Source organism: Pleurodeles waltl, chromosome 6 (assembly GCF_031143425.1).
Source record: "Pleurodeles waltl isolate 20211129_DDA chromosome 6, aPleWal1.hap1.20221129, whole genome shotgun sequence".
NCBI classification, from domain to species: Eukaryota; Metazoa; Chordata; class Amphibia; order Caudata; family Salamandridae; genus Pleurodeles; species Pleurodeles waltl.
In genome coordinates this window covers 1,649,948,107-1,650,020,195 of record NC_090445.1, presented here as the reverse complement: position 1 = coordinate 1,650,020,195, position 72,089 = coordinate 1,649,948,107, and the positions used below count along the sequence as shown (strand labels likewise).

Genomic DNA, 72,089 nt, shown 5'->3' with positions numbered 1-72,089 from the left:
GATTTTGTGTAAAGTTGTGGCCCTGAGCTGGCAAGGTTGGAAGATGAGGGGTGTGAAGAGTTCTATTGGGATGGGCATTTTTATTATCATCCCATATCTAAGTATCGTCGAGAGATGTAAAGAAGCAGCCAGATTGTATAGATATTAGGGTCTTGCAGTGAATGAACTAAATTAAGGCCCTCCAAATTGTTCAGTAATATCTGACAGATTTCTTCAATTATTCCTTACCTGTTCACTTCGTGATGTTTGTATTTTTTGGCTACAAAGTACTTTTGATGGGCAACCCTCAGCAGATATGGATGTGCATGTGGATTTGAAAGGTAAAAGTTCCAATTTGTTGGGGACTGCTGTGTATTATGGTGGTTTTAGTAATACTGAGGGCCATAACTGAGTACGGAAGTACATAACTATATAATACCACAGTGAATCATAGGTTAGCCCTTTTTTCTTACCTGCATAACGAAAGCTGGTTGTTGGTTGAGTTATTTGTGATTCGTGGGTTGTAAGCTGAGGATTGCACTTGAGGGTGCAACTGTTTTCTTGGCTCTGTTGCCGGGATGCAGGTGGTGCAGTTATGTAGGAGAAAAAAACATTTTTCAACTGTTTTTGAAGGGTGTATATGCTCCTGGGTGCTTCTAATAGTGACTGATAGTGAGTACTAGAGCTTGGCAGCTTGTACTAAGAAAGCAGTGCCTCCTACAGATTTTTTATAGTAAGGTTGTATGATGATAAGTGGTGCAAGCCTGGAGTACAATATCCTGTTTAGTATGTGTTACTTGAATTTAACTTGTAGGTATAGTGGTCCTTTTCCTTGAGAGGCTCTGTGCACAATGCAGAGTGCCTTGAACATTGCCCTTGTGGTTATAAGTAGTCAGAGGAGTGATTGCAGGACTGAAGTCATATGTTCTCTTGGGTGAAGGTGGAAAAGAAGATTTGCAGCAGCATTTTGGATGAGGTGCATTTTGTGTATAATGAATGCCAGAGAGCCAAGGTATAGGCTGTTGGCATAGTCAAGCTTGTAGATTACAAGCGTGAGAATGGCTTGCAGTTCCTGTTGGTACGCAAGGTATGGAAAGATCCAGCATAATGTTTTCATTATGTAGAAGTCACTCTTTGTGACATTGTTAACATAAATACGTATGATAGGTCTGAATCCATGGTTACTCCTAGGTTTCTAACTTCTCTTGATGTTGTTGGAGGGGTTTCAAGTTCCCTAGGCCATATGGCAATAGGCGGGTAGTTTTGCCATTGTCTGTATGTGGTAATCTCTGTCTTTGTGGCACTGAGGTTCAGATGGTTATTCATCATCCATGGGTTTATGGCACAAAGGTAGTCAGCAGGATTTGAATTATAGAGGCCTTCAGGCCATCCATCTTTAAAATGATTTAAGTGTAATCTGCATAGTTGTTGCAAGTGAGGTTGTATAATCGAATCCCATTTGGTAAGGGGGGTAGGAGGATTTTGAATAACAGAGGGGATATTATGGACCTCTGAGGTACGCCACAGTGTTGTGTGTGAGGAGGTGATGTGAAAAGGGTTAGGTAGACTACACTAGGTCTGTGTGTGTAAGATAAGTAGCAATGAATTTTGAAGCATTTCAATGGATTCCGATATTGCGAAGCCTTTGCAGTAGTGTGTGGTGGTGGATACTGTCAAATGCAGCTGATAAATTCAGAAGTAATAAAGCAGCTACTTTGTTTTGTCCACTGTGAGTTTTAGATCATCCCAGATCAATATAATGACTGACTCTGTGCCTCTGCATAGTCTGAAATCAGACTGTTGGTCTGACAGTAATCCATAATGTTCAGTAAAGTTAGAGAGTTGAGTGAACACTGCTTTCTCAAAATATTTTCCTAATAATGGTCCATTTGATAGGGGTTTGTGGTTTATTGAATCAGATGGGTTGAGGTTTTTATTTTTGAGAAGAGGTCTGATATAGGAGGTTTTGAACTCAGGTGGAAATGAACCCAGTTCCAGGGATGTGTTGAGTAGGTATTTGGCTATGTCTCCTGCACAGGTTGAGTAAAAGATATCCTTAATGATTCTTGGTGTTGCTGGGTCTGATGGTGAACCTGATGGCCTGGCTGCAATGATAATATTTATGAAATAATTGTTCTGATAGGTTATTCAAGATATGCATTGATGGATGGTTGTTGGTGTCTCTCTCTGTGGTGGTTAGGTGATGGGTTGTTCTGGTGGTTTCTTCGTTCTCCTTCAGGAAATGTCCACTCTTTGTAATTTTTTAGATACATTCATGGGCGGTTTTGTCACAGAAGTTTTGTGATTGTGGTCTTTCTGTGTATCGGCACTCTGAATTGTGGAATTCTGTTAGAATTTTATGGAGGTCTTTAGAAGGGCAATCTGCTTCAGTTATGCACATAAAGAAGTGGTGTTTTTCTCATTTGTGTTGTAGTTTGTTGCGTTGTGCTGTTGTTCTTTTGATGTTATCCTTAACATATGTGATCTTCTTTTTGTGGTCAACTCTGGATACTTTTTTTATTGATATCTGTTTGTTGAATGCAGCGGAGATCCAGTTGTAGAAGGTGTGTATGTCTCGCGGCCTCCTGTTTCTTAAAGGTTGTTTCAAGGTGTGTTTTGAGTTGCTGGATGTCCAGTTTTTTCCATTGTCTGTTCGAATGTTAGTTGTTGGTATTTTTCATTGTCTTGAAGTATTGTAATTGATAGGTGTGTGATGATGTTATGGTTGCTTCAGATTATAGGGGGAGTTGTCTGTAAATGTGGTTTGTCCTAAGGGTGCAACTAAGACATCTTGTGTATGTCCTGCATAGTGAGATGGACCAGAAACAATTTGTTGTAGGTTGCAGACTTCAAGGTTGGTTGTGATAGCTGTGGTAAGATTCTTCTTGTCAAGTCTCATGTTGAGGCCTCCTTCAATCTTAGGTTTGGATTATGCAGATGGGTGTTGGTTACTGTAGGGAATCTTTAAAGTTGGTGGTAGTCTGCATTTTAAGAGGAAGGAATGGGTAATAGTTGGAGAGCAGTGACAGCTTATCATCAAGGATTCACTGCCGCCCATAGGTGAGGTTTTCAATGATTGTTTTTCACAGTTTTTTTTTATGGATAGCAGCTAGGCCCCACCCGATTTTGCTAATATGATTTTCGTTAATGATGTGAAAACCAGGAGGAATGTCTTTGTGGAATGGTAGTGCAGAATCTTCACTGAGCAATGTTACTGTAATGAAGATGATATTGGTTGTTGTTTTTGAGTAGGTCAAATATGTTAAAGTGATTTTTGTTCATAGATCTTGCATTCAAAAGTATACATTTTAGTAGTTGTGCTTCTTTATTCTTCATGTTATTTAGCAAGAGTGGAGGGGGATAGAATATGTGGTTGGTTTGCATTTGGTGGTTTGCATTTTGTGGCAATGGAAAGAGGATTGTTCAGGGAAATGTGGAATTTGAGATATGTGTGTGCACATGTGTGGCCATTTTGTGGTGGGTCATGGTGATGTAACTTCTTTGTGGTTTGGTGATTTGTGTAGTGTGGTATTAGTGGTAGGAAGGTAGGATCAGGGAACATTGTGTTCATACATTTGCGCCTTCCCTTGATTTTTAGTTTCCTTCTGGCAAGTGAGATTGTGTTTGTAGGTTATTTAGGTTGTGGTTATTGCATTGTTGTAGTGTTTGTGATAGGTTGTGTAGAGTTGTTGTGGTTGTTTTTTATTTTTAAAGTTAGATGTTCAATGGAAGATTTGTTATTAGTTTAAGTTACTCAGTGTTTGTTAAGAGGGGTGTGTTGTAGTATAGGTGGGGGGTCAGGGATTATTAGTTGATAAAAATGTTCTAAGTAGATGTTGCTTATCTGAATTCTTGTAGTGGAGAAGCTGAGAATGAGACCATTTCAGGTCCTAACAAGCAGCACCCTTAACCTGGGACCCTTTACCTTGACGCCCAGACTAGACACCCTGAGCCCTAGGGTCAAATAGGCCAAGTGATCAGGTGACCATGGGCCAATGGCAACCCTTACCAATCTGAACCCTAGTCCTCAACCCTTGAGGCAAAGGGACCCCTAGCACTAGGAACCAGTCACATCCCTAGCCTTATCAAACAATCAGAACCTTAACCCCAAGCCTGAGGTCGAATAGAAAAACTAACCTGGTGAGCCAATCAGAACCCTATCACTATCAACCAATCAGAACCTAAACCCTAAGACCTAGGTCCAATTGAAACCCTGTACCTGGGGGCCAATTACAACCATTGCCTTGTTGACAAACCGGAACCCACATCCTAAGCCCTAAATCCAAGTGAAACCATAGTCCTAGAAGCCCACTAGAACCTTCACCCTGTCGACCAACCCTGGGAGCCAATTACAACATTGCCATGTTGACAAACCTAAGCTCTAAACCCAATTGAAAACCTAGCCCTGGGAGCCAATCAGAACACAGGTGCAATAATCAATAAAAAACCTTATTCTAAGAGCATAGGACCTTAAGCTTACCGGGCTGTGCAAGGGGTTAGGAAAGGAGAAAGGCCTGCTTAGGTGACAGTGGCCCAACCACTTAACCAGAAACTGGCGTGCGTTGGGGAGGAGGATGATGTTCAACTCACAATCTCCCTGGATACAGACAAGACCCAATACACACTTTGCAGTTCCTGTTCAACCCTGCATATAATGACCAATGTAAAAGCACCAAATTATGCTTTTGTGTACTCAAAAAACTTGTAAAACGCCCCAAAAAGTGTGCCTCACACACCCCCAAACACAATTTAAACCACAAAAAATAGATTAAACAGTCTCTATACACTCAGCTTAGAGGTTGTTTTTTCCCTTTTTTATTGTATTTTGGGGGTAGGAGGTTTGGCCTTTAGTAACCTTAGTATAGTTAAGGGAAAAAGGAAAGAAATATAAGCAGTCACACATAAACAAAACAACAGATTCAGAGTGTAATCGCACTGCAGAAGATTTCTGCTCGTTTTGTCTTTCCTTTGGCCTTGCTCTCTGTGTTGCTCATGGCTAACAGGAACTGGGGGTACAAAATAGAGATGGGTATCTTGATGTTCCTTCCCCAGACTTAAGAGACTGTGCAAGGTGCGAAGGGAGGAGGTGTGAAGGTAAGGAGAAAGGCCTGCTCCGGGCACTCTGGCCGAATCACTCAATCAGAAAATGATGTGCAGATGGGCCAGGGAGATGCTGTTCAGCTTAAAATTCGAAGACAAAGGCTCATTTTCTGAAAAGCTTCAATTAAAAAGGGCCAATGGACCATATCAAAGGCCATCTCATCTACTAAGATGAAAACAGCAGACCTGCACAAGGGAGACACCCTAGTGGCGGCTACCTGGACTCAGCATGAACAATGCCTTGTGCTTTTGCCAAGCATGAAGCAGTTCTGGTTTTCATGTACTATTGTCCGTATCATCAAGTAGGAGATGGGTCGATAGGACGCACACTCTTCCGGTTGCCTATTGGGTTTAAGAACAGTGGCTATTGCTCCTCAGAGCTCTAGTGGGAGAGAGGTCGTTCACTCCGCCTCCTCAAACAGCTGCAACAGATGCAGAGAGGGTAGAAGGGGGATCTTTAATAGAGCTCCACCTGGAGCCAGGGATTTTACCCAGGGTGCCTCCGTTGTGGAGTTTTTGAACTTCATCAAGTTAAAGCAGCAAATCTAAATCACCATGCTTCACCATAGAGAGCACCTTAACAGTTATCTTGTTAGCAATAGGGTGCACCATTTCTAACTGAAGATGGTGGGGGGGGGGTTGTCTTACACAGTATAAATCTCTATAATAATTAGCAAAAATCAATGCAATTTCTATCTAGTCAGTGGGTGGTTCTTTGACCTTCTGCATTGTGGATTTCATGGATGATTTTAACTCACCACTCCTTTTGGGGCAACCAGTAAAGCAACTTGCCTGCCTGATTACCCAGTTCATACATTTGGTAAAAAGAGATTGGCCAATCCATTGTGGATATTTTGATGAATTTTTGCTTTAGAGAAAGTCGCAGGCTGCCCCAATTGCATTTCTTCTGCATTTGTCCACCCTGCAGCAAGGTTCTGGTTGAGTGTTAAGATTTGACTCTCAATCTGCAATCTTCTTCTGCCTGTCCCTCTCCTCTCCTCTTGCATAGAAGAAAGCCCTATCTCAGAGTACTGTCTTAAAGGCCTCCCAAAGGGTAAAGGGGGATGAAACCAAGGGAGTATTGATCTCAAGATATTCCTTAATCGTGTCATGAAGCCAGCCGCTAAAGACATTTTCTTTATGCCACTAAGCATTGAGGCACCAAATGCCATGCTTTAGCCTATGGAGCCACATTATCCACTTGTGCGAGGCCCTACAGTCCTCTGGGTAGTATTTGGACACCACTGATAACTCAGAGCTCGACAATTCGAACAAAGAAATGATCTAATCTATAGTAGCAATTATAATGTTCTGAATAATCCGTACACTGCATTTCCTCTGGGAGCCATTTACACCACACATGACTTACCACCAAGGAGTTCACCCATTTGTCTAGGATCAGTATCCTGGGAGCAGGGGAGCGAGTATCAACATCACGGGTTTTGTTCAGAATACTGTTGCAGCCACCCACTAGAATTAGGACATCTACTGGGGAACAAAGCAAGACCTCAGAAGCAAGATCTATATCAACCTAGAGTTCATGGAGCACCCTACAGGTTCCTCACAATTATTACAATCTTACCCAACGTATCTGAGTGGACCTTGGAAACCACCAAGGGAAAGGACCAGTACAGCAAGTCAGCTGTAGCGTGGTAGTCTCTGGTAAATTCTGCACAGAACACTGATGTAACTGTGCCTTCCCAAAAAGCTGCACCTGCTGCCTCTTGCAGCAACAGAATCTCTGGTGTGAGACATTGTGCGCACAAGATAACCACCCCCTGTTTGAGCTTAACGAGGAATCCATTGACATTCCAAGTTAATACAGTTTATTTCAAATGAGCACTATTCATTATTTGCATCAGGTGTGTATCCATTTATCAATTTTGTCAATGGTGCAGTATGATTTTCTCTGCTGCCTCAGTCAAACTAACTAATCACAAAACAACAACCCCCAACTCCTCACCACTCCATCATCTGTCCATCTGTCATCCAACTGAATAGATCCCCAAACTGTAAACAAATTAAGCAGTAAATACTAAAGAGACCCTCTCTTACGCTTATCCTAACATTAAGTACGAGCACCCACAATAAACAAATGTAATGCCAACTGAAATTTAGGCAGAGCTTTCTGTGCTCCAGTAAGTCACATCCTGAAGAGGAGTTGGCACATTCTTGTCAGTGTGTCTTTTGAATATTTATCTGGACTCTCTACACCACCAGTAGGGGGGTACTTCGATGGGAGCAACCTAAGTTTCCTTCTCGAACCTTGGCGGGTAAGCGCCATTCTCTCTAATTCGTGTCCCACTTTAAGTTTCTGTTGGTCTTGTGGGCACTAAAAATGATGCTTGTTCAAGAGGGGAGAGCGCTCCTCCACCAACTCCCAGAAATTATCAGGGTGGTCAGACACCAGTGTTTCCCTTGATGTATGATCCTTAACTTGGCAAGATATTGCAGCATTTACTTTATCTCCATAGCACAAAGGTTTTCTTTCTCCTGCTAATATGATTTCTTCTGCTTCTGAACCAGTTTAGTATAATCTGGGAAGAGTGCTACCTTCTTGGATTTGTGAAGCAACTCATCCAAGCTCCTAACTGTTCTGAGGATGAGGACTCTGTCCCTGTAATTCAGAAAATGTGGACTCACGGGTCTTGAGAGTGGCCTGGGGAAGGGGTTTTTCTGCATGCATGCCCAATGGGCTTGCTCTATCAAAAGCAAGCTGAGAGTGATTCACTGGCAGAAAATATAGTAGCCACCTCTCCAAGAACTGTCCTTGATCTGAGTCCTCCATACCCTCGAGGAGTCCTGCGAAACAAAGGTTGTTTCATCTGGAGCGACTCTCTACTTCTTCAACCCTGGCCGCCATTTCCCCAGCAGAGCATTGTAGTTTGTGGACAGTTTGATGAAGCTCCTTGACTGTATGCAAAGCAGTTTTCAGCCTCAATCACTTAGCCCGCAGACTTATACAAGGCCTGCCTGAGGAGCGCAACTTTCTCCTCAACCTCGCTTATTATAGCTTTGAGGGCCTGCTGTGAGGACTAGCTAGCTTTAAAGATGACATCCATTCCTGGGTGGATACCTTCACCAATGCAAGCATGCTGCAGCTCATCTGACCCTTCACCAAAGACTACCCTCTCGGGCTGGTTGAGTGACTTAGCAAGTGTGTCCATATTCCCTTATTAGAAGGGGCTTTGTCTTTACCCATCACTGTACTTGTAATCCAGATGCAGAACCTCAGGGGTAGAACAATGCCTCTTTCACTGGATGTTATGCTGATCTGACCCACTCCATGAGGCAGCCGCTGTCTCCTCTCCACCATGGCAGACCAGTATGTCAATAATGACCTCCAGTATGCCAGTATTTTGTCTCAATTGCCTATCATGTTAACGCTTCTGTGCCGCGGACGTAATGGTTACGTCCTGCGGCACAGTGCTCGTGTGCCGCGGACGTAACCATTACGTCCTGGGCACAGAGCCCAGAGGGAGCGCTAGCGCTCCCTCTGTGTTCTTCCCTCCCACCCCTCAAAGGCAGGGATGGAAGGGGAAGCCCTTCCCCTTCCACCCCCGACAGCCCCCACCCCTGTGACGTCAGCGCGCGATTGCGCGCTGACCATCACAGAGGCCTCCTCCCATAGCTTCCAGCGCGATCGGAAGAGAAATGCTCAGCAGTTCTCTTCCGATCACGTGGAGGAGGCCTGAGAGGCTTTAGAGGGAAGGAAAGGAATTTCCTTCCCTTTGAAGTCTCTCTGAGCATTTTAGCAGCCGGATTGCAAGGCAATCCGGCTACTAAAATGGCCACTAGACACCAGGGATTTATTTTTTAGATGAAATTGGCATAAGGGGAGCGACCAGGGGGGCATTTCTTTTGAAGGCCTTTTCTGCCCCCCCCTGAGGACAGATCGGCCTATTATTAGGCCAATCAGCCCCCAGGGGGTCAGAAACCTCTAGGCACCAGGGATAATTTATTTTTTGTTTTATTTTTTTAGAGGTGGGGAGCGACCCCTTAGGCAAGGGTCGCTCCCCTAGGGGACAGATTATATTTAGGCCATTTCTGCCCCCATTGGGGGCAGATTGGCCTATTTTTATGAGGCCAATCTGCCCCCAAGGGGGACAGGTACCACTAGACACCAGGGAGTTTTTTTTTTACGTGAATTTTACGCAAGGGGAGCGACCCCTTAGGCAAGGGTCGCTCCACTGGGGGGCAAATTTATTTTAGGCCATTTCTGCCCCCCCTGAGGGGCAGATCAGCCTATTTTAATTAGGCTGATCTGCCCCCAAGGGGGGCAGAAACCACCTTTGGGGGCAGATCGGCCGATTTTTGCTACGCCAATCTACCCCCAAGGGGGGCAGAAACCACTAGACACCAGGGATCTTTATTTTTTTGCATCAGTTTCACGCAAGGGGAGCGACCCCTTAGGCAAGGGTCGCTCCCCTGGGGGGCAAATTTATTTTAGGCCATTTCTGCCCCCCTGGGGGGCAGATCAGCCTATTTTAATTAGGCCGATCTGCCCCCAAGGGGGGCAGAAACCACTAGGCACTGGGGATTTTTGTTGTTGTTGTTGTTTTACAGATGGGGAGTGACCCCTTAGGCAAGGGTCGCTCCCCTGGAGGGGCAAATTGTATTTAGGCCATTTCTGGCTGATTTTTGCTACGCCAATCCACTCCCAAGGGGGGCAGAAACCACTAGACACCAGGGATCTTTATTTTGTTGCGTCAATTTCACGCAAGGGGAGCGACCCCTTAGGCAAGGGTCATTCCCCTGGGGGGGGGGAATTTATTTTAGGCCATTTCTGCCCCCCCTTGGGGTAGATCAGCCTATTTTTATTAGGCCGATCTGCCCCCAAGGGGGCAGAAACCATTAGCCACTGGGGATTTTTTTTGCGCCAATTTCAGGCAAGGGGAGCGACCCCTTAGGTAAGGGTCGTTCCCCTGGGGGGGGGGGGATTTTATTTTAGGCCATTTCTCCTCCCCGTGTGGGCAGATCGGCCTAGTCCTATTAGGCCGATCTGCCCCTCGGGGGGGGTGGGGCAGAAACCACTTAGGCACCAGGGATTGGTGTGTGTGTATGTTTGTGTTTTGTTTGGGGGGGCAGCCCCTTGGGCAAGGGTCGCTCCCCATGGGGGCACATTACTGTTGGCCATATCTGCCCCCTTTGGGGCAGATTGGCTTATTTTTGGAAGGCCCATCTGCACCCAAGGGGGGCAGAAAGCCCACCTGAGACCAGGGAAGAATTTTGTTTCAAAATAAGAGGATGGGGGTATGGCCATACCCCCATCACAAATATATGGGGACAAAGTTGTTCTGCCCACCAATGGGCAGATGGGGCAATTACCCCTGATCCACACCCTGTGGGGGCAGAAAGTCTACTAGATGCCAGGGAATGAAAAAAAAAAAAATAGTGGGATGGTGGCTACCAACGGTATGGGCCTGGTTATGCACCCACCCCAACTGAAGGAGGTAACAGTCTTTCAGCTCTCCCCCGCACACTAAAACATCTTATCCCACGGCAAGCAAGAGGACATTTGATTATTTTGGGTTTTTGTTTTACATTTGGGCCATGAGAGTTTAGCTAACTCTCAAAATCGTCCCACTTGGAATGGTGAGGGCTGCACTTTATGGACTTTGGGACGCTGCCATGTAGAAAAATCCACAAGACCTAGACACATCTGAAAACTAAACATCTAGGTGATTCCAGGGCGGTGTGCTTCACAGGCACCAGCACCATTTTCTTACCCACAATGCCTTGCAAACCTCCAACTCTGCTGGAAATCACACATTTTTCCCACATTTTTGTGATGGAACCTTCCGGAATCTGCAGGAATCCACAAAATTCCTACCACCCAGCATTGTCTCATCTATACTGATAAAAATTCGGCTGCACTTGTCAGCCTAAAATTTTTTTTTCTCAAACTGCCCGTTTGGATCGGCTTTGGTTCCCCTTCAATTTCAACATGTTTTTGACTCTTTACCATTTTTATCGGGAGAGCGCAGGGTGGAAGGAAATTTGTGGCTCCTCTCAGATTCCAGAACTTTCTGTCACCGAAATGTGAAGAAAAAGTGTTTTTTTGGCCACATTTTGAAGTTTGCAAAGGATTCTGGGTAACAGAACCTGGTCAGAGCACCACAAGTCACCCCATCTTGGATTCCCCTAGGTGTCTAGTTTTCAAAAAATGCACAGGTTTGGTAGGTTTTCCTAGGTGCCGGCTGAGCTAGAGGCCAAAATCCACAGCTAGGCACTTTGCAAAAAACAGGTCTGTTTTCTTTGGAAAAATGTGATGTGTCCATTTTGTGTTTCCTGTCGCGGGCGCTAGGCCTACCCACTCAAGTGAGGTACTATTTTTATCGGGGGACTTAGGGGAACACAGAATAGCAAAACAAGTGTTATTGCCCCTTGTCTTTCTCTACATTTTGTCCTTCCAAATATAAGACAGTGTGTAAAAAAGACGTCTATTTGAGAAATGCCCTGTAATTCACATGCTAGTATGGGGACCCCAGAATTCAGAGATGCGCAAATAACCACTGCTTCTCAACACCTTATCTTGTGGCCATTTTGGAAATACAAAGGTTTTCTTGATACCTATTTTTCACTTTTTATATTTCAGCAAATTAATTGCTGCATACCCGGTATAGAATGAAAACCCATTGCAAGGTGCAGCTCATTTATTGACTCTGGGTACCTAGGGTTCTTGATGAACCTACAAGCCCTATATATCCCTGCTACCAGAAGAGTCCAGCTGACATAACTGTATATTGCTTTCAAAAATCTGACATCGCAGGAAAAAGTTACAGAGTAAAACGTGGAGAAAGATGGCTGTTTTTTTAACCTCAATTTCAATATTTTTTTATTTCAGCTGTTATTTTCTGTAGGAAACCCTTGTAGGATCTACACAAATTACCCCTTGCTGAACTCAGAATTCTGTCTACTTTTCAGAAATGTTTAGCTGTCCGGGATCCAGCACTGGTTTCACACCCATTTCGGTCACTAACTGGAAGGAGGCTGAAAGCACAAAAAATAGTAAAAATGGGGTATGTCCCAGTAAAATGCCAAAATTGTGTTGAAAAATTGGGTTTTGTGATTCAAGTCTGCCTGTTCCTGAAAGCTGGGAATCTGGTGATTTTAGCACCACAAACCCTTTGTTGATGCCATTTTCAGGTGAAAAACCACAAGCCTACTTCTGCAGCCCTTTTGAAAAAAACTAAATTTTCGCTGTATTTTGGCTAATTTCTTGGTCTCCTTCAGGGGAACTCACAAAGTCTGGGAACCTCTAGAATTCCTAGGATGTTGGAAAAAAAGGATGCAAATTTGGGGTGGGTAGCTTATGTGGAGAAAAAGTTATGAGGGCCTAAGCGCAAACTGCCCCAAATAGCCAAAAAAAGGCTCAGCACTGGAGGGGAAAAGGCCTGGCAGCGAAGGGGTTAAAAATTGTCTCCAGCATGTCAGTGTCAATATTTTGACATGGGCACCTCTATAAATAAAGAATTAACTTCAGTATTCAAGGACCAACAGCAAGAGACATTACATTCTCACTAACATTTGCTCAGTCATTCTCTTTCACTTGCTCATTCACACTCTCTAACTCTCATTCTTACTCTAACTCACTTATACTCACACTTACTTCCTCTCAGTCTTGCTCCCTCATTCTCAAGCACTCTCACTTACTCTCACATACATTGGCTCATTCATTCTGACTCATTCATTTAGACTTATTTTCATTCACATTCACTCTTACACTCTAACTCTCCCACACACATACTTACATTCAGTTGCACACACTCTTACTTTCACTCATTTATTCTCACCCATTTCAATTCACTCATTCTCATACACATTTGCCAATACTCCCTCACACTCATTAATACTCACCCACTCTGACTGAACCACTCTCACCCACTTGCAGTCGCACTTACTCAAACTCATTCTCACTCACTCCAAATCACTCATACTCACTAACACACAATCTCACTCATTCTAAGTCACCACCTGTCACTGACTCTCACTTACTCACTTTCACTTGTACACATACAAGCTCAAACACACAGGCACACTCAAAAATACACACCTGTCTCAACCAAACACCCTCACCAGCAAGCATGCACACAATATACATTTGAAAACATTGTTTTACCTACCTCAGCTGTCAGTGGAGGTCTTGTACCAGCTCCTGGTGCTCTTTTGTATTACACCTATAGTGAATAATAGAGTACCAGGTTATTATTCATCATTAGTATAATACAAAATGAGCAGAAAACAAGAAGATTGGAGCTCCAGCGCTGTAAGGGGGAGCTGCCCTGTGGTCGTAGCACTGATTTTGATACCCCTGTGGCAATGGTCACAAAGGAAATGCCAGAGATTGTAAGAGACCAGTTAGGGCTTGCAGTTCCCACCTGACTCCTAAATGGAAGAAATGGGTTTGTGGGTCCATGGATTCATCCTGAAACCCCATTTAGATAAAGCCCAGCTAATATTTATATGGTTTTCTGAATGAAACAAGAAGGAGGGTTCAATCAATCAGTTTTTGTAAAGCACAGCTACTCACCTGTGAGGATCTCAAGGCGCTGTGGGTGGGGGGGGGGGGAAGCAGGGGAAGGAACAGGGCAAGCGGATGGGGAGAGGAGAAACAATTCTCTGATTTGCTGGTTGTTCTATATTCAGAAGACCACGTTTTCCAGGATCTGAGCTGGACTGTTTCACAGATTGCCTATCCCATAACATCAAAAACAACCATGGACTTCACAAAAGGAGGGTCGTCTTGTTTGTTTAACATTTATCCCCCCTTGCTAACACAGAGCAGGACCCATAATTGCTCTCTTCGGCTTACAGCCACCAACCTCCTTGCATGCCTTTTCACCTGTGAGTCAGCTAAAGTGTTGGAAAAAACGAATAAAAAAACATCGATCACAGGAAATGACCAGAAAGGAGAATGCTGCCCAGGTGCTTCCTGGGATGAATACATTATGTAAATTAAGCAATGAGCTCTCCCGCTCCAACAAGGCCCCTCTGGAATCATATTGCCAGTACTGCGCTCGATGTTTCCTATTTGGCAGGACCTGGAGCTCAGCTTAATAAACATCAGACAGTGGCCCACCAGCATCCGTGAGCTTAGGAACTTGGCCCTCGTGTGAACACCTGATGTAAGTTAGGGATGAAGGCATGGATTTAGCTATACAAAGGCAAGGGAAATGGAAGTGGTGTAGGTTCATTTTTTTTTGTTTTTTTTGTCCGTTTCGGAATTTTCAGTTTTCAACTATCCGCCTTCATCCATGTCTAATGGTGCTGAACTTCAAGTGATGATGGAAGTGTGGAACGCAGACCTTAAAATAATATCTCAGTATTTTGCAATAGAAAATGTAACTGCCTTTAGAATAAGAAAAGCTTACGTCAATGCAATTGCTTCCAATTTTTGTTTCTTGACCTGCGTCTATGCCAGACATCTTGCCCCCAGCTGTGACCGGCCTGCTGCAATTACACTTTACCTGTTTGCCTGCTGTCTTTGTTTTAACCTGAAGTGCTCAGGTGTCCATGGCCGGAGCCACTTTGGATTAAAAAGAGACAGTGACGACAGGCCCACTACGCCATGCAAGTGTGGACCCCCAACAGTCTGCCTTTGTAAACAACAAAACTAATGTCCCCTTCACTAGGGAACTTTCTTCCTGCGCATAGAGGACATTGGTGCACTTTTCCTATTTAAGGCATCATGGTTTACATTGTGGAACACCTCTACATGAGACCCGGGTCTTGTATCTACTGTCAAACCAACACCTGCTTCAGATTGTATGAGCTCAAATTAGCCTGAAAATGGATCCCCGGCTATGGAATGGGCACCATATGACCACCCCATGAAAACCTAATCTTCAGAAGAAAGTCATTTTTAATTAATTTTTCCGTGTACCCATGTTTGCAAACTCGGAAGTGCCTTGAATCAATTTATTTTTCAGAGGTACTTAAATTCAAATATATGAAAGTATTAATTCAATGAGTATACAAAGTGCTCTGTGCTCCAAAGAGCTGCATTTTGTTAACCAACTGCTATGATCTTCATGGCACCACTCTCAGAAGGCAATAAGTTGGGCAATCCAAGCATGGATACAAAAGAACTGTTATTTTACAAGTACACGTCATTGTACTTTGAACTACGCCTCCAGTTATAAGCAGATACATTTATGTAAGGGGAAAAGGGTATATTACACCACAGGATACATGTGTGTATCAGACCATGTTATAATTGGTGGTTCTATGTACATATAGGTGAGTATATAGAGGACTACTTCTGCTACTAATATCCATTTAAGTGCCACATGTATATTTATGGATATATGTTAATTACAGTTATTTGAAAACATATACAAATGTACCACGTGACAAATGTGAATATTGCCCTTCATAGTACGTATAAGTATTTTTTATTGAGGAGCTGAATCAAGCAATTACACCTTTACCTAACATCACGTGTATATTCTCAAGTATAAATGATTTATATGTTGCTATTTTTAAAATTTATCTCTTCTTCCCATCCCTGTTTCACCTAACTTATCCCAAAACTTCTAACTACTATGAACTCCCAAACATCCTTCTCATCCTTTCACCCCTCCTTTTAGCCAGGTCACCTAACAAGCGCACACAACCACTACTTACACAAAACCTCACTACTTCCTCTTTTCAAATCCACTCCTATCATGCTGTCCCTTCCCCAGACTCTACTAAACACACAAGAAATCGAGAGCACAATCCTAAAACAACTAATGCATGAGAAAAATCAAGCAAAAAATTGTACTAACCTACTAACTACTAAATCTGGGTTCCAGAGTAGCGTGTTACTAGTCGAAAAAAATGCTTCAGTGCCTAGTCAGAGGCCGTAAGGGCTATATAAATACATTTTTCAATTTACAATTTACTGTATTAATCTGTATTCTTGAGAGATTAAAGAGCAAAAAAGGGGTGGTGTCCATATGGCCATAATTATGGCCCTTGGACCCTTACACACCAAGGCCCTCACAGAGCCAGACCAATGATAATTTCATGTTTGTCCTGTACTCGAATTTACTGATTTACCGTTTTTTCTGGTGTCGAGACAATGGCTGCAAAAGAACTGGACAATCCGGAAAGACATGCTTAAAAAAACTGGCTGCACAAATTGTTTACGTTAAACATCTTGTGTTTTCATGGAATGTGGGCACAGCATTTTTTTAATTTCTCAGAAATTGTGCAATCGAAGTAGAGTTTCCTTCTGTCTTGCTGCTGCTACAAAAGTCTACTTCAACATTATAATCGTGCTTATCCAGTCAATCAAAATGCATGAAAATCCATCCTCACAAAACTCATGTGAGTAGAGAAAGTCATGTCCAACAAGTCTTTGGGGGCCGAGCTACTGATGCTAAGAATCTGAAATATCTGCTAAGTGATAAATGTGGTTGTTTACAGAAAAAAAAAATCCATGATCCCCTCTCGGGTACATTGTGTTTCATCCACTTCCCTCTCTGCAAACTCAGTATTGCACGTCCACTATAGTACAAGCTGGGGCAGGGACAAAGCTATCATTAGTGCAGTGGGTGAAGGAGACTACATATCAGGGGTCTAAAGGACCTGATTACTGGTTGTCTTCTACAACCCAACCAGGCGAATGAAGGTCCATTTTCTTTGCTTGCATTACGGCCATTACTATGTTCCTGGACAGGGAGGACAGATCATTAACCTCATAGGGCTAATCCCAGGTCTCCAGCTCCATCATAGTCTCCATGGCTGGTGCGTTCGATCACAGACCACATCTGAATTAACAACTTATTCGCTACCAAAGCATTGCTAGAAACAACTTGCGCAAGTCATCTATAAGGCTGCGGTAACTCCTGCCCACAGTCACCCAAGTAAGCAACTGGCTGATCTCAGTAGCACCCATGCAGGTGGAATGGATTCCGCCCTCATCCTGTGTGGACCGCTATTAGCATTCTGGCTTGAAGATATGTACTGCCAGTGAGACAAAGCTCCCCCTCTCATCCACTTTCACAATGAGCTCCGTATTGTGCTGCCGAGTGTGCACATGGAAGACAACTGTCACAAGCATCTTCTCTTGAGTTTAGATGACTGCCATTAGTGTGGTTAAAGTGTGATGCCAGACACCCGGCAGAGAGAAGAGCAAGATTAGGCAAGAATCCAGCCAGCAAGCACACTAGAAGGTGAGAAGGAGGGTCAGAGGGCAAGAACTAGCTTACCCCTCTGTTCACAGCTGTACATGTAGAAACAACCCATGCACCTGTCCATCTGGGACCTGGCCAATTACACTGAGACTCCAATGACCTATCATGAGAAGCAGACCTACATTAGGTGTGTGTGTGGGGAGAGAGAGGAGGGGCATTGGAGATCTATGAAGGCATACTCTGTATTCATTTGTTTTGTCCTAGGTGATAGTTGAGCTGCACCATAGGGACCTTCCTATCAAACGTATGCCATGAAAGTTTTGATATGCTTTTCATATGTTTTAACATAATAATCCTCTTTTGATTTAGAATACCTGATATAGCTATTTGTGTTGATTTTTAGGGTTGAGCCTGCGAGTGCATGCTCTAGCACATGCGTCATGCTTGTGAGACTCTGTTGTATACAGTAAAGGCTTGAAGCCCGCCTGTCGCTTACCATTTGTTGGCTTGTGTGGCACTCTTCTTTACAGCTTTGTTATTTGTCACTGCTGGCATTTCCGGTCCTCTTTGTGGAGCAGGAACCAAACACTGACTGATCTAACTTAATCAGTGCACGTCCACTACTCCTGATGTGATTGTTCTTATCAACTTCTAGCACCCTGCAAACAGAAGGCTTGTGACTGGCAAAAATGAGCCCAGAAGGCTAAACAACATTGCAGTTTTATTTTTTATAGTTAACTTTCTTTTATTTTGCCAAGTAGTCTTTTCTCACTTTGCACTCATGTTTTCTTTTGTTTTTGCACAGGAGCGTTGTTCTCAAAAGATGCAAATTATCTTGTTCTAAATATTGCAAAGGGACATTGTTTCCTTATTCTGTGTAACTTCTGAAATTATGCTTTAACACAATTGTGCAGTATACCCCAATCCACCCCACTACAATCTGCTCCACTGCAATCCACCCCAATCAACTCCACCTGACACCACACCAATCCACCCCACTCCTATCCACTCCAACCCACCCCACTCCAGTTGTCCCAATCTACCCCAGTCTAATCTGCCCCACTCCAGTTTGCTCCAGTCCAAAACAATCTGCCCCACTCCAATCAGCCCACACTGATCCGTCCCACTGCAGTCTCCCCCATGCCAATCTAAAACAATCTGTCCCACTCCAATCTCCATCACTCCAATCTGCCCAACTCCAATCCAAAACAATACACCCCACTCCAATCCAATCCACCTCACCTCACCTCACCCCAGTCCAATCCACCCTACTCTAATCCACCCTTATACATTCTGCTCCACTTCAGTCCAAAACAATTTGACCCACTCTAGTGTGTTCCACTCCAATCCAAAACAATCTGCCCCACTCCAAACTGCCATATTCCACTCTGCCCCACTCCAATCCATTTCAATCTGTCCAATTCCAATCCCAAACAACTCACTCCAATCCAAAACAATCCGCCCCAACCCAATTCGCCCTAATCCAATCCACCACACTACAATCCAGTCCACCCCACACCAATCCAAACCACTCACACCAATCCAATTCACCCCAATCTAGCACTGTTCAATCTACTCCACTCCAACACTATACACCCCACCCCAATCCGATCCAACCCACCCAAATCCACTCTAGTCCAATCCACCCCACCCCAATCCAAATCCACCCCATTCAGTCCAATCCAACCCACTGTAATCCAACCCACTCCAATCCACCCTCTACTATCCACCCACTCCAATTAATTCCACTGTTACCCAATTCACCTCACTCCAGTTCAATCAACCCACACCACCTCAATCCATCCCACTCCAACACAATCCACTTTAATCAACACCACTCCAGTCCAATCCAGTCCACATTAATCAACCCTACTACATTCCAATCCACCCCATTCCACAACACCATAATCTGTCCCACACTAATCAAATCTACCCCACACCAATCCAGTCCAATCCACACCACACCACACCACACCACACCACACCACACCAATCCAATCCACCCTACCCCACACAAATCCAACCCAACACACTCCTAATCCAATCCATTCTAATCCAATCCACCCCACTCCAATCCAATCCAATCACTCCAATCCAATTCAACCCACTCCAATCCAATCCAATCTACTCCACTCAACTCGAGTCCCATCCACCACAATCCACTCCAATCCAGTCCATCCCACCTTAATCCAATCTACCCCACTGCAACCCAATAAACCCCACCCCTATCCAATCTACCCCAGCCCTATCCAGTTCCACCCTTATCCAATCCAATCCACCCCAATCCAATCCATTACACTCAATCCAATCCACCCCAATCCAATCCATTACACTCAATCCAATCCACCCCACTCACTCCAATCCACCCCACAAACTCCAATCCAACCCACTCACTTCAATGCACCTTGCTTAATCCATTCCACCTCCATCTAATCTGATCCATCCCAAATCTGATCACCCCAATCCGATCCTCCCCGCTGCAATCCACTTCACACCAATACAATCACCCTCACCTCAATGCAATCGAACCCCACCCCAATCCAACCCACCCCACCCAATCTAATCCACCCCACTCTAATCCAGTCCACTCCACTCCAATCCACCCCTCCAGTCCTCCCCAAACCAACTCACTCCACCCCATTACAATCCACTCTACCACACTCCATTCCAATACACCCCACTCTACTCCAATCCACCCCACTCTACCCCAGTCCAGTCCAATCCACACTACCTCATCCCAGTTCAGTCCACTGCAATCCAATCCAATCCATCCAGCCTACCCCACTCCTATCCACCCCACTCCAATCCAATCCACCCTAATCAATCCACCCCACCCCAATCCAATATACCACATTCCACCCTACCCCATCCCAGTTCAGTCAACCCCACTTAGTCCAATCCAAACAGCCAACCCCATCCCACCTCAAAGTAATCCACCCCACTCCAATCCACCCTACTTCAATCCACCCCTATCCAATCCAACACGCACCACTCCAATCCAATCCAATCCAATCCAATCCAATCCAATCCAGTCCATTCCATCCCACTGCAACCCACCACACCCCAATCCAATCTACCCCACCCCATTTCAATCCACCAAACTCTAATACAATCCACCCCATGCCAGTCCACCCCACCCCAGTCCAATCCACCACACTCTACTCCAGTCCATTTCACTCTATCACAATCCAATCCACCCCATCACAGTTCAATCTAACCCACCCCACCCAATCAAATCCACCCCACTCAATCTAGTGAATTCAATCCACCCCACTCCAATCCAATCCACTCCAGTCCAATCGAATCCACCACAATACAACCCACCTCACCCAATTTCAAACCACCCCACAGCAATTCACCACACACCACTCAATGTACTCCACTTCACTTAATCCACCCCACTCAATCCCAATCCATTTCCATCCCACTCTACTCCAATCCAATCCACCCACCTACCTCATTACACTCCAAACCACTCCATTATTTCCTACCCCTTTCCATTCCACAGAACTCTGCTCCCCTTCAACTCAACTCTATAGCACTCTACTCCCCGTACTCCACTCTACAACACTCCAATAAATCCACTCTACGACCCTCTACTCTCCCACTCTGCTCTGTCACTCCACACTACTAACTGTTAGCCATGCCGGACAGCAGCCACACTAATGTACAACATGGCAAAGCACATTGTCAAAGCCAATAGCACTTATATAGACGAGACCTAATGGCTTTGCCAATGCTTGGTTATTATCATGATGTGTAGAAGGATGGGACAAGTTTGACATATCATGGTTTGATGGGTGGTGTTTGCTTTTGTATGTTGTCATATTACACAGAGCACAACCAGGAGTTGAATGAATGTATGTCGGAATGACGCCTGCCGAACAACGAGTGCCTGAACAACGAGGTCGGAACAACGACCTCTTTGTTACCACTAATGCCTTAACAACGATTTTGCGTTGTAAAGGCATTCCTGGTAAAGGCATTAGTGATAGGCATCCATTGTTCCTGCAAGCGTCCCCCCGACACCCCATCCCCGACCCTAAACCTTAAACCCCGACCCCCCACCCCCAAACCAGAAAACACCCCGACCCCCCCACCCCCGGGCCTAAACCTTAAACCCTGGCCCCCCACCCCCGCCCCAATCCAGAAAATACACCAACCCCCCACCCTAAACCTAAAACCCAAACCCCCCACCCCCCAAACCAGAAAATACCCTGACCCCCCACCCCGCCCCCAAACCAGAAAATACCCCGACCCCCCCACCCCAGCCCTAAACCTTAAACCCCGACCCCCCACCCCTGCCCCCAAACCATAAAATACCCCAACCCCCCACCCCCGGCCCTAAACCTTAAACCCCGACCCCCCTCCCCCGCCCCCAAACCAGAAAATACCCGACCCCGCACCCCTGGCCCTAAACCTTAAACCCTGAACCCCCACCCCCCGGCCCCAAACCAGAAAATACCCGACCCCCGGCCCTAAACCTTAAACCAACACCCCCCACCCCTGCCCCCAAACCAGAAAATACCCCAACCCCCCGCCTTAAACCTAAAACCCGATCCCCCACCCCGCCCCCCAAACCAGAAAATACCCTGACCCCCACCCCCGGCCCTAAACCTTAAATCCGACCCCCCCACCCCGCCCCCAAACCAGAAAATACCCCGACCCCCCACCCTAAACCTTAAACCCCGACCTCCCACCCCGTCCCCAAACCAGAAAATACCCTGACCCCCCCCAGCCCCGGCCCTAAACCTTAAACCCCGACCTCCCAACCCCGCCCCCGGCCCCAAACCTGAAAATACCCCAACCCCCCGGCCCTAAACCTTAAACCCCGACCCCCCCACCCCCACCCCCAAACCAAAAAATACCCCGACCCCCCCACCCCCAGCCCTAAACCTAAAACCCCGACCCACCACCGCCACCCCCCCCAAACCAGAAAATACCCAACCGCCCACCCGGGCCCTAAACCTTAAACCACAACCCCCCGCCCCACTTACCAGAAAATACCCCAACCCCCCACACCCGGCCCTAAACCTTAAACCCCGACCCCTCCACCCCCACCCCAAACCAGAAAATACCCCGACCCCCACCCCCGGCCCTAAACCTTAAACCCTGACCCCCCACCCCTGCACCACTTACCAGAAAATACCCCGACCCCCCCACCCCCAGCCCTAAACCTTAAACCCCGACCCCCCAACCCCACCCAACTTACCAGAAAATACCCCGACCCCCCCACCCCCGGCCCTAAACCTTAAACCCCGACCCCCCACCCCACTTACCAGAAAATACCCAGACCCCACACCCCTGGCCCTAAACCTTAAACCCTGACCCCCCACCCCATCCCCACTTACCAGAAAATACCCCGACCCCCCACCCCCAGCCCTAAACCTTAAACCCGACCCCGCACCCCCGCCCCACTTACCAGAAAATACCCCGCCCCAAAATTTAAAACCCCGACCCCCCACACCGCCCCACTTACCTGAGTCGTCGCCTCGTTGCGTCGTCCTCCTCAGCCGACTCCCTTGTTTGTGCCTTAACCACGCATGTGCGTTGTTCAGCACATGCGTGGTTAAGGCACAAAACAACAAAGTTGTGGTTAAGGAAAGCGTTGTTCCGCTTCGTTGTTTAGGAGTTGGCGTTGAGGGCGTTTCCCGAGTTGAAGAGTAGGGAGGTCTATAGAGAATGTAAACTGAACACCACCAAACGTCTTGCGGCCAAGGGCAACCAGATGTCCCTGCTGCAAGATTTAAGGAAGAGAAAAGAACATGGCTGCGTTCTAGGGGACATGGACCCCATTCCAAAAGATGGCCAACTGAATGAATACAACCCACTTTTAAAGTAAATCGAACACATGAACCTTTCTACAAAATTGAACAAATTGCAAAATATGAAATTGGAACAATATGCAATACCGGGATGTGAACAATAAAATTAGGAGTTTGCACAAAGCGTGTAGTTTGCTTTTTCATACTTATACAAGATTTAAAGAAACTTTCATTGCACTGGTGATTGCCTCCAATGTGCTTAAGAGGACGGTCATGTCACAGGCATCAGGAGATACCCAGCAGTCCATTCGCAGTCTACACTCTATCACAGTCGGATTTGGGGTGTATTATTTCCTATGGCACATAACATTTTTCTTTCCCTACGGTGGCAGATCATCCGATTTAGCTTCATTGCCAGCAAGATACCTTCCCAGATTGCCACTAACTCATCTCCGGCCCCCATTTCTCTAGCAGTGCAAAATGCACCGAGGTCTGCCATCCCCAGCTTCTGTACATCTTGCAGGCTTGTTTTGGGTTCAGATGCTGTGTGTGTCTTCCACCCCAAAGCTAGGTTCCAGGAAACAACAGATATACTCCAGTGGTCTTGATTGTTGCATCTGGCCCATCAAGCACACCAAAGGATCAAGCAAAACCGGCCTACCTGGTAGACTGCACATGGGCTCTCTGAGGAACAGGAGAGCTTTGTTAGCATATAAGGAAGCCATGTGTATGCCTGGGGGGTATGGCTAATTTCGTGTTTTTGCAAGATGGCATCTTAGTCTGGGCAAATACACCGAGCTAGAGGAAACTGATGCAAGATCTTATAGAGGCTAGAGAGTGAGGCCAACAAGTAGCAGAGTCTATTTTTGTGATGCAAAGTTCATCGGATGCTGAAATTACAGTTTGCCTGGTACACTTCCGTGCCGTCCTTCTCTGTGTCCTACGTTTTGCACTCCTTAGACTACAATGAGTGTACCATCAACACTGGCACCAGCCAGTCATCCCCTAATGCCCTCTTTGTTACATCTGCAGTAAAAGGCAGGTTGTTAAAACCAGAGATGCTGGCAACAGCTTCACCGAGACAATGCCACCTCTGGGTAGTTGATAAATACTGTATCATACACAGTCATCCCCAAATTGCCTGGATTTGCTTACTAAGCGCTTAAAATTTGGCAAAGGAGTATTTACCACAAGGCACCCAGCACAGTGAACCTTTCCTTGACTTATTAGAAGACTAACTGCATGGATGAGAGGGTATTGGGCAGTGCCAGTTCTATTGTCTCAGGCATCACTTTTTTTCTTCTTTTATAATTGAAGCTCCAATTATCACATACGTATATGTTCTGCAGCAAATTATTAGTGCATCATTGGTCGAGTCTTATATCTGGGTATGATGGAATGAGAATATCCCGACATTAGGTCAGTTGAGTGAGAAACAGCAGACAGGTGAATTCGCATCACTGCCACCTAGTAGTCAAATAGAGTCTGACCTGGAGATAGCTCCTAGAGGAGGATTTGTAGTATACTGCTCAACCACAAGGGATCGATGTTGGCTAACAATATTTTATAATATTGAATATTTATAAAGCTTGCATTTGGCATCACAGTTGTGTTGCACAAAAAACGATATTAGGGCCAGATGTAGCAAAGGTTTTTCCCCATTCTGTGTCTATGGGAAAAAGTGTTTGTACATATGGCCCTTAGTGACTAAAAACCGTCTAATGATGGGCCGCCAAATGAATTAAAGGGAGATCAGATTTCAGTTATGGGTACCTCCAGCTGGGCTTCTTTTCCTGTGAGACAATGAGACTTACAGGACTTTGGATCATAGTGCATTGATGGGTAGAGGACCTGCTGTACACAAAGAACAATAGAGAGAACCTATTCCCATCAATATTTGATGGACTTTTGGTGGTCAATCTTTGGGTTACAAAATGATTGTCTTTTTATGTAAATGGTTACTATGCGACAAGTTAGCTGTGTATGCAATCCTGGCAGCCTCAGTCGGTGTTCTACAGCTAATTAGCAGTTATTTTTTAGAGGAGAATGCAGTGCTTGGAACAATGTTTATAGGAATATGAATAAGGGATTGTTCTCATTTTGCTATCTGTGAAAAATAAGTGTTCACTTCTCATAACAAAGATCAGCTGTACCTCTAAGAAGTGTTTCATTACTTCGTCTGAAACTGACTCATCAGTAGACAATCACATCTCTGTCTCTTTCAATCTTTAATGTTAGGCGCGGGTGGGAGGTGGAACTAGGGATAAGATGGTGGTCATGACTCCTGTCTTTCCTTAGACAGGAGTCATGTTTTTGGTGGTTTTGTGCCAGGAAATGGCACTTGTCTGGTTAGAGACATTTTTTGTGCCTCTAACCAGGCTAGTGTAATTTTTGGAGGATACAACCTCCTCCTTCCCTACCGCCACCTCCACCTGACTAGCGTCATTTTAGTTGACGGTAGCCCAAGCTGAGCACCAGCTTGTGCCATTCTATTAATTTGGCGCCCGGCTGCTGCTCAGGAATGGTGAAAACTGGCACTATACGTTTTGGTGCAAAACTGCATTCCAGCAGTTTTGCACCAAAAAGTATGCATTCGGGTCAAAGTGCTATGCCTCACACAAATGTGGAAATGCTCCTTTAGGATCATGCTTCCGGCACAATCTATTTTCCAGGAAGCACAGCACAAGATTCCGTGGCCCCTTCGGTAATACCATAGGACTCTGGGGACACAGAAGGCTGGTGCACATGCCCATTGCACCCCTGTGAACTTTCCATAATATGACATCAGGTTGCTAAGCTATCTCTCATGACCCACATCACCAAACGTCGGAAACTCCACCGGCAACACATCAATTCATTCTCTGGACTTGAACTAGGCTCTAACCTCTTCTTAGGGTCACCAATTCTTGGCTCTGAGAGACCTTCAGGTCTGTTGTGTCCATGTGTATGAAAGGGATTGTGGGTCCTGCCACTGCTCTAGGTAAACCCCAGATCACAACAGTTCCCTTAGTGGTGCCCCAGGCCCATTAGGGGGGGCACTAAAAACAATAAGAACACAGCTTCTTCAGCAAAGTGCTTTAGTTTGATGCTACCACCTCAGCTTGTAAGTCTTTACTTTTTCCATTCTCATTTCTTTTGTTGTGTGATCCTCCTCTTAATACTGGCATGCGGGTTTCCAAGGTTTGGATATTATGGGTGCAGTCTCTCACCTCTAAATAGGGGGATAATTTAAAAACCTGTGCAGTTAGTTGCACTTGGGTTTGCCCAGGGTGACTCAGGTCCATATCGGCTCTCCAGAGGGAAATACATTAATCTGCCTGGGATTGTCTGACTCAGGTGTACCACTGGCTTCCTAGACACCTGCTGAAGCTCTGACTCACCTCACACAAACAGCTACATCTTTTGGCAGTAACACAAGCCCTGTTGACCAAAGTTTGCTACTTTGTAGACTTGGTGGTGGGGTGACCCCCAAAATTTGTTGACCTTTGTTCTTAGTCTTTCATTGACATCTGGACTCTCCATTTGAAGATAGTCTTTTAGTGCACAACATACTACCGCCCCCCTTCTCCACAGCAAGTTTAACCCCTTCCATCAGGGTACTTGCAGCTTCTCCAGCAAGGTTACACTCCATTGTCCTTGCACAACTTCTTGGATACCAGGCAGGTGGGTTATGACTCTACAAGGCAGACTTCTCCTCTGTGGGATGCAGTCCAAAACATTCCCTCTCACAAGCAGGAAGAGACAAATTGCAGCTTTGCTAGCACAACTCTTTTCCAGGTTGTTTTTCTCGTAAGGAGGCTGGCAATCAAAGATCCTGGCGGATTTCCAACCCACCCTTCTGGGTGAGTCCTATGGCTGGACAATGAGAATACAGGGATAATGATGTTCAGTTTCTGCTCCATATTTATACCAATAATGAAGACAAAGTCTGTGTTTTCCACTAGCCCAGCTCTGGAACTTGTATCAGGCAATCTCTACCTTTTAGTGTAACCCTCACAGAAGGAGAAAAGCAGTGTGCGGATGGGAGTTCCTTGTTAGAGAACCCAAAATAAAGAACAAAACTCAAATAAAGTGTCTATCTCATTAAGTTACCTCTCAACCTATTTTGGATAGCATCGGCATGATAAGGATGGAGCAGGAAGGAGGCAAGGACTGTTCCTATACTTCAAAGGGGTCTTCTCTCTCCTGTCTGCCCACCCCACACCCTGGGGTGTGATCCACTTCCAGGGACCTTGGGAAGGATGCTTTGTAGGATCCCTGCAGTCTGTCTGGCAGGCTCAGGGGTCCTACAACCCTTTCTGTAATAAAAGCAATTTAAGATCAATTAAAATCCTCCTGAGCTACTAATTTATAACCACATTAGACAGTTTATATTAGTGGCCGCCATATGCAAGATTAATAGCAGTGATCATCTCACTGCATCAGACATGGTTGTCAGCAGTAATGTGAAAAAATGCTTTGTCAATGTGGAATGCCTTTACCTGGGTAACACATAACAGCTATAACTGCAATGCCCTTAACACGCTTTAATAATGTTGGTAATAGGTCTCCCCAACACTGTTTGGTTTTCATCACTCAAATAACAGATATAAATATATTTTGGAAATTCAACCACTTTTCCCAAAACATCAATTTATGAGTTCTGAAAAAACACACAAGTTCTGCAAAACTTCTAATTCAGGTCAAAGGGTTGTACACAGGAGAGCTACTTACAGGAAGCTGGATAGCTACCAGTAACCTACGAGCTACCTGTTGGAGTCTCCTGCTCTACAACTTCCATTTTATTTCTCACTCATACACAGGAATCCAAAATGGATTCCTGTGCCCATACAATAAAACACTACATAACTCTATACCAGGCTGGCTTTACCGCTGGTGATGCCTGGTGCAACAATCTTTTTTGGCTCCCCCACCCCATGACCTCCTTTTCCATGAATCCTCCCTCACTACCGCTCTCCAACAGTGAACCTCATATCTCTATAGCCTCTCTTTGACATGAATTTCATTCTTGTAGGGCTACTCATAGTTCACTTACATTCAGTTCTGTGATCTGCATGGTAGACGTTCTTTGCAACAGGTACATTAACCCGCTGCACTATTTTATAATGAGCCAAAACTGACACTCGATAAAATTCTGATCCCTCACCAGTAGGAACATTAATCACCAGAGTTAGAATGACATTTTTATTGTTTACAGAAAACTGCTGGAGGCTCAAGGAGTATACTTGTTTTTAAAGAAAAAGCATTTCCAATGCAACGGGTCCCACATTTGCTGGAGTTAGAGCTATTAGCGTTGTAAACTCTTAACTAGACTTTTCTTGCCACGCAAATTGAAAGAAAACAAATGAGCGCAAAATTGAAAACAAAAAAAACAAGTGCGATCGCGCTACATAAAACCCAGCACATTGCGCTGTGTGGAAAATAAAAAGATAATAAAAAGGAGAAATCAGGCTGAAAACATTGAGCCTCGTAAGTTTTCAGTAGTTGGCCGGTGTACGTGAGGAGGGCTAAACACTGGAAAAGGCATGACGTATGCATGTCTTTCACTAATGAAAGCAAGAGGATTGCAAAAGGCAAGCCCACAAACCAATGAAAGTGACAGTGGTAACATGCGCGTGGTTACAAGCCCAAAGAGAGATTACAACAGGGACGGAGCGCGTATGCGCTCAACCCTAAAAATGCTATTTTTAAACACAGTGACCCCCACCAAAGCTGCACCTGTCGCACTGCCCTAAAGCCGGCCCTGCTGTACACTCGCCGTAATCTACGCATGAAAAATGTACAGTGAACTTGGCTGCTCCTTAAACGTTACCTTCAACCTACACTCACCTTTTTAACGTTGAAACCCACAGGCAATTGGCCTTACATTAAAAGGTGACACTCCAGCCTGCATCTCATAATCCCCTTTCAGGGAGGTCATTCACATGGCAGAGATCAATATCCAGAACTTCAGAAAATGAAAAACTGTTTTCACAGGCTATAACTATGGCTCCCGGTTTCATGGTATTTATTTTTTCACAATTCTGTCTGTATTTATCCATCTTTATTTTTTCCTAATTTTATTTGTTTGTATCCATAGTTATTACTACCACATATTTCACCTTTTATTTAACAGGTAAATGAATACTCAATTTCCAACAGGTTTTGATGCTAAGAATACCCATACATGATAAATCAATTCACTTGTAGGAAAACGTCCATACTTTAGTGCCACTCTTGTACACATTTACAGTTATTTAATCCTCAGTAAAAAAAATATTTTTTTAACTCCCTTACCTGTCAATCCGTCCGAGGTGACAGCATTTGGAATCACTCAAAAAACAACATAATTGTCATTTTTTATCATATATAAAAAATCAATACAGACAGGAAAATATGTATGTTTGTACTTGTGTATCAGCAGTTATACAGCACAAACTAAGGCCCAGATTCAAGAAACGTGGCGCTTCATTACATGATACGGTGCACCATGGCGCACGTTAGTATCAATAGTGTCATCATTTCTGATGCTATTGTGGTACTTTCCAGGACTAGTGCCAAAATGGTGGCGCTAATCCTGCAAAGTACATGGAGGCCCATTATGAACAATGGTGTGCCTTAATGTGATGCCTGCACTGAGCAGGTGTTAAAAATTATGAGAAAAATGGCACAGTGGAATCTAATAGATTCCAGTGCACCATTTTTCTGGGCCTCCTAACGGATGAACAGGGACGGGGAAATGCTATTTTTAAACACAGTGACCCCCACCAAAGCTGCACCTGTCGCACTGCCCTAAAGCCGGCCCTGCTGTACACTCCTTGCATACATTATTCCTGGCGCAGGCATAATGTGGCATAAGAGTTTACAAAAGTGGTGCAATGTGTGCATTGCACCACTTTGTAAATGCGTTATGGCGTTTTTGCCAACATAATGCCACATTAGCATAAAAAAATTACACTAATGTGGTGCTAGGTGGCTCTAGGCCTTTCTTAAATTTGCGCCTAAGTTACTGATCAATGGAATGGTGCAGAATGTGTGGTGTAAGAGGATGAGAAAGGTGATGTACGCAGCACCAGTAAGATTGTCAACTGCGCTCTCTCATCCAGAGGGATGCACTTGGATAAGGCCTCGCTTTAATCGGAGCATCTTCAATTCCTTGCTAAGGAAGAAAATGTGGGATTGAGTCTGATCTGGGTGGAGAGGGAGTACCAGAAATGAGGGGGCGAATGCTCTGCATGTCTTCTTCATTGGTTGCCTTTAAACTGGTGAGCTCCAGGTGTGCTTGCTACTTGGCCCACTTGTTCATCAGATATGGTCAAGTGCTGGATTTCACAGCTTGTTAGTAGGCACAGAGTTTGAAGCATATGTGAGCTTGTAAAGGGAGCCAGTGCACTTTTCTGAGGCTGAGTGGCATTATCTCAGACTTACGGAGACCTTTAATGTGTTGGACAGTGGCATGAAGGATGTTCCTCAGGAGGGTCAGATATGATTCTGGGATCTCAACAAGCAAGGTGCTGCCTCTGTTGAGGTGAATTAGGATCAGACACAGTACTGCTGTTCTAATGCCTGCCTGCGGGAGAAAAGTTTCCTCTTTGTGGTCCATTTTGAGTCGGTGCCAGGAGGTTTGTGTATTTTAACAGATGTGCGTTCCGAAGCTGACAGCGCTGTCGAGGTGAAATCCTAGGATTTGATGCAGATGATTAATTGTGAGTGGAGCATTGAAGGTTCACCACTAGGAGATGTCAATGCAGACATTCCTTTTTGTTCTCAGTGCCAATTAACAGGAACTGTTTTCAGGGCGTTGAGCTGGAAGCACAGCTGAGACATCCAGGCTGAGATGAAGCCAAGGCAACTTTAAACAGGGTGAAGTCATTTCCTGATAGGATCTTTGAGCAGAGTTTGGTTTTGGAAGCTCTTTTGTTTGCCCTCTTCCTACCAGTATTTGAACAAGGTCTGAAAACTAGATTCAGATGGATACTTTGGACTGCATCAATGACAGAACCTACATATTCCCATCTCATCATATGCGATGGCGCCCCAGGACTGGCAAACATGCAGGAAACATTGTCGGTGTGGGATTCTTTTCCCTGCTGGGTTGGCAGGACGACCATCTTCTGGGAAACACCTGTCAGACGGACTGATCATACCGAGCTCTGAAGGATGAATGTTGTAGGTGGGGCTGCTTATGAAATAACCAGATGTCCCACAAAAGCACTTTAGTTCAGTCTCCTGGTATCATTCCAAAATCCTGAAACTAAGCAGAAACTGTTAGTTAGTGAGATTAGCGGAACTGCATGTTGCTAGTACCATTTCAACTCTGTGTTGAGAGCTATCCAGAATTCTACTTTCTATGGTTTTAAGGGATTCCTCTCAACAGAACCTGGGGCCTGATTACAACACTGACAGTCCCACTACGGGACCGCCATCGCTGTGGGGAGGATGCCACCGCCATGTATTGGCTAGAGCAGGAAATTTATTAACAACTTCTGGCAAGATAAATGTCACATTTCCCCACTGATTCATACCCATTGCTCTGAAAAATGCAATTTTTATGCCTGTTCTGATAAAAAAAAAACTACAGCTGATCCAAATATCCTTTGCAACCCTTACCCGACTTTCAAACAATTGTACTACAAAAAGATAGCAGAAAAGAAGACTTACAGATAACTCCAAGAGTTCCTATAATTAAACCACCCAATACATGTCAACAATTTGGTTCCAGGCCAGAAAGGGGAACCAAAACTGCCTAATCCAATTTCAGAGAAGAACGGTTCTCCCTAGAAAAGAACAGAAAATCGTTCCTCTTTCAGCCTGCTGACTGCAACCAATTTCTATGGTTTTGTGCATGTCAATTTTGAGCCTAACTATAACCCCCCTGTAATCTTTGTTTTTTAGTGATTTTCTAAGGTTTTTCAAATTTTACTTTCTAACTATAATTTCCCTCAAAACTTTAGGTTTTCACTAGTGAATTTCTATTTTTTTTTAATGTAAAGTAATTTTTAATTACCATGCATTAATCCAACCTTCACCATGCATGGCCTTCGGCCGTGCACGGTGGTAGGTTAGCCTTGCCCTAGGGAGGAGGTGGACCACTGGCCGTAAATGGCTTGTGGAGGGGCTGTGTATGCTCCTTCCCAATATATATCTTAACATTTGCCCCTGGGACTGGGCCACCGGGGGGCTACAGTACAAACAAGCGCGAGAGACCTTGCTTGTTTTTTTTTTTTTTTTTTGCGTGGATTTGCAGATCCTCCTTGAATTTGCAGCCAAAATTTGAAAAATAAACATTTTTTGGCCATGGCGGGTGTCTGTGGGACCCTACTATCAGTTGTAGGGGGTCAAGTTATTCTTACCCTGCCCTCTTGTGCTTTATTTGACTCATCCGTGTCCCAAGATGGCTGCCAACACTTCCTGTTTGAAGTGTTGGCAGCCAATCAGATCAGCATGAGAGCTGTCAGATGCGTGTCCTTAGATATACAAATTTCCTATTTCTTTAATATCTCCAAAGCTAGTGAAAAGATTTACACAAATCACAAAAAGATATCTTCTGGACCAAGATCCTGTTTTCTTCCAAACTTGGTATAATTCCAGTCAGTGGTTCGACTATATTCCCTATGAGAAACTGCATGTGGAAAACACGTTTTGGGACCCCCTCTTTTTCTTGGCACCCGCTTGGCAGATCACACAAAAACTTTCCAGAAAGCAGCTATTGGTTAAGACTCATCTAATGGAGCCAAAGTTGTTAGCAAAACAAAAAATGCTTTTCTTATGTTCTTATGGAAACTAAGTATAACTACCTAGTGGTGACCATCAGTAGGTAATATATATATATATATATCTTCAAGGTACGCAGGCGTGGAGTGAATCAACACTCCCTTATAAGCACTTACCTCCTTGATATTTTGGCTATGATATACTGGTCATTCTATATTTGCTACTCAGTATTCCATTCTGCAGCTGAAAAACCTACATCAAACTACACTGGAAACAAATACCTGTACACCTCTATGGCAACCCTCATCACCCATCAATCACCTAAAAGAATGAAACATGTCTGGAGGTCACTAGGAGTACAAGGTCCCAACCTGCGAAAGATAGGGCAAACCCTAACTATCCATTTGTATGTCAGAAAGACCTGCATGAAAATGCATCAAAACTCTGGAGGTAGTTGGGAGCCATTTCTGGAATGGTGAATTCATGTTGTGAGAAGAACAGTAAACAGACACAAATGATGGACGGAATGCTGAACCAATCAAACATTCAAATCCATAAATTCTTTTGCTCACCACGTCACCCCAAAAAGGTGGCAACGTTACCATGAAGAACAAGTTTGGGCCCCCTACCCTCAAATCCACTAACAAGGGGTCTCAGCTCAGACTGCTGTGCAGGTGCCTAGTGTTGAGGGTGAGCGAGGTTGGGCAAGCTAAAAGAGCAACCTATAGGGATATGCTATAGAGAAGGTGCTGTGCAGATAGTTCTGTGGAGACAGTGGTAAGAGGCAGGAAATATTCTTTACTTGAAGCATAACTCTGAAATTAGCCATAGAGTGTCAGGCAGCAATGCATTCAAGGGTGACAAAAGGAACAGCATTAGTGAGTGTGCATTATGACTTTTATTCAGTGGATTGTGGCACAGGCTAGTCCATGCATTGGGAGGGCCCTGTTTGCCTTCTGCATATTTTATTGCACCCAGCGCGGAATGACCAGAGGAGATGACATGGCCACTGCTAGCCCTGTCACTATGCTGTGGTCAAAGGATATGCAGCACCAGGTTAATGATGGCTTTCTTCTATGGCGTGAGGCAGTCACACTGGAAGAAGAGTGTGTTGTGTCTGGTGGCCTAGCAGTGCAACCTGGTCATGAGAGAGCCTTTTCAATATTTTGCATTCCTGTCCTGGGTGTTGGAGCATGGACTAAGGATGCTGACTATGTTGATTTTGACATCATGAATAAGGGTAGTAAGCTGATGTTTGATTGGATTGGGACAGGTCTAAAAGACTTCCCAAGGGCTCCTGGTTAATTTAGAAAGAGAAGTAGGACTATATTCAATGACATTGGACATAGACATGAGACTGTGTTGTTCAAAGGTATACTGTGCCCTGGAGCCTTGAGACAATCAAAATATTGCCTGTCTGGCATTTGTATAAAACAGTGTTAAAATATGACATTTAGTTAATTATTCAGCTGAGTTACATGGCATTCATGGAGTTTGTATTATTTTACGTGCTTCTTGATGTGACTTGTTTCCCTCTATCTGTGAGGTTTATTACATGAAGGAACAGTTTAGTTGGTGATTCTGGCTTATTGATATGCACCATTTACATCTTATTGGCAATGCATGTATGGGGATAGTAAGTTTCTGTGTAAGCTGGCTTCTGTTGTTTGGGAATTGCAGGTGTTATCTTGTTGTGTGCTGCATGCTTAGTACTGCAAGACAGACTATGAAGTTTCAATTATTAATCTGTTGGTTGTATTGGGAGTACAGTGCCAGCATGTACGTTTGACTTCATCTGTTTTGTTATGATGAAGCAGAGGCAGGCATTAATTTGAGCAGGTTCTACATACGCACAAAAATATATACTCACCCATATACATGGACACTCGGCCACACCCATACATTCACTTTCACACACACACATGACCACCATTCACAAGCAGATACAAAGTTTACACTCATTCACAGCATGCATTAATACACATTGATTCATACGTACACACACGCATGCATGCAAACATAAAAAAACAAAAAAAAAACTTACCGGACTGCAGCGGTGATCTGAGGTGGCAGAAGAGAAGTACCTGAGGTTCTCAGAGGATTTGGGCTGCTGCATTTATTTTATGGGCCAGTGAATGAGAGGAGGCAGCAGTCCCTTACTTGTCACTGATTGGGATGGGGTCAGTGAGAGTTGTTGACCCCACCCCACTCCGTAATGAATGATCAATGATGGACACTCAGCCTTGAGCAGTTTGTGGCTAAAACTGAAGTGGCCAGTCTATCAGTGATGCTCCCTCTCATCATGAGGGGGAGCCAAACGCTTTGCAAGCCTGAGAAGGTCACGCCCCCAATGCTGTGAAATTCTCAACTGGGAAAAGTTCAGCTCAGGTAGACAGTCTCCTGTGCATTTAGCATATATTCAGAGTGTCTGTCAGTCTGACTTTTGTTCAGCCTGACAGACACTCTTCATGCTTGCAAAACAGTGTGGGGGGCGGGGCCCCTCCGCCCTTAAGGATGGGCCACGCTTGTGATGATGTCTCAATAACAGTGTGGGAAAAGGGGTGTAGTACCCATCTGTGTATTTTTGGGCAAATAAGTGCTAGTTAACATGTCCAAGTGATGCATATTTGGGGAAGAGTAGTACCCCGTCATGAAAGATACAAGTGTAGTATACTTGTATTTGTGTGTGTGAAAGATCAATGTCCTGTCACTAGAGGTAGTGCTGGGGGAATTCCTTGTGGTAAGAGCAGATGGGGAAGACTAATTCCCTGTTGTGAAAAGCTGCAAGGGGAAGTACACCATGAAAGTGGAAATGTTGGAAAGTATAGTACCCTGTTTTGAGGAGTTGGATGAATGAATACCCCATTGAATGCTGACTTGGGGATAAGTTGCCTCGGGGAGTATCTAGTAGTATGCAATGTGGGAGAAGAGAATCACCATGTCAAAAGAGGTTTGACGGACAGGACCCCATGGAGTAAAAATGTAAGAAAGTGTAGTAACCCATGGTGTTGTCTATGATGGCCACAAATGTTGCCTGAGTGTGCTCTGTGAATATTTGCCAGTCTGTACAAATTAGATATGAGACGATATGACAGGTGTATGGCACAGGGGGCAGAGTACATTTGCAATCATCGTATGTTGCATTTTATTCAGGGTACTTGTAAGGGAATTGATTGTTGTTGTATTTGAATGGTAGTGTTTGATGTAGAAACAGTATATTGCAGATAAGTACCTTTTTACTGCTGACAAGGTCTAGTGTCAGGAATTGTATTAGTGGACTGCTCTAGTGTTTGATTTTTATGTTTTGTGAATAATTTTTCAAAATGCATCTACCTGTGGCTGTAATCATTGTGTTTGGAAGGTGTCCCAACATTTGCAGATGGGAAGGGGATATGGCATAATGGGTAGAGATGCAAACTTTGGAACTGAGGAACAAACTTTGAACCCGGAGGTCCAGCTCGACATTCTGGACAAATCACTCAATCTCCCATTCCTTAAAAAATGTGTAACCTCTGTCTCTCATGTAAAAGGTATGATTCTCATGTAAAGCACTTTTATGTCCTGGGCCAAGATGTGTGCTTTGTAAAACTGGGTAAAAATGTTGGCAGTTTCCAGAGGGTGTTTTCTTTTGCCTGATGCTTGATCGTGTTGTCTGACCTGCTACTGTGACTGCTTCTTTGAGTCCTGGGCTGTTCTTGTGTGTGCATTGTGTTGTCCTTTTAGGCATGTGGGTGTTGTTTTTGAAGATAATGAAGGTGTTAAAATTTGTTATGCATGTGTCACAGTAAACTCTAATTTCTAGAGACATTGCATATGAATGTTGTTTTGATGTTAGGTTTTGAGTTTTAGTCTAGTCAAGGGAGGTTTGAGTAGTGGTGATGTTTGGTTAAATTTTCAGTTTCTGTTTTGTTTGTGCCTTGTATATGTAGATAAAGGGATGAAAGGGTCACTATCAAAGGAATTCAGTGAGTTCCATGCCCTTGCTGTCATGAGACTGAGCATCATAACAACATGCCCAGCATGCACAAATGCTGTATGGTGTCTGTGAGTAGTGGTAGGGCTTCATTTCCGAGGAGGTCACAAGACTTGCATTTCTTGGACCATTGTGCAATCTAGTTGTTTTTTTGTATGAAATTTGGTGTGTGAGTGTTGACCCATCTCAGAGTTTCTGTGCCTGCTATTTGTTGTCTTTGTGTGTCTGTGGAGGTGTTGGAGAGATTAACAAGTTGTTATTGGGTGAATGTTTAACCTAGACATTGGAATCTAGAGATTGAGTGATTGTAAATGATTGTCCATTCACTCTATGTGCAAGGAAATGGCGGTTGCCTGTAAGAAAGAGAAGTGTGTAGTTTTATGTGTGTCCTGGAAATAGTGAACACCCTTAGGGAATGCAGGATTAATTGAAACATGTGAAATATAAAGAGAAATGAAATCACTGACACTGATTACCTTGGCATTTTTTACTTTCTTTTTTTTTTTAAAGCTCCATCTTATTTAGCTTTACGGTATGAAAACAACAGTGAACAAATTATTTCTCCAATCAGATGGCATACTTGTCAGGCAATCATAGGAACGATCAACTGTGGTTACATCCCAAATTGGCAACCGAAGCCTTCAATACCGAAGTGCAGACTCTGTGATCAGTATGAAGAATCCCTGTTTCTCATTGTTTCAATATGCCCTGGTCTACTGATCGGACGTAAGTCCATCCTGCAGCACATCTTTAATCAATATGAGATAAGTTCCTGTCCCCATGCTCTACCTTTCTGCATGAAAGGAGTCTCCCCCTAAGTGACTGCATCTTTTATAAAGTTCACAATAAATGCAAACAAACTGCTGATAACCGAGGAGTTGAGCAACATTTGAACATTATAGACCTTAAATATGCACTTCATAGCACGGTCTGCACCCGCACTTTCTCTGTTTTTTTCTCGTAATACATTGTTTTGGAAACATTACTCAAGATGTGGTGATGTATGCTTAAATATGCCAGAAGGACTTAGGGCCTCATTATGAGTTTGGTGGTCACTGGACTGCCAGACTTGCGGTGGTGGTCAGGACTGCTGCTGCTGTGGCAGTCCGACCGCCAAGTTATGACCATGGTGGACAGACTGCAAGGGTACCACCGTCTCCACCGACAGTGGCGGAGATTGGAATCAGCAAGGGTGGCACTGAAGTCAGCGCTGCCCTGCTGATTACAACCTGGTTCACTGCCAGCCTTTTCATGGCGGTTTCAAAAGGCTGGCGGAGAACAGGTGCAGGGGGGCACAGGGGGGCCCCTGCACTTCCCATGCACTTGGCAGACAGTGAGCATTGCAAGGGTGCTAGTGCACACTGCGGTCTGCAGCACTGCCTTCGGCTCGATTACGAGCTTGCGACAATGCTGCTACCACTTTACTGCTGGGCTGATGGGTGGGAATCCCGGGAAATCATAATAGGTCTGGCGGGGAGGTTGCCAGTTATGCGGCAACATCCTCATCAGAAGTTCGGCAGATGGGTCATCCTGTCCGCCGAACTCGAAATTAGGTTCTTAGAACCAGAATCCCTACCTATTATCTCAAACTTTTTATTGCTCTTACTTTATTATCTGTTTTTATAGGTTTGGCACTTTTAACACCTCTACTTTACCCTTTTTTTTTAAAATCTGTATTTTTGAAATATGTTTGATGCTCACAAAATATTTATGATTTTACTTAATCACAATAAATTGACTGTGGTTACATGTTAGCTTGTGTTCCCCCATATATCGCCCTCTCACCCCATCCCCGGTGGCATCTCTCCATGACAATTAACAATATACCCAGCTGAGCCATGTACCATACCCATGGAGCAGTGGTGGTAAATGCCAGACATGCCACCCTATGGCCCCTCGTTGTCTATGCCTTTCCACAGACCTAATGTTTTAGCTAACATTATTAGGCATTCACTTGTCTTACATACCTACTCTTCTGCCTGCATGCACCAGTCCATATTGGCTTCCAATGTTTCCACCGTCGAGGCATTCTCCACCCTTCATCGTTGTATAGTGGCACACATGGCTGCCATTAGTGCCATATTGCAAAATCGAAGTGAGAACCTGTCTGACGTTTGTTCCCTCCAAATACCCAGTGAGACTTTATGAGGGTTAAGCTCAGGGGCTTCACTGAGAGCCTGGGATATGAAGTGCTGCACCCCCCATTCAGAATTTCCGAAGCCTTTGGCTTTCCCACACGGTGTGCAAGTGAATACCCCACTGATTGCAACATCTCAGGCTGGTGTTGTTAGGGGTTCTACTCATTGCATAGAGCCTGGTCCTGCTATAATAACTCTGCACAGGAGTTTCAATTATAGCAATCGAAATCCTGCCCTGATGGCCACATCCCCAGGGTATCTACATGCTGCACTGCAGTTCTTGTCTTTGAATCTACCCAGGTCTCTTTCCCATCACTCTCTTGCTGCAGTCAATGGGTGTGGGTAATTAGTTAACAGTGTGGTGTATGTCAGTGTAAGAGATTGGGTTCTTGACTGAGGGGGTGCTAACCCTTTTCAAGCAAGAACCATAATCCTTGTCAGGGTGAACCACAAAAGTCACTAAGGGCCAGATGTAGGTAGCCGTTTGCATGGTGCAAACTGCAAAAATCGCAGTTTGCGCCATGCAAACGGCCAAACGCGATGCTCATTCACAAATTGCGAGTCGTTCCCTTCCTATTTGCGACTCGCATCGCAATTCAGAATTGCTTTGTGACCGCGAATGCGGTCGCAAAGCAACTCGCAGTTACCACCAGTGTCACACTGGTGGTAACTCATTCGCAAAAGGGAAGGGGTCCCCATGGGACCCCTTCCCCTTTGTGAATGTCGCCAAAAATATTTTTTCAGAGCAGGCAGTGGCCCTATGGATCACTGCCTGCTCTGAAAAAACGAAACCAAATGGTTTCGGTATTTTTTTCATTTTGCAACTCGTTTTCCTTTAAGGAAAACGGGCTGCAAAATGAAAAAAATAACTGCTTTATTTAAAAAGCAGTCACAGACATGGAGGTCTGCTGACTTCACCAGGCCACCATTCCTGTGAGTGCAGGGACTCGCTATGGGGTCGCAAAATGCGACCCACCTCATGAATATTGATGAGGTGGGTCTTTGCGACCCCATAGCGAGTCGCAGACGGTGTCTGAGACACCGTTCTGCATCCGAGATTGCGACTCGGACAGACTCGCAATTTCCGAGTCGCAATCTCGGACCTTACTACATCTGGCACTAAATTACCTAGGGCCTGCCCTAGGGGTGACATATGTAATGAAAAGGAAGATTTAGGCCTAGTAAAAGGTTTATTTTGCCAGGTCAAATTGGCAGTTTAAAACTGGACACACAGATTGCAATGACAGGCCTGAGACATGTTTTTAAGGGCTACGTAAGTGGGTGGCACAATAAGCTCTGCAGGCACCTTAGTAGCATTTAATTTACAGGCCCTGGGTAAATTTTGCACCACTTTACTAGGGACTTATAAGTAAATTATATGAAGCACTTGGGTGCAAACCAGTCTTAGCATGTTTAAAAAAGAGAGCACAAAGGGGAGATATCAGCCTTGACTGGTACCCCTACCCAGTTCAAAATTCTCCAACAGCACTCCTTCCACTCTGACCCTTGCGTTGGGTGGTTGTAAAGCAGCTGCACCCAGGCCCGAAATGAGGGACCAAAGCCTATCCTCTCCAACAATACCATCAGGTAGGGCCACTCTAGTTAGTTGAATGCTTTTTCATCATCTAGTGTGAGCACTACTGCAGGCTTCATCATCCCTTTCCCCCACACCAGGCACCCAAATAGTCACCTGAGGTTATGACTGGTTGATCCATACGGCATAAAGCCTGAATCATGGGTGGCGATAATAGTGTGGATGACCTGCATCAGATGATTTGCCACTACCTTTTGCTAGCGCCTTTGTGTCAATATTGAGTAGGGAGATCTGCCTTTACGAGGCATGCTGTTCAGGTGGCTTCCCTTGTCAGTTTTTACATTCTTTGTTCAGAAATCAAACTGTTTTCTTTTTTATCAGTAAAATCAAGTGCAATGATAAAAGCGATAGAGACCCATTTCAATGCCCGTTTAAAATTACTACAAGGTCTGTGACATGGAGGGACATGGGCCACTTAAAGCCCTGTTCAAACCCAAATTTGTTAATGTTGCAGGGAGTAAGGAGCTTCCTCAATGTTCATCTTCCCAGAGTGGGTGAGGTAAGTGTGAGTGCTCCGCCTTCTCCTAAACGCCTCTTCCTTACCCTGCACACTCAAGAATAACTAACGCACACGGGGCAGATTTAAGAGCCCCCAGCGCCTCCTTGTGCCACATTAGTGTCTTTTTTTATGTCAATGTGGCCCAACAATGCCAAAATCTCCATGCCAAATTTACAAAGTGGCGCAATGCATGCATTGCACCACTTTGTAACCCTTTGTGTTACATTATGCCTGCGCCAGGCATAATGTATGCAAGGGGGGTGTTCTCTCAGTAGGGGGGCTGAAAATGGTGCAAATAAATCTAAGAGATCTCTTTGCGTAATTGTTTTTGGCACTTTTAATACCTGCTTAGAGCAGGTGTTAAAAGGAGGCACACCAATGTTTACAATGGGCCTCATTTGGCTTTGCAGGATTAGTGTCAAAATTTGTAATGCTAATCATGCAAAGCTCTGAACTAGCATCAAAAATTCTAACACTAGTTTCCTAACTGCCGCTATGGTATGCTGTATCTTGTATACGGCACACACATGATGGTGTTAGGGGGGGCGTTAACACGTGCAAAAAAGTGCTGCTGCACTCGGTGCAGTGCCACTTTTCTTAAATCTGGCCCTAATTTCTAGAAGTGTGGGATTGGCATCCAAAGTCTGCCAAACGTCTTGTGCTACTAATGGTATTGTGGGTAGGCTCATAGAATGTATTAATTGAACTACATCTAGAGAGGAGTGTTGCTGAAAGGCATGCTCAGATTAGGTTGTGTTGCAGACATGTTCCCAGAGTCCAGCCAGCAGCATGATTCATGGCCACCATCTTTCTTAGTAACATTTGTTTCCTGTGCAACACCTCTAGCTACTTGTTCGAGCTTTTGTCTCAGTTTAAATGAGACATAAAATATGTGTGCATCAATGACATCACTCGACATCCACTTACTTTCTTTATGAGCTGGAAAATGCAACCACCTTGTGACCAGTGAGATATTGTAGTCAGTTAAGTGCTCTTTGCAAAAATCTAAATTCATCCTGTAATCACAGGTTTGAGCCCAAGCCGGTCCACTTCACCTTTCACCCTCCTGAGTGTGATAAAATGACTACCACAGATTTGGGTAACAATAAACCTCTCTGATAATTCAGAACCAAGATGTTGCTCTTGGTGAAGGAGAGCTCTTAAAAATAGATGTTGTTACTTATGGAGATTATATTAGCAAAATGGCACTCTATTTGAAGCGTAGGGCCTGATTCACAAAGAAAAACTTATACTTTTGTTTAAGTTTACAGACATTTGCTATTCACAAAGAGATTTACAAGTAGTATCCTGCGCTTTAAATGGGCTGGTACTGTCCGGTACCAGGTACCTGCACTTCTTTAATTTGAATGGGAGAGTACCTGCACTTCTCAGCATTGATGCAATACATTTCATAGGTAGAGCACTGGCACATCACAGGAGCAAGCAGATAATCTAAATAGCGAGTACCTCCACTTCTATATTTCCATTTAAAGCACTGGTAGTATCTTTACGAGTGCAGAGTCTCCCCATATAAATAAGCCTATCCTTTTATGTGCAGAGACTCTGCACTCGTAACGATACTACTCAGAAATCCCTTTGTGAATAGCAAACAACCATAAAGTTGCTTACGTTTACGATAGGTCTCTTATCTTCGCACTCGTAAAAGATACTACTCGTAAATCCCTTTGTGAATAGCAAACAACCATAAAGTTGCTTAAATTCATAGGTGTCTGCTCTTGTAAAGATACTACTCGTACATCTAGTAAAAGTACACAAAAGTGTAAGTTTACCTTTGTGAATCAGGCCCGTAGAGTTTAAATCATTTCTTCACACCAACTGGGAGTTATAGCATATTTCTTCACAGTAATTGCGAGAGTTGGACTTTGACTGACTCTTGGTGAAATAATCTCCTATAGGCAAAATGTAATAACAATGTAAACAATAAATTGCGTAAGATCTCATGGCCCCAAGATTCGAGACGATACACTGAAGACAAAAAGGGCTGAATAGTCGTTATCTTTTTGCACCATGTGTAACTTACAACCATAACAAACAGCTGTTTTGTCCAGATTTATGCCATCTAGGTATAACGTGCATGTTACCAGCTTTTACCTATTTATGAATTTAGGCGATATTCGACTAGATTCAAGGGAATGACTGGAGAATGTGTCCTGTGTGGCAGCCTTTCTCAGTGCTTGAGAATCTCCATCGTCCGTTTCTGCTAGAGGAAATGTACCTTTTGTTGAAACCACTGTTCATTGCTGCTGAGGTACCTACGATGTAAGGAAGCTATTTATTTTTGTTTGAAAGGTCCTAGGGCTTAAGTAACTGTACATTTTATAAAGTACTTTCATAGTTCCAAAATATTTCGGAACTAGTTTTAAATTATTTTGAATTTTCAATGATGGCTTTAAGAGTGTTTAGGTTCAGTCTTTTTTACGCGCATGTTTATTTTATGATAGGATTATCAGTCTTGTTATTTTAATCAACAATACATCTTTCGATTCTGGTTTTCTTCATAACCTTTTACTTTATAGCACTTATTAAAAAATTGTTCGTCAAGTGAAAAGAAAGTGGAAGCAACCTGTTCATAAAATTAGCTTCTCGAATGTAAATGTGCCAGGATGCAAAGCATGTAGGCAACCTTAGTAGACTTGAAGGCGCCGAATAATTCGGTTGTAAATGACATCACATCCCTGGGACACGGACACGCACCAAGGCCCCAGGACATGCACAGGTTCTCTCACTTTGGGAATTTGCCACTTCTGCAACTTTTGGACTAAGTTCCCGGAGGTGCTGATAGAGACAGGAAGCAGTTTCTTCCCAGCCTCCAGTTGCATGCGTTCTCATGTTTTTGTGTACTTTATGTCTGTCCTCTTCTTTACACATACTACTGTCTCTATTTCCACTTTTGGATCTATCATAATATTTTTTACGCACCAACACAAGATGGATGTTTAGCTTGCTCTTATGTATGCAACCATTACTGGTCTCCCCTTGCAAGGGTGTCCTTCATGCACTTCCGCCCCTCATACTTATTAACATTATGGGGGTCATTCTAAGTCTGGCGGGCGGCGGAAGCCGCCCGCCAGACTTCCCCCTCCGAAATACCGCTCCGCAGTCGAAAGACCGCGGAGGGTATTCTAAGTTTTTCCCTGGGCTGGCGGGCGGTCGCCAAAAGACCGCCCGCCAGCCCAGGGAAAAACTCCCTTCCCACGAGGATGCCGGCTCGTAATCGAGCCGGCGGAGTGGGAAGGTGCGACGGGTGCTGTTGCACCCGTCGCGTATTTCACTGTCTGCCAAGCAGACAGTGAAATACTTGTAGTGGCCCTCTTGAGGGGGCCCCTGCAGTGCCCATGCCAGTGGCATGGGCACTGCAGGGGCCCCGCGACCCCCCCTACTGCCATCCGGTTCCCGGCGGGCGGACCGCCGGGAACTGGATGGCGGTAGGGGGGGGTTGGAATCCCCTCGGCGGCGCAGCTAGCTGCGCCGCCTTGGAGGATTCAGAAGGGCGGCGGTACACTGGCGGGAGACCGCCAGTGTTGCCGGTCTGACCGCGGCTTTACCGCCGCGGTCAGAATGCCCTGCGGGGCACCGCCGGCCTGTCGGCGGTGCTCCCGCCGACCCTGGCCCCGGCGGTCTAAGACCGCCGGGGTCAGAATGACCCCCTATATGTCATTAGGGTGCATGGCTAAGATGGCGGCCGGTGTGGGCGTGTTTTTTTTAGATTTGCACCAGGTCCTGCTTTACTCTGCAGAATCTACACCCTGGTGCCCACAGACCCCTCACAAAGAGTGGCAGCGCACCCCAGGAGTCGGTTTGGGGCCACCGCTCAGTTATTTGCAGCTGGTGGGACAGTGAGGTGGTGAAAGGGTTGGCCACATGGCCCGTGATGCGGCGCCGGGCGTAGACTTCTCCTGGAGCTCACGTGTGCTCGGAGAGACTTGGTAGGAGGCCTTGAGAGTTGTGGTGGTGCCTTAAGTGACCTCTCCCACTGCCGAGAGACAGTAAACCCCTAGAACGAGGGTCCTGTGATCACACCGGGAGGCCATGAGGTAGCGGCTGCGGCATACAGAGAGTGTGCAGGCCCAAACTGGTGACTGATGCCTGCTGGGGATGGGGACACAGGGGGGCCACACCCTGCGGCCTGACATGGAGTTTGGCGCAAGCATGCATGCCACTGGGTTGGATCAAATGCTTTCATGACACGAGGCCCTATGGATGCTGGCAGTGAGGGGGTGTAGCCAATTCCTGGTTAGGCCTGCAGCATCTGAAACCGGGGGCACAGGCCCTGACCCATTGCCACTGCAGTGCACTGGAGTGTAGAGCTGGAGGTGAAGCCATCACCGGGCAATTGTGGGTCATTTGGGTGGAACTGTTTCTGCAGTTTGGCCTACCTCTCCTGTTCCCCACTTTGTACTTGGTTGACACCACCTGATTCCTCCCTACTTGTGGGGGTTTGTTGAGGGCCTTCTGGCTCGGACGTTGTGCCACAGCTGCCCCACTGATTAATGAGCCTGGTGCTGCCCATGTTGCTTGCACATATCGGAACTGCACCCCCTAAGGGGGGAAACTGTATCCTCGCTCTGAGACACCCTCCTTGGTTCTTGCCTTGAGATGGTGAAACCCAAGGGCGGCAAGCGGATGCTTTCGATCTCAGGAGCGGAACCTGGTTCTTTCACTGTTAAGGCTCAAGGGTCAGGAATCATGACCCAACTAGAGGCCACATTGGGACAGCATTTGCCAAATTCCTGAAGGCTATCCAGGACACTAAGACCACGTTGGTGGTAAAAATAGACTCAGTGTCACTGGAGGTGCCCCTACTGCTGGTGGACCAGTGCAAACTATCCTCCCAGGTGGACCACACAGATTCTGCACTCAGTGCCATGTGCCTCTCTCTCTGCAAGAGGTCCAATCACAAGTGCAACTACTACTGGCCGATGTGAAATGTCTGCGGCTACGGACGGAGGAGGCAGCGGATAGGTCCTGCTGCAATAATGCTTGTTTCCTGGAGTTGCCGGAGGGGGCTGAGAGAACCAATGTGAAACTGTTTCTTCAACAGTGGTTGACGACAATGGTGCTGGCGAGGAGTTTTCCCAAATTCTTCCCCACTGAGAGGGCCCGCTGGAACCCAGACAGCCCCCCACCTGTCATTGGCCGTCTACTGAACTACCAGGACTGAGACTTAATACTCTGGGCCATTTGCTCCAAGGTACCATAGCACTGCAAGGGATCGGCAGTGACTGTATACCAGACTAGATGGCGGAGGTAGAGTGCTGCTGCAGCTTATACATTGACGTCAAGCAGCAAATACGCCAGATAGGCCTTAGGTACTTCCCTGCCTTTCTGAGGATGATAGCAGGGGGTGCGACCCATTTCTTTCAGGCACCTGAGGAGGCAAGGGCTTGGATCCTTGAGAGGAGGGGACTGGAATTGCCTGATGGTGCTCTGCATGGTGCCGCTGGGAGGTGCAAGGGCTGAAGAAACAACACAACCACCACTCCAGACATCGCCCCACTAGCAAGCGGGCAGCCCATGAGAGAAAACAGGTGGAAGCGGATGTCCTGTTGCACAGTCAGAACTCCTTTGCTGCCCTGTCCTGTGAGCAGGCTCAGATGTCAAATCCATTGGTGTGACATGGGAGGATGTCTTCTGCTGTGGGGCTTCACCGATGGAGATGGGTGTCTGGAACACACTTTTGTGGAAGGTGCTGTGAGGAACCACTGCCACATTCTCTCTTGTTTCCTATTTGGACATGTTCATAATGTTTATGGATGTATGCCTGTTGGGTTGCTGTTTCTCTGTTACAGGCAATTTATGATGTAGGCGTCCAGTCTTGACATGGGCGTGGGAGGTTGTTTTAGAGGGAAAGTTGGTAAGATGGAGTTCCCAGATGTGGGGTGAAGTGTATTGTGTTGACCGGCACACAGGGATCCATGGGGTAGCCAGGCGATTGGAGAGGGTTTAGTTGGCTACACATACTTCAACGAGATGTGTGAGGCTACTAAAGTATCCCTATTTTATTGCCTCATTACCTCAAATGTTGGGGCATAGCCACACCTAGGGAAAGACGGGCTGTGCACTCTTCCCTTGCACGCCACCACATTCTCATGGTGCTTCTGCAAGAAGTACACTTGGTGGTGGAGGAGCTGAGAGGAGCACAGGTGCACTGGAGAGTGAATGTTTATGTCATGGCTTACTCAGTGTTTGGCATGCGGTACTGGTCAGGATTGCCCCCGGGGTCCCTTTTGCGGTGCATGCCCAGAGAATAGACCATGAGGGCTGCTACGGGGTACAGAAGGGGCTGCCAGATGGGGGCCTTTGTCTCTAGTGGCGCTATATGCCCCAGTGTACAGCACACTTTCTGGCCAAATTAACCCTAGCTCTGTTACTGCGACCCCAGTGAGCCGGTGTTTGGATGGGGGATTATAATTGTGTTTTGATGTGGTGATGGACTGCTCTTCTCTTTCCATTGAAGGGGCAGCGTGCTGTCAGGTGTCGTGCTGCTTTCGGAGGTGAATTTATGACATGACTCATGGCTCCCTCCCCTTCTGGCTGGGGCTGCCTTTGTCTCCCATTGGCCAAGTGGAAATTGCGAAGATGCTGATTTTGCCTCGATTGCTGCATGTGTTCTCTGCGTTGCATCTGCTTGTACTAGGGCACTTTTTTAGGAGGCTTAATGGGCTGCAATTGGATTTTATTTAGGGGCAGGGCAGGAAGAGGGCTGCCCTATCAACAACACAGTGCCCCTTAGTGGAAGGCAGCCTAGGAGGTCCTAATGACGAGCTTTCTGACTCAGCTGCAGTGGTCGAAGCTCTGGCTGGGATGGTACCTTTAGCAAAGTGGGGGGCTGTGCAGAGCACCTGACGGGGGGAGCCGTTCCTGATGGGGCTGTGGCACAATGCCCGCTCAGGAATCCTAGAGAACAGTCTGATGCACGTGGCACACAAGTGTTGGCATAAATATGTTCGAGGTAGGGAGAATTACCCACTGAATGTGCCCCAGTTACCAATTTGGCTGCAGGCGATTGTACTGGACTTATTTTGCCAGAGTGCTGTGCTCGCCTTGAAGGAGGGGGGTATTGCTCACGGTGGATTTGTGACAGGAGGGGCTACCGCAGTCGTTTCGGGCTCTGGGAAATAATCACTTAATATCGGCGGGGCACTTCCTCGACTACCGCGCCATCTGACAGGCGACTGCCGTGCTGCGGGGGCGAGGGGCCAAAGAACTGCGGATGTCGCTCCCACTACAGGTCTTGCTTACGCACGGGGTGTCCAAAATGCAGTCACACCGATCTTCAGCACTCAGCACGTCTAGCGCTGCGAGGCAGTGGTTCCGGACAGGGGAAAGGGGACGGCTGCTCTGTGCGCCTCCCTATCCGATAAGCAATGGGTGAGGGCTGCGGTACACATGACGGAGGTATCCGGGAGCCCATGCTTCCATTACGCACAATTTAACTACGTCCCCCAGACCTCCCTGACGTCGCCGCGCATCCATCGGATATCCATGGGGCTCTGCGGGGGTGCCCAGGTTGCCTCACACAACTTACTAACATTTTGAAAGGTGTGGAGGGAGGTAACGGAGACGCTATCGGGGGTGGCAGAGTGAGTGGTGCCCCTCACCCTGGAATGCTGTCTGCTGAATAAGGCCCAGTCTGAAAGAGGACAAGCACATGAGCAGGTTTGATGCACTGGCCCTGGTGCTTTTTTTGTGGGACAGAAGGCCACCTCTGCACCGGAAGTGGATGTGCTGGCTGGGTTCCGCCGCTGGGACAAGTGGGGGCGCTGATTGCACAGTGTGGGGGTAGGTATATCATGGCACTAGAGCCGAAGGGTGATGAGAGGCCGTTGTGAAGGGAGGAATGTTTACAACATTGTTGCCTACTTGTGACATTATTGGTTATGTGATTCCACACACTGTTGCCCTTTTTAGATGCCCTGGGGTGCCTGTGACCCGTCTCTGATGGTGAACTGTGCCCTTGCCTGATACTGTTGAGTATGTGCCCTAATAAAGTTGTAGTGCCTGCAACAGGGGAATGGTGTTGGGTCGGGGAGTTATACGATTGCCCGGCAATGACATATGCACGGTCCGGGAAAACTCCAACATTGTGGATTACGGAGGGACGTGTGCCAACCCCGGAGTTGTTTATTGTGCTATGATACTTAAACTCCAATAAAGAGATTTATATAAAAATATTATATGTCATTAGGATTCATGAAGTAATGATGCAATTACACTGAAACGTTATTCACCGTTGTTTCTTTCTACGTGGTGTATTTATTTTGTAATAACCAGGAAAAAACTCCTCAAGTTAAATTATAAAAGTGAATTTGCTCCCAGATACTTTATATTTTATCCATACATTAAAGGGGTTCATCGTGGCAAATTGCCTTCGAACGTAAGCAACGGAAGCTGATTCTCCTGTATGGGTCTGCCTCCTAACTACCAAGTAGGTAATACTGCAGGGCCTTAATATCATAGACAGAATATTGAGGGGTAGAATATCGAAACGTAAGATTTTCTATAGCCAAGTCTGCATACATTTACCTTAATGATATTACCTACTAGCCATAGCAAATAAGTAGTTTATAGCTGGGACCAACTTTGCCCATAGACAAAGTGTTTTTTGTTTTGCTTATAACTTTGGCACAAATCTTCATGACATTTTCAAAATGAGTGCACCAGTTACTTCAGCTGCTATCTGGAAAGTTTCAGGTAGATCCGTCAAGCGGGGGTCTAGAAAAAGGGGGAGTCCGAAAACACTATTTCCCCACACAATGTCTATTGGGATTTTGCAGTTTTTAGACACAACCACAGCCCAAATCACTGAATGGAATTACACCAAATTTTGCAGAAAGGTACATCTTGGTCTAGAAAGAGCCCTTTTTAGGGTTGAGCCTGCGTCGCATGCGCTTGCGCATGCGTATCGCTTGCGAGAGCTCTTTAGTAGTTAGAAAAGGGCTCGGACGTCCATGTCACATCAGTGTCTTTCATTGGTTCGTAGGCTCACCTTTTAAAATCTGCTTGCTTTCATTAGTGGAAGGCATGTATACGTAATGCCTTTTCCGGTGGTTACCCCTCCTCGAGCGCAGCAACCAAGTACTGAAAACGTGCGAGGCTCGCTGTTTTCTGTCCGGTTTGTGGACTACTTTTTATCTTTTTTCGCAGCGCGATCTCGCATGGCAGAAGTCGAGCGCTTTGCATGACATCGACCCTGTTACATAGTTAATTGCACTTTTGCCGGTTACGTAGATAATTGCACTTTTGCCGATATGTTTCACTATGAGTGAACTATAGCAGCGCAATTGCGCTCTTTTTTTTCCATTTAATGTGGCAAGAAAAGTCCGGTTGGGAGTTCAGTCCCTCATTATGCTCCCACTCGATCCCAAGTTCCTTATTCCTTTCATTACAGCCTTTCACAGTACTCACACTTGTTCTGTTAAAGCACAGTTGTGGATTGCCCTCCTCCATATGTGGTATAGTGCCTGCATGATGCACAATTTCACTTTGACCAGGCCTTGGAGATCAAGGTGCCCTAGCGATAGAACAAATATAACCTGTATTGTCTGCACACAACCCATGCTCCCACTCGAACCTCACACAGAGAAAATGCTTGTGAAATCTCTCTGGACCAGCTCTGGTGCTGCTCCTTGAGCCACCTTTGAAAGGTTTGTCATACTCTATACTTGACTATCAATTGAATAGTGAGCAGTTCACATCACCTCCATTTAATGTGCCATTTAAACCATTTGGCTCCTGAATTTAGATTACATTAATTTGACCTTTTCATGAAAAGTAGCTGGCCTACCTTCACTGCTAGATTGTCCTCGATGCCAATGTGTCCTTGAAAACCTAACTTCTGATGGAACGCAAATTGTTGCCAATTTATGATTACATCAACAGAATATAGTATTAAAACGTGTTTATGCCATGCCAAAGTAAAACTAATGAAGCACAATAACATGTTTACGTACATTCCCACATTTACTACCGTACAGCAGTGGTCAAATTCTATGCTATTACCACAGTGACTGACTTGTGAGATCACGTCCAATGCTTTACAAATTAAAGGGGGGTGTACATTAAATATATATTTTTTTTAAATGAAAAATTTACTCATCCGCTGACCTGCGCCACTCCTTTGCAGCGTCATTGCAGAAACAGGCTCCGATCAGCGTCAAGATTGGCTGGGAGCGCCAAGCCAGGGTGCTCCCAGGCAGACTGGGAGCCTGTGCAGGCTCTCTCCAGCCCGGCAACACGGTTGCCGGGCTGGAGACAGCCTACAGCGCATGTGTGTTTGGTTGGCCCAAGATGAGCACTCCCCCCTGTGCACGTCACCCACGTGGCCCGCCCCTTTTAGAACAAAAGGATAATAAATATAGTTTATTATCCTTTTGTTCTGAAAGGTCTGCACCTTCTGCTGCTGGAGGGTGGGCAACACTTCTCCGCCTTTATGGAGGAGCCACCCCTGGTGGCACTGTCTTAAAAAAGCCATGATATTCGCAAGTTAAGGTGCTATCTTAACCTCATGAAACCAACACATCATTCCTGCTGTTTAAAGAGTAATCATTTCTATCCGGTGTGTTAAAGGTTGTATGATGCATGACTAATGTTTTGATGTGAGGGTAGATGCTATTGTTAGCATCCCTGCACTGGTGAGAGAATTGTGCAGGACTGCTTCTACAAGCACACTGACAATTCTGGACTCCCCAGAGGGGATGACCAGGGTCAGGCTTTTATCCCTGACCCAGTGGAAGGGAGAGTGGTCACAGGGTGCCAGGCACCTGGGGCTACCGCCCCCCACTCTCCACAGTCACAGAGGTTGGGAGCCTTGAGAGGCCCGGGGCCTGGTTCTCATCCCTGACAGCTCTCAGTGGCCACTGTGGCTTACAGTCCTGGTGGACAGAGTTGCCCCTGGGGGGAGGGAGGAGAAGAGTCACACCCCAGGGGTGGAGTGGGCAACACCACTGCGTAGGTTGGTGGGGAGGGAGTTCCAGGTTTTGGCGGCGAGGTGGGAGAAGGATCTGCCGTCGGAGGTGGTGCGTTGGATGCGGGGGACTGTTGCGAGGGCGAGGTCGGCGGAGCAGAGCTGGCGGGTCGGGATGTGGAAGTTGATTCGTTCGTTGAGGTAGGCCAGACTGGTGTTGTGGAGGGCTTTGTGAGCGTGGATTAGGATTTTGAAGACAATCCTTTTGTTGATGGGCAGCCAGTGTAGGGATCTGAGGTGGGCGGAGATGTGCTCATGGCAAGGGAGGTTGAGGATGAGATGTGTGGTGGTGTTCTGGATGCGCTGGAGTTTTCTCTGAAGCTTGGCTGTGGTCCCTGCGTAGAGGGCGTTGCCGTAGTCCAGTCTGCTGCTGATGAGGGCATGGTTGACTGTTCTAGTTTCTATTGGAATCCACTTGAAGGTCTTTCGTAGCATGCAGAGGGTGTTGAAGCAGGAGGATGATATGGCGTTGATTTGCTGAGTCATGGAAAGAGACGAGTCTAGTATGATGCCGAGATTGGTGCATGTGTGATGGGTGTCGGGGTGGTCCTAGGGTGGCAGGCCACCAAGAGTCATTCCATGCTGTCTTGTTGGGTCCGAAGATGATGATCTTGGTTTTTCCTGAGTTCAGTTTGAGGTGGCTTGCTGTCATCCAGCTAGCAATGGCGAGGAGTCCGGCGTGTAGGTTGTTCTTGGCGGTAGATGGGTTCCTTGTGAGAGAGAGGATGAGCTGGGTGTTGTCAGCATATGAAATGATGTTGAGGCCGTGGGGGCGGATGCTGCTGGCGAGCGGAGCCATGTAGATATTGAAGAGGGTGGCGCTGAGTGAGGATCCTTGGGGGACTCCACAAATGGTCTTGGTAGCTTTAGACCAGAATGGAGGGAGGCAAACTCTTTAAGTTCTTTCGGAGAGGAAGGAGGTGAGCCAGTCCAGGGCTTTGTGGCGAACTCCGGCATCGAAGAGGCGTGTCCGAAGGGCTTTGTGGCATACAGTGTTGAATGCTACGGAGAGGTCTAGAAAGATGAGGGCGATAGTTTCACCCTTGTCCAGTCTGGACCTGATGTTGTCTGTGCAGGTGATGAGGGCGGTCTCGGTGCTGTGGTTTTTGCGGAGTCCAGGCTGGGAGACGTTGAGTATGTTGTTGTTCTCCAGGAAGTGGGACAGTTGTTTGTTTACTATCTTCTCTATGACCTTCGCGTGGAAGGGGAGTAGAGAGATAGGTCAGTAGTTTGTGAGGTCTTTGGGGTCTGCTTTGGGTTTTTTGAGCAGGGCGTTGACTTTGGCGTGTTTCCAAATATCTGGAAAGGTTGCGGCCTCGAAGGAACTATTGATGACGGCCCGGAGCTGGGGAGCGATGATTTGGCTGGCCTTGTTGAAGACGTTGTGGGGGCAGGGGTCTATTGGGGAGCCTGAGTGGATGGAGCTCATGGTTGTGCTGGTTTCTTCATCGTTGGTGGGGGTCCAGTTGTTCAGCACGTTGGTGCGGCAAGGTGCTGTGGGGTTGGCTGCGTCGATGGCGGTGATGGTGGGTGGCGACGATATGAAGCTTTCGTGTATGTCTGCGATCTTGCAGTGGAAGTAGCTCGAGAGGGAGTTGCAGAGGTCTTGAGAGTGCGGAGGGTCGATGGCACAGGATTTGGGTTTGCTGAGTTCTTTAATGATTGTGAAAAGTTCCTTGCTGTTGTGTGCATTTTTGTCTATGCGTTCTTTGTAGAAGGATCGTTTGGTGGTCTGGATGAGATGATGGTGTTTGCGCATGGCTGATTTGAGGGCAGAGAAGTTGCTCACTGATGGTTCTTGGCGCCAAGCTTTCTCAATTTTCCGGCATTCTCGTTTGGAGGTGGGAAGTTCTGCGGTGAACCAGGGAGCTGTCTTGTTGATGCGGGTGTTGTTGTTTTTTTTGAGTGGGGCGAGGGAGTTAGCACATTCGTCAAGCCATCGTGTGAGGTTGAGGGCAGCGGCGTTGGGGTCGTTGGTAATGGGTGGTGTAGCTTGGGCATGGTTGGAGATCAGTTGTTCCTTGGAGATCGTATTCCACTTGCGGTAAGGGATAGGATGTTGTTGGTGGTGGGTGGTGGGCTTCAGGAAAGAGAAGTGGACGTAGTGGTGGTCAGTCCAATGGAGTTCGGTGGTGTGAGTGAAGGTGATGTGGCTGCTGGAGGAGAAAATGGCATCCAGCTTGTGAACGGCTGAGTGGGTGGGTGAGGTGACCAGTTGCTTAAGGCCGATGTTTGCGAGGTTGTCCAGCAGGGCAATGGAGTTACAGTCGCTAGTGCCTTCCACGTGGAAGTTTAGGTCGCCGAGGAGTAGGTAGTCCGTGGAGGCGAAGGCGTGGGAGCTGATAGCGTCGGCGATGGGGGACGGGGCCCTGGTGGTCTGTAGACGAGGGTTCCTCTCAAGGTGGTGTTGGCGTTGATGTGTTGCTTGTTGGTGTGAGTGCAGGAGAAGTGGCATGAGTGACATGTGAAAGGTCCGTGGGTGTGTCTGGGGTCGGCCTGGGCGCAGGCAGTGTGCCGGCCAGGGTTGAGAGCAAGGAGCTTTGTGGAGGAGTAGAGGCGCTTGGGGACGCCGGAGGTGCGGGGGACATGCGCTGGGCGCGGTCCGGGCGCAGATGGGCGCGGACATACTTGACTATGGCGCGCCTCTGGCGCGCCAGCGGCGAGCCCACTGCACGCGACCGCGCAGCAGCTGCCATTAAGAAGGGGTGGTGGGAGGGAGGAGCAGCTGGGAGGCGGGAGGAGGGAGGAAGTGGCAAATGGGGGCGCAAGGGGGGGCATGGGCGCAGCGGCGGGACCAGAAACGGATGAGGAAGCCTGAGAAAGGCCCAATGAACAGCAGACTAAAAATGCACAATAACAAGGCACAATAGAATGCAGAACAACAAGGCACAATTAATAAAAAAAGGCCGAGTTAAAAAACGGCACAACAGTAGGAGCAACCATACTCACGCCTACCACTAGGCACCAGGGATGAGGCGCAGGTGGGTGCCTGCGGGTGCTGAAGGACCTCGAACTTCTACAGCAGCAAGGGCGAGGTCTTGGGTCACGGAGGCAGGCTGGTGGAGCTGTCTGCCATGTCGCGTGTACCCCTGGACTTAAGGCAGGTCAGGGGTCACACTCGGCACTGCACAGCGGCCGCCATTAAGAAGGGGAGGTGGGAGGGAGGAGCAGCTGGGAGGTGGGAGGTGGGAGGGAGTTACAAATGAGGGTGTGAAGGGGGCAGGCCGCAGGGGACGCAGCAGCAGGACCAGAAACGGGCGGGCAAGCCCGGGAAAGGCACAATGAACAGCAAACTAAAAATGCACAATAACAAGGCACAATAGAAGGCACAACAACAATGCACAATTAAGCAAAAAAGGCATGAGATAAAAAACGGCACAACAGTAGGAACAACCATACTCACGCCTACCACTAGGCACCGGAGATGAGGCGCAGGTGGGTGCCTGCGGGTGGTGGAGGGCCTCAAACTTCTACAGCAGCAAGGGCGGGGTCTTGGGTCACAGAGGCAGGCTGGTGGAGCTGTCTGCCATGTTGAGTGTACTCCTGGCCTTAAGGCTGCCTTTAAATATCCTTAACGCGCAGATTTCCTTTGAGAGCATATACAAATTTGGAGTTTAGGGTCTCTGAACTCACAATTTAAAAATACATCTTTTAGTGAAGTTGGTTTTTCAATTGTCTGTTTGAAAATGCCACTTTTAGAAAGTAGGATTTTTCTTGCTTAAACCATTCTGTTACTCTGCCTGTTTGTGGATTGTCAGTTTGACAGTTGGGCTGTTTTGCACCTCTCTAGACAGTGCCACAAAAGGGGGGGGGTGTAGCCTGCATATCCTGATGAGCCATCTGAGCTAGGGGGGAGGGAGGAGTGGTTGTTCACACCTGAAAGAACTGTGCCTGCCCTCACACAATGCAGTTTCCGACCCCCCTGGTATGAGCCGGGCACCTGGCCTGGACAAGGAAGGATCTTGCAAACACTTGAGGTTTTGCTTTGAAGTTTGCCAACTTCAAAGGCAGAACTGGGTATAAGAAGAAGACCCAAAACCCCAGACTTTTAGAATCTTTCTGGAATCAAGAGGAACCTCTGCCCAGGAGAAGAGCTGAAGAGCTGAAGGAGGAGTACTGTCCCTTTTCTGTGTTGCTTTGCTGGACTGGCCTGCAGTTGCTGTTTCTGCCTGAAAAGGGTGAACTTTGCTGTGTGTCCTGCTTAAGAAAATTCTCCAAGGGCTTGGAGTAGAGCTTGCCTCCTGTTAGAAGTCTCAGGGACACCAAAGACTTCAGTTTCCTCGAACTGCAATAATGGGAACTGTGTGTTTTGTGCTGTTCAAGAGGATAACCCACTGTGACACCGCCAACAACGCCACTGGTCTGCACCGCGACCTGCCGACGCCACACGAAGTCGCATTGCCCTACTTCGCACCACAACCCTGGTCTCCCCGACGCCGTCATCGGACGACTTCACCGAGCTGTTGCTCGCACCGCGACCTATGGGCCCGCACTCCGGCCTCGCCTGCTCACTCTGCAGCCTGGGCATCCCCAACGACGATGCTCCTGCTGACACCGGCACTAGCACCATCAACTCCTGTGTCTTCACCAGGCATCCTGCCTGCACCGTGGCCTGTGGACCCTGCTCGTGAGGGCCACGAAGCACCGTCCCGTACCACTGGCTTGAGCGTACCTACGACACCGCTTCAGTAACGACAACAACGCTGCCTGCACTGTGACCTGTGGACACTGCATGTCGCACCGCCCCACTTCACACCACAGCCCTGGTCTCACCGACGCCGATGGATGCCGTCACCGAGCTGCTGCCTTCACCGTGACCTGTGGGCACCGCACGTCGCATTGTCCCGCTTCGCACCGCAGCCCCGACGCCATCCACGGCGGCGCACCTGACTTCATGAGCCTGGAGTTTGATCTGCAATGCCTGTGACCTCAAGGGTCCGACGACTCCTGCACCGACTCTGGAACTAACAACGCGACGTCAGCGACGCCGCACTCTGGAGCTCACCGCGAGGATCACGATGCCCTGCAAATCCAAGGTACTGTTTGTGGGTCTTCCCGACACCGTAGCTGCCCCGCAACGCTGCAGCCGGCCTGAACTGTTGAATTTGTTGATCACAACACCGTGATAGCCCGATAGCTATCAATTTCAAGGAACTGTAGTTTTGAGTAAATCTTGCAGAATCCATGTTTTTATTACTGTATGTTGGATTTTTATTGTATTTGGTCTTGTTTTATATAGATAAATATTGGCTATTTTTCTAAAACTGGTGTGGTGTCTGTTTGTAGTGTTTTCACTTATTACTTTGTGTTATGTGCAATTGCTTTACACATTGCTTCTGAGATAAGCCTGACTGCTCGGGCCAAGCTACCAATGCGGTGAACAGGGGTTATCTGAGCAGGTATCTCCCTTATCCTGACTAGACTGAGGATCCCTACTTGGACAAGGTGCAAACCGACTGCCAACTAGAGACCCTATTTCTAACACATATGCATATAGTATAAATTCTACATATATAATATCTTTGTTGTCAATGATGGTACAAATGGCCTCATTTGACACATTTTATGTAACTTTTTTATTTGTGGGTGTAGTTTTTCCAGGGTTTTCAGTGTTTGTAAGCAGCTTGAATTTCAGATAAAGAGCCTTAGCTGTGTGTCTATTGTTTATCATTTGTTCACTGAAAAAAGAGGTGCCCTATTATTGGTGTAAAGTAACAATCCATGGGCTTGATTCACAAAAGTAAACTTAGACCAAATGTTTAAGTTTAGACGTAAAGTCTAACTTTTCTCATAATAAAGTTAGACGTTTGGTCTAAGTTTAGGCTTTTGGTCAAAGTTTAGACCAAAAGTCTAAACTTAGAACAAAAGTCTAACTTTAGTATAAGTAAAGTTAGACTTTAGGTCTAAACTTAGACTTTTGGTCTAAACTTAGACTTTTCATCTATGTTTACCTTTGTAAATCAGGCCCCATATGCTACAATAATGTGTATGTGCTTAAGGGAAGATATGCACAGATAAGCACATTAACCCCTATCTTAGGTAGAGTTGCAATATATAAAAACGTTAAAGAAATAAATAGTCTACAAAGGCATTGGTTTCAACTACGCTGATCACGGGCTGTCTCTCTTGTGTGTTGCTTTGTCCTCCAGTGTTCAGTAGGTATACTTTCTTGTGAATAAATCAATTGATCCAAAGTATCTTTTTGGAAAGTGAGATTCCATTTGTTGTACTGCAGTGTTTGTATGTGTCAATGGATTTGTAAATATGGTCCACTAAAGCGTAGAATTTACCAGTGCTGACATGGGGCCCGTGTTGTGTTTCTCTTGTGTGTATGTCTCTGTTGTTGTGTGCAACCATTAACGCACTTAAGTGCAAATTAAAACTCCATCTAATCCATCTGTGGATGAGTGTATCAGTAGATTTGAATTCATGAACCACCTCGACGAGGTCTTTGACCATGCTTTTTTATGGTCTGTCTCGTATGTACCTTGTGTGTGCATTTAATTAGGTGTTCACAAGCACTGAAAGTCGAGTAAAGTTATTTGGTGAAGCTTGAAAGTCCAGATGTTCCACTTTGGTGTTGTGTGTGTGAATGGATTTTTTTTACAATTCTCCACAGTGTCAAGTTCGACAATGTCACTTAAGCTGTGTGTTTAGTGTTTTGTGTATGTGCTTCTCTTTCGTTAACTGTTTGTGAACATGAAGTGAACATGGAAACTGGTCCTGAAGTGCGAATTAAAAATTGTATGTTCCACTCTGGAATTGTGTGTAGCAAGGGGTTTGTGTTCATGATATGCCAAGGTGTGGCCAAACGGGTTGACTAGGTGTGTGTTGCATGGGCCTTTTGTGAGTGTGTGTTTCTAATTTAGTTAGGTGTTAAAATGTTGCAAAGTTTGTAAGTGCAACTATGAACTCCATTTGTTCCATTGTGGTGTTGGATTTATTCATGATTTGTCCAATAGCAACACCAGTTTATATATATGCGTTATTGTTCCCTTGTGTGTGCTTTTCCAGCTGCTCTCAAACAGTAACATTAGTGCAAAATGATTTGTTTCAAAATAGGTCTCTCTACTCATTTGTTTGTAAGGGAATATGTTACTGTTTTCCATCAAAGCGTGAGTGTTGCTCACACCAACCCCAGAGCACACAAATCCCATTTAAATGTGTTTTTCAAAATGCTATTTCATTTGAAGTTCACAAATTATCCAGTTATGTTTTTCATTGCGTATGCACAAACTTATTTGATTTTATGGGGTCAGAGGTGAGAATGTTTTATGGGGGAATGTATATACATTGGCGTGCATAATAGAATTCCACATTTTGACACATATTTAAAAAACAACTTAATGGATTATCAGAAAAATAAGAAAATGCATTAAATGACTGGAAAGCCTCTGTGTCACTAAAATGTGGCAACCATCTTTTTCCAGTTTCCGAGTTACACATGCACAAAAATTCCATAATGGAATGAACGATCTAATCTTAACAACATTAAAAGGTGTTACAGAATATTTTAAGTATTCTTTACTTTTGTCTTGCTTATTGAACAAGTTTCTGTTGTATTTTAGGTACCTTAATTAAAGGGACTCTTCTACTTTCAAAATGATATGTCCTATTTCTTGAGATTGGAAACAAAATGAGTTACTCTGGCCGTCATTGTTTTACTTAGCAACCAAACAAAAACATCACAGCAAAAAATATAGATAGCACAGATTTTGGATGCAACATCAATACTGTAGACGGTGCCAAAAATCTGCATAACATTAAAACTAAAGTACTACTTGGATGTCAATTCTCTATACAAATTACATACCTAACCCGAACCACCGGCTGTGGTACTGCTCCAAGTATGTTTCAAGTCCACAGTGGTTTCAAATAGACCATTGTTGTTCTGTGATTGAAGAAACCACTAGAGCATAGAATTTGAATTTTGACAACCACTAAATTTTGTTCAGTTTGAAGTAATGTCGATATTATACAGAAATATGTCCTTTGGGAAACTCATCAGAAAATTGAGTTTGCATGTGTTAAACATGAGCATTTGGAGCTTTTTCATTATTTTAACAATCCAAACGTGTTCACAGGATCCAAACCAAAGCTCTCGAGAATTGCTGCATGTTCCTTCTGATGAGGCATCCTAAAGGAACATCTGCTCAGCCTTTCATATTCTACAGCTTTGCATTTTGAGATCCCAGAGGCTACTAGTGACTTGCGAAGTCTGTTGATGACTTATGCTCTCTGTAGTCATCCTCATCAGGTATATGCAGCCTCTCAGAATCTCTATCAAGATTCAGCAATATGACAATGACAGGCAAACCTATGTGAAAGTTTCCACAATGATGGACATTTGTTGACTCTTTATTTATGTCAACCAAGCCTTTGAGTCAAGTGCCTGCCCCAAATTGAATTATCAGCAAGGCCAATAATAACAAACAAGTCCTGATCCAAGAGTGACTTTCCGGTATGACGATTGATCAATTTACAGCCAAACTCATTGCAAATGAGAAATCAATTGGCTTCATCATCAACATTACCTTCTCCTCCAAAATTAGATCACCTGTAAAAATCAGATAGACTGGTACCAGTTCTTCCTTTTATAGAGCAGAAAAACCCTACCCGTCTGAACCGTTCTCCAGAATGGCTGCCCAAGCACTGATGCTGCTCCTCCATGTGGTTGCTACTCACAGATGTCCATGACTATAGTCTGGCTCTACTTAACACTCCCCACCTCATCACAGAATTCAGTAAGTACAGCAAAAGCACTCTCACCCTGTTAGGCCTGCATTGTGTGGCCCTCAACATCCACATCAATTTCTAGTGGAATGTTGTGTTTGGCACAAGACCCTGGACCTCTTTTCTCACTCCTTCCCTCAAAATGTAATTATTATTTCACGAGAAAACACAACTGTTGAGGGTGGCAATACCTCCAAGTATGCTCTATTATTCCATTTAATTTAAATTAATTTCGTTTAACAATAAGAGTCATTATATGTCAGTCTTTCCCCCTGGACAGAGAATGGATAGCAAAACCTATCATACATGTATACAATTCTTATCTGCTTTGGCATAATACAAAATAATCTATTAGAGTAAATGTTATAAATTATGTGAAAAAGGTAGTGCCTCTCTTAATTATTATCTTACTCCTTCACCCAACAAATACCATTGCTCTGACCATCCTGCCAGAAAAATAACAAGAATCTCAAAATATCACTGGAACCTAAGACACAACATCACCAAGACTGAAAGCAAGAAGTGCCAAAGGAAGCCCAGAAGATATGCGTTCTCAACCTATGGACAGAAAATCTGAAACAGCATCCATAAAAAAATCAGGTTTGTTGCATAGTTGGTTATGTTCCATCCAGGGGATGAGGGTTATAGTTCGGGCTTTCGCATTCCAACAAACATCATGTGATTCTGCACAAAACACCCTTTTTCTCTTTGGCTCAAATTATAGATCGTACATGCATGACTAGTGCCGAATAGTGCAATTTGTACAATATGTGTAATGTAAAATATACATATTTTTCTAGTTCAATACTCCTTTCCTTCCTGTTTTCTGTAGTCTGGGTTTAAACAGACACCAGAACAACAATGATATTCTATGAACATCACCCATGTAGTAAGGATTCCAATACAGCAAATAAATGTTCACGCCACTGCCCTTTGGATGAAGACACGCTCTACATCAAATGACTAAAATAAAAAAAAATTCAAATCCCTACAAAAAGATCCCTAATCACATTTCAAGGATCACCTTGTCTGTCACCAATAATAAACTTCCTGGCACCTCTAAGTTCGATAGAGCAAGAATGGGAAACTTCTCTCCCATTCCGCTGGTTTTTTAACCTCAATATCTAACAAGCAACAATTGATATGCTCAGTGTTCTAGTATGGTGTGGCTATTACTAATAAGGTCATTTAGAGCTGGCCATGATTCACCCCTACAAGTCAATCAATGTGTGAAAGTAGTTGTTTTAAAAATCTATTGGCACCACAATAATGGGATTTCGGATTAATTTTATTATCTTCTGAAACTCGCCTCAGTATCACAGAACCACATTAGTAAGGTATAAAGGTGTTTTTCTGGTGTAACAAGTAGAGTCATTTTTAAATGTCCTATCTTTATCTGATAGTTGCTGAGCTAGGTTGGCGCCAAACCCAGCCACGCCATGTGACCTGGAATGGTAAGAGACCACTTCAATAGTTTCCACCACTGGCTTTTTACATCAATGTGGCAACATCTATTACCTCACCCCTTGAAACTCATCATGATCTAGTACTTTCGAAATGTCATGCCATTAAAGTTAAATCTTTAGAATTCGCCATGTCTCAGAGAAAAAAACATAAGCTATAGACTAGCCAGAGGTAAAGAATAAAGGAAAGTGATTAATAGATTTGAACCCCTAAACTAAACACAAGAGTCACAAAGCACAGTACTTACATGAATTCACACAATAAATATTAATGTATCATACCCAAGCTTTCAAAAGAAAATGTGCCATTTCTAAATGTTAACAAGAACATCGCATGTCAATGGTTTGTGTATCAATAGCAGACCTGAACGTGACCCTCTGCATATCAAAATATTTAAACTATTCTACAAGCTCATTTGGCCTGGATGACAGAGCTATCAAAAAGTGAAGATACTTATGAACACAATCAGCCTAAAAGATTTAAGAGGTGTGATGTAAGACTACCCTATGACCCCACCTCCACTATAGCTGCTCAGTTCATTCAAACTTTGGAAGGTTTTAATCTAATTTAACAGGTCCAGGCACCTACTCATAGGACAGGCCATTTGCTTGGTTTGATTTTTATTAATGTCCCTAGCCTGTGTGTAAAAGATCCAGAGCAGTTGGTTTGAACCAATCATTTTAGTATTCCTTTTGCCTTTTTCTGATCCCTCTACACAGACTAGGAGTGCCCCTACTCAGGAGATGAAAAGAAAGTGGAGGAACCTGATGGAGGAAGCTCTGGGTCAGTCCATCATTTCAGCTCCTCTGATTTTACAAAGACATCTTGTTGTTCAATATTTGGATTTCTAATTCATTAGATCACATTGTCCCCTGAAAAAAGTACAAGGCAAAAAGACTGAGGTCTTCTGCACCCTGGTTTACCCACTCCTAAGAACAGAGAAAAGTTAGTGCGAGGAATTAGAGCGCAATTGGAGGAAATCATATGACTCCAATATTAAGATCCTCTACAAAAAAGCACTTCGGAACTTCTGCAAAAAACACTCTGTTTGCCAATGAAGAATATTTTGCACACCAAACAAAGCAGCATCAAATTTGTCAAAGGAAATGTTTAAGATAGTCAACTCATGTGTGTCATCTGATATGACAAAAATGAACACTACCCCCTAGGACAAACTTTGTGAAATCTATCAGTTTTTTTTCAATGGGATGATTCAAAATCTTTACTCTTCCTTTTCTAAGTCCCCGTTGGAAGCTTTAGCCCAGTGGTTCCCAACCTTTTGACTCCTAAGGTCCCCCACTAAATTATTACAGGAAGTCGGGGACCCCCCAACAAATTAATACAAATACAATTTAGAACATTAAAACAATAATTCACAAAAAATACACAAATGTATACACCAAACAAATACTCAAATTACTAAAGATATAATTATTTTATTTGAAAAAATGTGTCAAAATTGAAAAACTTTAATTGGAAGGTTGTCGCTGCATCTCAGGGACTAAGGGCCATATGTATGAATACATTTTCCCATAGACACAGAATGGGTAAAACCCTTTGATACATCTGGCCCTAACTTTTCAATGCTTAGTTTTATTTAGGAAAGCTGGATCCTCAGGTCAGATTCTACATTTCCCAAGCAATTTCTCTATTTATTTTTTAGGTACATAAAATCTGAGAAAACTTCTTCACATAAATATGTGGTGGGGAAAGGATGTAAAACCATAAGGGCCTCTCTCCTCTTGATAACTTCTCTGTCATATGTAATTCATTTGTTTTACAGCACCTCTCATACCAGTGTAGGGTGTCGGAGCACTTTACAGGGACGACAAGATATAGGATTCACTTGTCATCCACACTGGTAGGCTTTTTCTGAGAGTGGATGGTCTGGAGAAGCACAAACTCAGGGTCCAGAACATAACACAGTGGTTAGAGTTGACTTTAATAAGAAGAACGTATTTCTATGCAAGCAAGCCGTTTTTAAGGCAGCATAAGGAAACGGAAAGATTGGGCAAAAACATAACTTTCTAATTTGTGCCATGCAGTTTGCATGCAGCTCTTTGATGGTAGTTTATAGCTCACTGTGCTAGATTAAGATTGTAACTTATGAACTGTTCAGTAACAAAAGAATCTTTGTGACAAAAGCAGTAACCCACTGTACTTTGCACATAAAATACCGTTCTTTGCGTGATACACGTTACTTGCAGGAGGCATATTAACCATCTGTGCTACCTTAGATGAGTCAAAACTGCCAATAGACAAAACTCTCCTCTCTCTCCAGCAGGAAAATGAATCACCAGAGTTATCTTGACACTTTTATTTTTGCCAGAAGGATGGATGTGCAGTACTATTAAAACTGCTGCACAAAGGAAGTAATAAATATAAAAACACACACCTTTCTGTCAGAGGCCCCACCTGGATACAGGCCTTCCTGCTGGCCAGGCCTGCAGACCCCCTGGGCGTGTGTCACGGACCCCTGGCAGGGGGGTGTCGGGTGGGGGGTGCGAACAACAGGTTGGGAATTGCTGCCCTAGCCTCATTTCACTCGATATGGGAAGTATGGAAGCCATCCCTTGAGTTTTGCTGTGTCACAAGCTAATTTTTTATGAATTTGCCCCTATCTTTTTAGAATCCTCTTTGACTAAGTTATTAAAATGTAAGTCCAGTTCCCCAGAGGATGTCTGTCCTTCAGATTCTTGGCACAGCACTCTAACTCCACTCAATGAAATATGGAATGCCTCTCTAATGTCTGGAGTATTTCCTGAGTGTTGAAAACAGGCGTCTCTTCTGCCGTTGCCAAAGAAAGCTTTATTCTGACACAAGCATGATGAGCAATTATAGACTGCTATCTCTCTTCCCAGCTCCTGTAGAAATTCTTGAGAAATTGGCCAATCAACAACTATTCACTTTTGTGGAGGCTAATTCTATTCTCCATGATTCACAGTCAGGTTTTCAGACCAGTTATAGTATAGAGATTGCCCTTTTGGAGGTGGCAGAGTTTGTCAGGTAAAACTTGGATAAGAGCTCACCGGTTATGGTTATCCACCTTATTTGTCAGCTGCATTCAACATTGCTATTTTGTTAAACAATGTTATCAATCTCAGCATTTAGGGCACGGCTCCTTTATGGGAATATTGTGCTTGGCAACTCCCAACTGCTGTATTTACACCCACATTTCTCATCTCCTAAACCATTGGTGTGTGGTGTTCCACAGAGTTCCGCTCTGAGCCCGCTTTTGTTCAATGTTTACCTTTTCCCCTTGATGAATCATATCAAATCTTGGGGCCTCAATGTAGCATCTTATGCTGTCAACACCCATCTGCTTTTATCCTTCTAAAATGAAACGGAGGCAGCTTTTTATAATTTAAAAAAATGTCTTAAATGGGTTGTGGCGCGAATGGATGCAAATCATTTAAAACTTATATCCAACAAAATAGAAGTTTTGTTTTTTTCCCTACTTCTGATGTCCATCCGAACTTACCAGTCCTCTTAATCCTACCTCATTGGTTAAAAATATGTGCATTATTTTTTATTACACTCTGGGCCTGATTACAACTTTGGAGGAAAGTGATAATCCGTCCCAAATGTGACGGATATACCACCAGCCGTATTACGAGCCCTTTATATCCTATGGAACTCGTAATACGGCTGGTGGTATATCCGTCACATTTGGGACAGAATAACACCTCCTTTAAAGTTGTAATCAGGCCCTCTGTCCCTTGTAGCACAAATCAATCACATTTTGTCCGTCTGTTTCTTCAAGATGAAAATTATAAAAAAGTTTCTTGACTTGGTCACTGAGTCAAGGAAAACAGAAGGTAATTCTTCGGACACGACGTCCTGCCCGGACAACTCTAACAGTCTCTACCTTGGCCTTTCAGTGTATATGATGCTCATACTTCAGTTAATTCAGAATGCAGCAGAAAGATTCACCAGGATAGTCCTGAGGCGCCACCACATCTCTCCACATCTGAGACTCTTGCATTGGCTCTCGGTGGAACAGCGTATTCATTTTAAAATGCTTACATTGGGTTTCAGAGCTTTTCGTGGCAAGGCCCCACACTCTGGGGGTCATTACGACCCTGGCGGTCATGGACCGCCAGGGCCGGGGACCGCAGATGCACCGCCAACAGGCTGGCGGTGCATCCAGGCCTATTCTTACCGCCGCGGTCAGAAAAGGGAAACCGGCGGTTTCCCGCCGGTTTTCCCCTGGCCTGAGGAATCCTCCATGGCGGCGCTGCAGGCAGCGCCGCCATAGGGATTCCGACCCCCTTACCGCCAGCCTGGTTCTGGCGGTTTTGACCGCCAGAACCTGGTTGGCGGTAACGGGTGTCGTGGGGCCCCTGGGGGCCCCTGCAGTGCCCATGCCAATGGCATGGGCACTGCAGGGGCCCCCTAACAGGGCCCCACCAAGATTTTCAGTGTCTGCATAGCAGACACTGAAAATCGCGACGGGTGCAACTGCACCCGTCGCACCCTTTCCACTCCGCCGGCTCCATTCGGAGCCGGCATCCTCGTGGAAGGGGGTTTCCCGCTGGGCTGGCGGGCGGGCTTCTGGCGGTCGCCCGCCAGCCCAGCGGGAAACTCAGAATTACCGCGGCGGTCTTTTGACTGCGCAGCGGTATTCTGACGGCGGTACTTTGCGGGCGGCCTCCGCCGCCCGCCAAAGTCAGAATGAGGCCCTCTGTGTAGAATAGACGGTTTCCATACACTCTGCAGAGGGTACTTACATTCAAGAGTAGTTACTTCCCGCCATTCCTTAAACAGATGAAGTCTTGCCTTGGTGGCGGTGTCTTTACTGTGCCCAAAGCAAAATTATGGAGTTGTATTCCTTTTATTTTACAGCAGGTTGAGTCTCCGACAAAAAATCATATTCTGATGCTTCTGTTATTAGGGTGGAGAATACCATCGATCTCACTTACTTCAGACTTTTGAAATGCAGGTTTCTTAACTATTTTTTTTACCTTCCAGAGTCTTATCACGGGTAACTTCAGATCCTTGGACTAAAATCATATACATCAAAATTACACATACATACAGCACAAAAATATGGAATATTTGTAAGGTTATTCGCCTGCACATAATCTGATAAGGTATTATTAACGTTCAGTACACTTTTAGATTTACTACTGTCTAAATAAAGGTAGCCAACCCATTCAAACCAATCAAGGGTTCTATAGTATTCTGGTTACTCTTGGGTAGCGAATTCCCACATTTACGCCTTCACACCACTCTGCATAACTATGTGCCATTAATGGTGAAAAATTAGCACAAATGCTCCAGTCACAGTACAAAATGTACTGCAAAGGCACAGCAACTACAAAGCCTGATTGGCTACTTGTGGTGCTTTTGTTTTTGCAATAATTGTTTAGCGTAAAATGCATCCTTGCATCCCAAATTGAAGCAGGGATGCAATTTGTGCTAACGTGGCTCAAAATGAGAGATTTGCATTTCACGTTATTTGCGTAATTTCACATCATTTTCTGAAATCACTCGTAATTACACAACAGAAAGTTGGGCGAATTTCTAACACCCCTAGTATTCACTGTTCAAATTTAAGAAGGTTCACTTTAGTACGTTTATGTCACTATATCCAAGTTCAGGTGCAAGCTTAAGGGCCCGAGATGTAGAGTTAAGCAGACAGGGTCCCAAATGTGGGGGAACCCCCTGTCCGACAAACCCTTCAGTCCATTTGCCTTATTAGGTGAACTGCAAACCTCAAGTTATCCCCTAATGAATCCTTTAATGGAAAACATTTCCCAACGGAGTAGCAGCCACTGAAGGAAGGACATTACACAACCTTCCCTATTTAGGGTAGAAAGTGTAAAGTCATTTTTTCTTGTCCATCACTGCCACGAAAAACCTGGCAGTGTTGGTCAGGGAAAAACATAAATGACCTCCACACCCTGATAGAAAACTCCTGAGGTTTGGGGTTCATTCGTTTTTTTGTATTTTTCTAAAACAAACTCCTGCTTTGGGAGCTTGCTTCTGAAAAACAAAAGAGGTTTAACATTTGTTGAACATCGGTAGTACACCAAACATCTTGTACATTGAAAGTAAGTGCCATGATGGTGACTCCTTCCAATATAGAGAGCTGACCACCGGGCCAGTGGTCATCTCCAAATCTGATAGCCAGTGGTCCATAAGCATGTTGAAAGTAATGTCTTCTGCCACCCTGGCAGATTGAGCACCATCCATCAGGTTCTACATCAGGTTCTAAGTAGGCTCAATATATACAACCACAGGAGCTAATAAATGTTATCCCTAGAGACTTATAAGAGATGAGGACACAGTAGGTATCATAATAGACCATCAATAGCACCTTCGTAACTTTAGCTTGAGTCTGCAGTGAAAGTTGTAGCTACCACTTCCCACAAGCCAGACAGTGATAAATCCAAATACTTACCCCTTCTAGTGCAGTCACTGCAGCTTTCATCTGTGTTTGGCACCACATTTGCGTCCAATTCTCAGTGGCAGGCCACTGATGCAGATTTGGGGGCAGAGTTCCACACTGCTATTCTCTCTTCATTGCAGTGCTGTTACCCAAGCCCGCTCTTCTTTCCTCATTAGATTGTGAACAGAACAACTTTATTTGTCGACAACCTCTCTTGCTAAATAAGCTTCTAATGCTGTCCTTTTTGAGCTGTCAGGTGTTGCTGTTGCCTTGTCTCTCCCCATAGTACCATGGTGCCACAAATAATTGCAGTCACTGCTCACACACAAAAGGTTCAATTTAATAAGTCTGTTTACAAGTTTGGGCACAAGCTTTTATTGGTTCTATACATAGAAAACCCTCCAGAAAGCAAAGAGCCCAGCCCGTCTCCTCACACCTCCCTGACTCCAGTCAGACAACAAGTACAGACTCCACTCACACAGCAATTTCTCACACCCAGACATCACAGGTCAGATTCATATCAAATAACTATGATACTATAGGTCTCCTTGAAAATACCCGTATGAGACATTGCATTTCAAGCCACTCTCCTCCAAATATTGTTTACTCGTGAAGGTGATAGATGCCAGTCGAGGCAGAAACTTGTATTTGTTGTGTTAGGATGAAGTACAATTTTGTTGTCTATAAAAATATACTAGTTTCTCTTTATTTAGGCAGCATTTTGGCAAGAAATCTGACATGTTTTCTAGGTTCCTGATGCATGTTTGTAATGTTATCTAAAAAGATATTTTGAAAATGAATTGCTAAAAATACTGAAAATTCACTCCTTATGCTCTCCATCATTTGTTTAAGAAATAACAATGAAATAGGAATTGTAAGAATTTGGAAGATGTTTGGTTCAATCTTACTTTAGCTGATTTCATTTTTTATTTCTCACACGAATAGTTTGAGAAATCATTAGTTATCATAGAACCAGGCTTTGGCTGTAGCATTTGAATTAAAGCACTTTTTAAATGTTGATCACAGTACAGGTCTAACAGCAATGATAATATCCTGAAATGAGTATCTTTCTTTCACAAAAGTAATAACGGATGGATTATGTGCATCTTAACACTGTCCCTATTTTGTTTCCCTTTTCCAGAGCACTTCACACTACCAAATGTTCAGTACATTTCTCCCTTGCTACTTAGGCCCCTCGGTTTCTGTTTCATGAGTACAATAGCAGATTACTGAAGTAAACAATAAAGGCATCTGTATGCCATCTTTAGATGCCCTCCCCATACTTCAGCCCTGGTCGGTCTCTAATGCTAAAAGGTCACAGCAAGGTGATTAATCTTGCTCTACAAATAAAAGTTATCATAGCAGATTAAATGTCACTTAAGAAAATTCTAGCAACTTTGGAACTTTGAAACATCTCCTTCATCTTTAAAATATTGGAGACAGTCCAAAGATGGATGGCCACCCACCTAAGAAGTTTAATTTACCATTGTAAGCTTGGATGAAAAGTGTTTTCAACCTTTGAACTTCCACCCCATCGTCCTTGACAATGCCAACTCACTGAGAGTTACAGTTGATAAAAGGATCAATCTAAAGTCGCATATCAACACCCTGGAGCAGAGTGCTCGCTTCCAACTCAGACATCTTAGGGGTATCAGGCAGTTTATCCCTACGGAAGATCTGAAACAATTTTCCAAGCCCTCGTTCTCTCCAGGCTGGTTTACTACAACTCACGCTTACAGGATTAGTGAAAGCCCACATGGCCCATCTTAGAGCATAAATGAATTCAGATGGTTGATGTATTTTTGAAACAAGTGAATCAACCAAACTACTCCAGAGCTCCTAGCGCTCATGTGGATCCCCACTGAAACTAGATCCCAGGTCAAATTAGCTTGCATCACTCATAAAGCAGTGCACGCTGTGACCTTGTTTACTGGGCTGCAAAACTGAAACTTTCTGGAGGTCATCGCTCCTAGTGTGTTTTAACACATTACTTCTCAACCAGCCTCCCTTCAAAAGAGAAGAAACTATCTCCCAACATTTCTTTGGCAGTGTGACAAGACCCTGGAATTCTCTCCTTCCTAATCAGTGAACCAATGCTTGCCTTTTATTTTTCAAAATGGAGTTGAAAGCGCTCTTGTTTTAGGGACATTTCCATTTGGTGGCCCTACCTATCTGGTCCTCGCTGTCTACCCTACAATTATGACTTTTTTCTCTCTCATGAGGACGTTTCAACCACTACCCTTCATTCTGTGAGCATCCCCTTAGACTGGATCTTCTCTTTCTACTGTGATTGTTGGTGCCCATGTTTTGAGTGGCTTTTGTTTTTGTATTGTTTACGCCCCATTAGCCAGTGTTCATTCATAGGTAACATTCTCTTAAATATTGATGTCATGCAATTATTCTTCCACTTGTCATAGTTGAGTTGTTGAATTGTCTTCTTGGTATTTTTCTTAAATGTTAATTTCTGTTTAGAAAGCTCTGTAATGCCGCTTGGCAGTGTTTATGCTGTATAAAGCTGCATAAATAAATAAATAATACAATAAATAAAATACACTGCTTCTGTAAGCAACTTTGATTAAATACAATTGTATTTTAATGAAATATATGTAGTTGGTGAGATATAAACTTTAATTTATTATTAGGATGATTCACAAGGCCTATGTCCACATCATCTGATTAGAAATGTCAGTGGCAATATCGCTTCTTCACGTTCATTCACTTGCTATATATTGACATAATATGTTTCAGTAAAACAATGCATGAGATCCACTTTTTTAAAACTGATGTTGTAGATTGTTCCTGTGGTAAGTCTTCTTATGTGGACAAAAGTATTGTGCAGTGCTCACAGAATCCCACAATAGATAAAAGTGGAGACAGCAGCAAATCCTCAGCAGCCACCCTGTGGTGGAGACCACACAGACTGATAGGCTGTGCTGTTCTGTGTATCGCCTTTGTAAATGTTTTGTGGTTTCTCATTACTGACACAAATGGTGGGTGACTATGTCCTTTATGTCGACTCTCTAAGTCAAGATAAAAAGCAATGTGTTCTGATACTTCCGTCACCGAGGGTACCAAGTCACATCTTTAAGGAAAGAGATGCATTTGTACCAAGTATGTCCTGGATCTCTTGGCTGGATCAAGGATTACTTTGCTATTTCTTGCATTCTCCATGTTTAAATTAGGTCCATATTGCAAGCCAAGGTAATTATTTGTGTAACGCAATCACGTCTCATTGTATGATTGAACCCTTCATTCACCAGGATTGTATTTTGCATCAACAACATATGGGATGGGTAAACTACTGACTTATTGCTCTATACCATAGCGTGTGCATACATGCAGCTGACCCAAGTCTGGAGCACACTGTTCAGGTTAGACACACAACTCCAAAACTCAACACTAATGTATGTCACTTTAACTAACACACTTCTCCCATGTATGCACTACAGTTGTGGTAACTATTCATCTGAGTGTCTGGAATGTGCTTTTGGGCCTTGACAAGAGGTAGGAAAGTGCGACAGAAATGCTGCAGTACATCAGTTGTTATCTGCTAGTCACCTGCTGTGGCTACCTAGATTTGTATGGTTAGGACACCATGGTTACAGATGTGGTCTTTAGTTTCAAATAATTGTCAACTTGTTGTTT

General features: G+C 45.0%; 1 long non-coding RNA gene across 1 annotated transcript; it reads left to right on the top strand.

Annotated features, from left to right (window-relative positions):
* Nucleotides 1-48,039: 48,039 nt before the first annotated feature.
* Nucleotides 48,040-70,914, top strand: LOC138302199 (uncharacterized). Its single transcript, XR_011205334.1, has 3 exons — nucleotides 48,040-48,669; nucleotides 61,040-61,186; nucleotides 69,586-70,914. It is a non-coding gene; the product is annotated as an uncharacterized lncRNA (long non-coding RNA).
* The last annotated feature ends 1,175 nt before the right edge of the window (nucleotides 70,915-72,089 follow it).